The following is a 72,089-nucleotide window of genomic DNA, read 5'->3' as shown; positions in this document are numbered from 1 at the left end:
CGTTATCTACCGCACTGTTAATGTCCTCAAAAAATTCCACTAAATTAGTTGGGCACGACCTGCCCTTTATGAACCCATGCTGCCCAATGGGACAATTTCCATCCAGATGCCTTGCTATTTCTTCCTTGATGATAGATTCCAGCATCTTCCCTACTACCGAAGTTAAGCTCACTGGCCTATAATTACCCGCTTTCTGTCTACCTCCTTTTTTAAACAGTGGTGTCACGTTTGCTAATTTCCAATCCGCCGGGACCACCCCAGAGTCTAGTGAATTTTGGTAAATTATCACTAGTGCATTTACAATTTCCCTAGCCATCACTTTTAGCACTCTGGGATGCATTCCATCAGGTCCTGGAGACTTGTCTACCTTTAGCCCCATTAGCTTGCCCATCACTACCTCCTTGGTGATGACAATCTTCTCAAGGTCCTCACCTGTCATAGCCTCATTTCCATCAGTCACTAGCATGTTATTTGTGTCTTCCACTGTGAAGACCGACCCAAAAAACCTGTTCAGTTCCTCAGCCATTTCCTCATCTCCCATTATTAAATCTCCCTTCTCATCCTCTAAAGGACCAATATTTACCTTTTTTAAAAAAATATGTTTTTATAAAGAATTTTTCAACAATATTTTCCACCTTACAAACAAACCCCCCCCGTAACAAAGAAAAGAAAGAGAACTCGCGTGGCAAGACATGAACATGGCAAGTCAATAAGATACAGAACGTTGTACATTGGATTCTTCCCGCACATGTCAGTTTCCGAATCATTCATGTGTTTTCTTGCTCAAATGCCCCCCAAAGGAACCCCCGTTCCCCTCCCCTCCCCCCCCCCCCCCCCAACGAGCGATCTCCCCCCTCCACCCCCCCTAGGTTGCTGCTGCTGTCCGACCTTCATCAAACGCTCCGCGAGATGGTCTGGGAACAGTTGCCACCGCCTGTAGAACCCCTGCGCAGACCCTCTCAAAGCAAACGTTATCCTTTCCAACTTGATAAACCCAGCCATATCATTTATCCAGGCCTCCACGCTGGGGGGCTTCGCCTCCTTCCACATTAGCAAGAACCTTCACTGGGCTACTAGGGACGCAAAGGCCAGAATGCCGGCCTCTTTCGTCTCCTGCACTCCCGCTCGTCCACTACTCCAAATAGTGCTAGCCCCCAGCTTGGCTTGACCCGGACTTTCACCACCTGAGATACTGTTCCCGCAACTCCCCTCCAGAACCCCTCCAGTGCCGGGCATGACCAAAACATATGGATATGGTTCACCGGACTTCCTGAGCACCTCCCACATCTGTCCTCCACCCCAAAGAACCTACTCAGCCTCGCCCCCATCATATGCGCTCTATGAACCACCTTAAATTGTATCAGGCTAAGCCTGGCACACGAGGAAGAGGAATTAACCCTACTTAGGGCATCAGCTCATAGCCCCTCCTCAATCTCCTCCCCCAACTCCTCCTCCCATTTACCCTTCAGCTCCTCTACCACAGCCTCCCCCTCTTCTTTCATCTCCTGGTATATCGCCGACACCTTGCCCTCTCCAACCCATATGCCCGAAATCACCCTATCTTGAACCCCCTGTGCCGGGAGTAGCGGAAATTCCCTCACCTGCCACCTCACAAACGCCCTCACCTGCATGTACCTGAAAGCGTTTCTCGAGGGTAGCCCAAACTTCTCCTCCAGCACCCCTAAGCTCGCAAACGTCCCGTCAATGAACAGGTCCCCCAATCTTCTAATCCCTGCCCGATGCCAGCTCTGAAACCCCCCGTCCATCCTTCCTGGGACAAACCGATGGTTGTCTCTGATCGGGGCCCACACCGAAGCTCCCATCGCACCCCTGTGCTGTCTCCACTGCCCCCAGATCTTTAGCATTGCCGCCACCACCGGGCTCGTGGTGTACCTTGTCGGCGAGAGCGGCAGCGGTGCCGTCACCAGCGCCCCCAGGCTTGTTCCTTAGGTCTACATACTTCCTGTAAAACTCCACCGGGAACCCATCTGGCCCCGGGGCCTTCCCTGCCTGCATACTCCCCAGTCCTTTAACCAGCTCCTCCACCCAAATTGGCGCCCCCAAACCAGCCACCTCCTGTTCCTCCACCCTTGGGAACCTCAATTCATCCAAGAATCACCGCATCACCTCTGTTCCCCCTGGGGCTGGGGCCAATACAGCTCCTCGTAAAAGGCTTTAAAAACCTCATTCACTTTCCCCGCACTCTGCACCATAGTTCCACTGCCATCTTTGACTCCGCCTATTCCCTCGCTGCCATCCTCTTACGGAGCTGATGTGCCAGCATCCGACTCGCCTTCTCCCCATATTCATATATCGCCCCCTGTGCCTTCTTCCATTGTGCCTCTGCCTTCCCTGTGGTCAACAGGTCGAACTCCATCTGGAGACTTTGTCTCTCCCTGAGTAGTCCCTCATCAGGAGCCTCTGCATAGCTCCTGTCCACCCTTAAAATCTCCCCCACTAACCTCTCCCTTTCCCTACCCTCTCTCTTCACCCTATGAGCCCTGATGGAGATTAGCTCTCCCCTGACCACCTCCTTCAGCGCCTCCCATCCTACTCCCACCTGCACCTCCCCGTTGTCGTTGGCCTCCAGATACCTTTCAATACACTCCCGCACACTTCCTCGTCTGCCAGCAGTCCCACATCCAACCTCCACAGCGGGCATTGGTCCCTCTCCTCCCCCAGCTCTAACTCCACCCAATGCGGGGCATGGTCTGAAATGGCTATGGCCGAATACTCCGTTCCCTCCACTTTCAGGATCAATGCCCTGCCCAGAACAAAAAAATCTATCCGGGAGTAGGCCTTATGTACGTGGGAGAAAAAAGAAAATTCTCTGGCAAATCTCCACGGATCTACTCCCCCCATCTGGTCCATGAACCCCCTAAGCACCTTGGCCGCCGCCGGCCTCTTCCCCGTCCTAGATCTGGAGCGATCTAGTGCAGGGTCCAGCACCGTGTTAAAATCCCCACCCATTATCAAGCTCCCTACCTCCAGGTCTGGAATACGCCCCAATATCCGTTTCATGAATCCAGCGTCGTCCCAGTTCGGGGCATATACTTTCACCAGTACCACCTCCGTCCCCTGCAACCTACCGCTCACCATCACGTATCGGCCTCCCTTGTCCGCTACTATGTTCTTGGCCTCGAACGACACCCGCTTTCCCACCAGTATTGCCACCCCTCTATTCTTCGCATCCAGCCCCGAATGGAACACCTGTCCCACCCATCCCTTCCTTAACCTGACCTGTCTGCCACCTTCAGATGTGTCTCCTGAAGCATGACCACGTCTGCCTTCAGTCCCTTTAGGTGCGCGAACACTCGGGCCCTCTTAACCGGCCCATTTAGGCCTCTCACATTCCACGTGATCAGCCGGATTGGGGGGTTACCCCCCCCCCACCACCCACCCCCCCCCACCCCCCCACTCCCTTTTTCCTGGGGCGCAGGAAAAAACCCGCGCTTTCCTGAACCAGCCCCGCCCCCTGTGGCGCAGCTCCTGTTGCGGCCTTTATCCTGGTTCCCTCATCCCCGAGTCTCACCTCTCTCCAGCACCGATGCCCACATTCCCCATCATCATCATCTCGCCCACAGAAAAGAAAAAAGGGAAATTTTAGGAATTTTAACCAGAACTCTACCCACATCCCCATCCTTCAACCCACCCATGAAGTATTCTTTGCCCATATTTACAACCCCATATACAACCAACATTTCCCCCCACAACCACATCCCCTCAGTTTGAGTCCAGTTTTTCCGTCTGAATAAAGGGAAGCCTCTTCTGGCGTTTCAGAATAATGGTGTCGGTCCTGATAAGTGACCCACAGTCGCGCAGGCTGCAGCATGCCAAACCTGACTCTTTTTATGCAGCACCGCCTTGGCCCGGTTGAAGCCAGCTCTCCTTGCCACCTCCGCGCTCCAATCCTGGTAAACTCTAATCACCGCGTTCTCCCATCTACTGCTCCGCACCTTCTTGGCCCATCTCAGCACATTTTCTTTGTCCGCAAAGCGATGGAACCTTGCCACTATCGCCCTAGACGGCTCGTCGGCCTTGGGTCTCCTCGCCAGGACCCGGTGAGCCCCTTCCAGCTCCAGGGGGCTCGGAGAGGATCTCCGCATCCATCAGCGAATGGAGCATCGTACCCACGTACGCCCCGGCATCAGCTCCCTCCACTCCTTCGGGAAGACCCAGAATCCGGAGGTTCTTCCTCCTCGACCTGTTCTCCAGGACCTCAATTATCTCGGCCCACCTCCTGTGCACCGCCTCGTGCGCCTCCATTTTTACCGCCAGGCCCAGGATCTCTTCCTCGTTCGTATTCACTTTATCATTCACCTCACAAAGCTCCACCGCCTGGGTCTTCTGGGTCTCCTTCAGCCGATCGATCGCCAACAGCATTGACGCCAGCACCTCCTTTTTCAGCTCCTCCACATATCGCTTGAGGAACTCCTGCTGATCTGGTCCCACGCTGCTCGCTCTCCGCCCTCCGCCATCTTGCTTTTTTCCCCTTGTTTTATTCTCTGTTCCAGTGCCTCTTTTCTCGTCGTTCCACCGCTGATCTCGGCCATGTATCGTAAGGGGGGACCTTACTGCACCTTCCCACATGGGATTAATTCAAAAAAAGCTCCGTTGGGGCTCCTCTGGAGAGCCTGAAGGTCCGTTGTCGCGGGAGCTGCCGAAACGTGCGGCTTAGCTCTGCATAGCCGCAACCGGAAGTCCACCAATATTTACCTTAGCCACTCTTTTTTGTTTTATATATTTGTAGAAACTTTTACTATCTGTTTTTATATTCTGAGCAAGTTTACTCTCATAATCTATCTTACTCTTCTTTATAGCTTTTTTAGTAGCTTTCTGTTGCCCCCTAAAGATTTCCCAGTCCTCTAGTCTCCCACTAATCTTTGCCACTTTGTATGCTTTTTCCTTCAATTTGATACTCTCCCTTATTTCCTTAAATATCCACGGTCGATTTTCCCTCTTTCTACCGTCCTTCCTTTTTGTTGGTATAAACCTTTGCTGAGCACTGTGAAAAATCGCTTGCAAGGTTCTCCACTGTTCCTCAACTGTTTCACCATAAAGCCTTTGCTCCCAGTCTACCTTAGCTAGTTCTTCTCTCATCCCATTGTAATCTCCTTTGTTTAAGCACAAAACACTAGTGTTTGATTTTACCTTTTCACCCTCCATCTGTATTTTAAATTCCACCATATTGTGATCGCTCCTTCCGAGAGGATCCCTAACTATGAGATCATGAATCAATCCTGTCTCATTACACAGGACCAGATCTAGGACCGCTTGTTCCCTCATAGGTTCCATTGACGAATGCATGTCCTCGTATATGGGGGCAGCGATGAACATCACCTCTGCATAAACAAAATGTCCTTGTAGTTTGGTTGGGGTTACATATGTAGATGATATTTCCCTTTTCCATGTCTGTCGCCGATGTCACTCCAAGCGAGGCAAGGCCGAAGATTACACAGGCGGTGCGCTGCCACCCCATCATGCTTCACACCTGTAAAACAGCGCTGGGGAAGGGAGGCAGGTTAGTAACCAACCTTTTTACAGTGGTAGAGGTGGACCCAATTTACAGTGGTGGAGATGAACCCAAGCACTCCGCCCCCCCCATCGTGACTCCGACCCTTTCCGAATCCAATTTTTGACCATGACATAATTACCGTGCTGCACTGAAAGTGAGCTAGGTAATGGGGGCGGTGGCTGGTGAGCCGCGTGGACCTGGCCATGGAACTCTTTGAGGACTTTAGTGAGGGCTAGAACATAGGTGGTAATTTCTTCAGTCATATGGTGAAACTGAACCAGCCTGGGAACATGCAGGTTCCAGGGAGTGCTATAGGATCTCGGCAGGAGAGAGCCGGGCCGGTCCCACAGGTGTAACCCGCAGCTGGAAGAGGGCAACGGGGAGCAACTTAAGCCATGTCAGTCCCGTGTCTGCTCTTAATTTAGCCAATTTAGTTTTGAGGGTCTGATTGTGTCTCTCAACCAACCCTGCGGTCTGTACGCACAGTGTAACTGCTGGCGTATGCCCAACTGGGAGCAGAACTCTCTATTAATCTGTCCAATAAAATGAGGCCTGTTATCAGAACTTAACTGAGCTGGTATACCGTACCGGGGAATTATTTCCCGCATCAGGGGCATCATTCTCCGACCCCCCGCCGGGTCGGAGAATCGCCGGGGGCTGGCGTGAATCCTGCCCCTGCCGGTTGCCGAAGTCTCCACCACCGGATAATCGGCGGGGGTGGGAATCGCGCCGTGCCGGTTGGCGGGCCCCCCCGCTCGATTCTCCGGCCCGGATGGGCCGAAGTCCCGCCGATAAATTGCCTGTCCCGCCGGCGTGGATTAAACCACCTTTTGAACGGCGGCGTGGGTGGGCTCCGGGGTCCTGGGGGGGGCGCGGGGCGATCTGGCCCCGGGGGGTGCCCCCACGGTGGCCTGGCCCGCGATCGGGGCCCACCGATCCACGGGTGGGCCTGTGCCATGGGGGCACTCTTTCCCTTCCGCCTCCGCCACGGTCTCAACCATGGCGGAGGCGGAAGAGACTCCCTCCACTGCGCATGCGTGGGAAACTGTCAGCGGCCGCTGACGCTCCCGCGCATGCGCCGCCCGGGGATGTCATTTCCGCACCAGCTGGCGGGGCAACAAAGGCCGTTTCCGCCAGCTGGTGGGGCGGAAATTCCTCCGGCGCCGGCCTAGCCCCTCAATGTTGGGGCTCGGTCCCCAAAGATGTGGAGCATTCGGCACCTTTGGGCCGGCGCAATGCCCGTCTGATTGGCGCCGTTTTGGGCGCCAGTCGGCGGACATCGCGCCGTTTCGGGAGAATTTCGCCCCAGAACTTTAACCACAGTAGCAGCTTTACTATCGGTAGTCGGATACGCTTCGACCCATCTGCTGAACACATCCACAATGACCAAAACGTATTTATAACATTGACAACATTGACACCTTTCCAACTCAATGTAATCCATTTGGAGCGCCTCAAAGGGACCACTGGGCAACGGGGTTTGCCTCATAACACAAGGGATACCTTTTCCGGTGTTATATTGCTGACAGATTAAACACCGATTACTGATGCTCTGGGCCAACCCCTGCATTTTAGGGTGCCACCAAGTGTCCAGCAACAAATCACTAGTCCCCCGAGCCCCACAATGAGTTGCAAAGTGTACACATTCGATGACCCATAAAGCCAGTACATCAGACATACAAGTCTGATGTGCTGGCGTGGTCCATAATGCCAAATCTTTAACTTCTTTAGAGTTATTGGGAATGAAAGTACAACATTCTGCACTTTGACATCTTCTGGATTGCACACAAAAGCTTGTTGAAAGGGTTAATTTTCTTGCAGAGACAAAAAGAGGCGTATAGCTTGGAATGATGCCATCGCATCTCTAAACTTTAAAAAAAAATATTTGTCACTCAAATGGACTGGGAGTAAAAGTTGGATTGCTGCCAAATTCCCGTTATCAAATGTCCTTGAACGATCTGTTCTTTTTAATCAAAGTTGTTTTGGTTTTTTTAAGACCAGCTTCCACATTGTTTGAAGTTTTAATTTCCAGGCTAATTCTAAACATTTATTTTAAAATATCAAATACAATAACTTATTAAACATATAGGTTTTCTGTAGATGAATTCGTCGATTCTATTAAAGAAGGCGCTACTAGATGTTTGGAGATAAATTGGGACTTCCACACTCCTTGGCACCCCCCCTCATCGGGACGGGTGGAGAGGATGAATCAAACCCGTAAAAATCATTTGTCAAAAATAATACTAGAAACTAGGCTCCACTGGGCAAAATGCTTACCGATAGCCCTTCTAAGAATCCAAACGGCTCCAAGAAAAGATTTGGGGTTGTCCCCATACGAAATGTTGTTCGGATTGCCATACCTTGGAACAATGGGAGAATTGCCCATTGCAGAATGTAAAGATATCTATGTAAAGAAATATATACTGGCACTGTCTTCCTCATTATCATTCCTCAGGAGACAAGGACTGCTAGCGCAGACACCTCCCCTTGAATTCGCAGTCCACAAATTTAAGCCAGGAGATTGGGTACTGGTGAAATCGTGGAAGGAAACCAAGCTTCAACCCACTTGGGACGGACCGTTCCTGGTCTTGTTAACCACAGAGACTGCCATACAAACCGCGGAAAAAGGTTGGACTCATTGCAGCAAAACGAAGGGACCCGTGAAATCACCACCTGAACAGGAACAATGGCATGTGGAGGCCACTGAGGAACCATTAAAGATAAGGGGCGTCATTCTCCGACCCCCCAGAGGGTCGGAGAATGGCTGTTGGCTGCCGTGAATCCCGCCCCCGCCGGTTGCCGAAGTCTCCAAAGGGAGAAAAGTCGGCGGGGCGTTAATGGCGCCGCTGCCGTCGGAGAATGGCACGGGTCTGCGCAAGGCAGCTGATTTACGGCCTGCCGATATTCTCCCTTCCGGATGGGCCGAAGTCCTGTCGACGTGATGACCGTTCACGTCAACGTAAATCAAACCTCCTTTTCATCGGCGTGACCCTGTGCTCCAGGGTCACGCCGACCAGCGTGGAGGTGAGTGACGGCCTGGGGGGTTGGCTCTGGGCAGGCGATGGCGTGGCCGCAGTCTGAATGTGTGGGGGGAGGTGTGTCTCGGGATGTGTGTGTGTGTGTGTGCGGCGGGGGGGGGGATGGTTAGAGTGGGCTGGGCTCCGGGGGAGTGCCGGGAGGGGGGTCCGTGCCGGGGAGGATGTTGGGGGGGGTCCGTGCCGGGGAGGGGGATGGGGGTCCGTGCCGGGGAGGAGGTTGGGGTCCGTGCCGGGGAGGAGGTTGGGGGGGGGTCCGTGCCGGGGAGGGGGATCCGTGCCGGGGAGGTGGTTGGGGGGGGGTCCGTGCCAGGAAGGGGGATAGGGGGTGGTCCGTGCCGGGGAGGAGGTTGGGGGGGGTCCGTGCTAGGGAGGGGGATGGGGGGTCCGTGCCGGGGAGGCGGTTGGGGTCCGTGCCGGGGAGGAGGTTGGGGGGGTTCCGTGCCGGGGAGGAGGTTGAGGTGGGTCCGTGCCGGGGAGGGGGATGGGGGTCCGTGCCGGGGAGGGGGATGCGAGGGCAAGTGAGTTGGTCCACCTGGCCAGGTGCCAGCCTCCAACAGTTGGACCCATGCTGTCCATGCCACCTGGCTGGGGGGAGGAAGGGATATGGGTAATGATGACATGTCGTCGTTCCCCTCCCCCCCCACCAGGCCATCATGTTTTCCGATCATCCAGCGATGTTGGCCGCCGTGGCGGCAGCCGCTAATGTCTATGTTGCCCTGGATGAGGAGGAGGAGGAGGAGGAGGAGCGTGCAAGAGAGGCGGCGCAGGCTGCCGCAGAGGGACAGACGGCAGCCGCCCAGGCTGGAGGGACACCTGACCGACAGGACGAGGAGGGGGGGGAGGACGTCGCGGCCCCACGGCAACGGAGGCACCCGAGGGCGCCCCGTGTGTCCCGGCCCCGGCAGTCATACCAGGACCTCACGGACCGGGAATGCAGGAGGAGACTCCGGATGAGGCGGGAAACCATGGCACACATCTGCCACCTGCTGGCACACCTGTCACCGCGTGGCACTGGCGGGGGACACCCTCTCCCCGTGTACGTCAAGGTTACGGTGGCCCTGAACTTTTATGCAACGGGGTCATTCCAGGCACCGAGTGGGGACCTGTCCGGCATATCGCAGACATCGGTGCATCAGTGCATCCGGGCAGTGACAGATGCCCTATATGCCATGGCGCACCGCTACATCCGCTTCCCTGTGGACCGGGCCAGCCAAGATGCCCGGGCCGTGGGCTTCTCTGCCGTGGCCGGGTTCCCCATGGTCCAGGGCGCGATTGATGGGATGCACGTCGCCGTGCGGCCACCTGCAGATAACAGGGCCGTGTTCACCAATAGGAAGGGGACCTATTCGATGAACATACAGGTGGTCTGCGACCACCGCATGATGATCCTGCACGTCTGCGCCCGTCACCCAGGCAGTGTACACGACTCATCCGTGTTGTCGCGGTCATCCATCCCCGGCATGTACGAGGGACGCCATCCCCGGCTGAGGGGCTGGTTGCTGGGCGACAGGGGCTACCCATTGCGATCGTGGCTGATGACGCCTATACGGAGGCCACGCAATGAGGCGGAGAACCGCTACAATGATGCCCATGTAGCAACAAGGGGAGTGATAGAGAGGTGCTTTGATGTGCTGAAGATGCATTTCAGGTGCCTGGACCTCTCTGGGGGTGCCCTCCAGTATCGGTCAGATAGGGTCGGCCGCATCATTGTGGTGTGCTGCGTCCTGCACAACATAGCCCAGCAGAGAGGCGATGTGCCGCAGGCAGAGGAGGGCGGAGTGGAGGAGCAGCAGGAAGAGGCGCAGTCCTCCCCAGATGAGGGGGATGGGGGTAATGGTCAGGGCAGAAGGGGTAGACACAGGCAGGTGGCTGTCCACCGTTACCGGCTGGCCCAGCGGGCACGGGACAGACTGATAGCCGCCCGCCTCACTGACTAGATGGGCGTGGGAATCGGGTAGTATGGCCACAGACAGCACACCATGGCAACAGCCGACCACCCACACCCCTCACCCATCCACCCACCCAGCACCCTCAACCCGCTCCCCAACCCCACCCACCCCACCCGCATGCACACCACCCCCCCCATTGCCGATCCACCTGCGGCACAACGGGCCGGGCTCACACAGTTGCGGGTGGACGCGTGTCTATTGCAGGCCATGGAGGATGATGACAACCCGCCCTGCGGTGAGCTCCTGGCTCCACATCGTTGGACTATGTCTGACCCATGGCCACAGTACCACCATCCTTGCATGCGGCTGTGACACTGCAGCGCACGGTCCCGTCCTCTGCCCGGGGGGATGTTGATGGCGGCCCGGGGGAAGGTGGCAGACTCACCTGGGGCTGAGGTAAGACCACCCCTCACACACACACTTGCGCTCAACGTACATGACACCCCCGCACGCTTTGGACAGAGCACAAAGGCAGCTTCTGTAGGTGTAACATTGACTTTAATAACCAAAGGAGTTCATGCACGTGCCCTGGCCCCTAAAACTCATCTGTGCCCTGCACCCATGCCAACTTACTCAGTGTCTAATTGTTTGGCCTTACGGGCCCTTTGACTACGTCAACGTGGTTCCCCAGACGGTACAGCAGAACTGGAGGTGGACTCCTGTGATTCCTGCCCTCTGACACTGGATCCCTTTGGCGGCCGTTTCCTGGGGCGTCCTGGCCTAGATGGGCCAGGCTGCGGCCCGGGCGACTGGGATGGCGAGCTGCCAGCCTGTCCTGCCCGTTGCACACCCGATGCACCTGGGACGGAAGGGGGGGGAGTCCGAGGTGTCGCGGTGTTCCCGGACCTCCCCTACAGGGGGACCCGGGACGGACCACACCACCTCCTCCTACCTCGGGGTGCCCGATGGCCCCCAGGCCTCTACATGGGTGGGGGATGCGAACGGACTGGCCATCCGACACCCACCCGGCATCTGGCGCTGCCAGTCCTGGAGGCCCGTGCTGGTATCGACAGGGGTCTGCAGGTTTGCAGCCATGGAGCCCAGGGGGTTGGCAAACCCTGTCTGTGACAGTGCGACGCCGGCTCGCACATGGCCACTTGCGCCGATGCCCTCAGCGATGGCCTGCAGAGACTGGGCCATGGCCTGCAGAGACTGGGCCATGGCCTGCTGAGACTGGGCTATGGCCTGCTGAGACTGGGCTATGGTGTTGAGCGCCTCTGCCATCTGGCGCTGGCACTGGCTCATGGCCTCCTGTGAGAGGGCAGCCATGTCCTGGGCCACGGACGCCGCCTGCACGGAAAGCCCCAGGCCTCGCAAACTGTTCCCCATGTCTGACACCGTCGCACCCATTGCCTCCACCGCAGACGCCACCCGTGCGGTGCCGCCTGGCTGGCACGTATGACCGGCACCACTTCCAGCTCCTGGACGCGGGTGGACACCTCCACCTGCGACTGCAGCCGCCGCAAGCCGGCCGTCACCCTCTTCGCTCGTCTCTGGGTCGGTGGTTGCATCGGATCTATGTGTGGGTGTGGTAACTCCAGGAACCCGGGATCCATCTGGGCGGCAGATGTTCGCTTGGGCTGGGCTGCCCTCCGACCGCCCGGCCCCTCTGCTGCTCCTACCTCCACCTGCTGTACCGGGACGGCTGTGTTGTGCGCACCAGTGAGTGTCCCAGACGCCTCATCACTAAAGTGCCCAACCGAGGTGAGTGTTTCTGCGATGGTGGAGGGTGTTGGTGACAGCAGTGGCATTGTGTCATGCTCTTCATCCCACTCTGAGTCCATGGCACTTTGGGGTGGGGGTTCATCTCCACCCATCCACTCTGAGTCACTGTCCGGTATTTTGTCTTCCTGGGTAGGGCTGTCCCGGGTAGGGGTGTCCTGGGCAGTGCTGTCCCGGGTAGTGGTGTCCTGGGTAGTGGTGTCCTGGGTAGTGGTGTCCTGGGTAGTGGTGTCCTGGGTAGTGGTGTCCTGGGTAGTGGTGTCCTGGTTCGGATGTGACGGGGGCCTGTGGCTGCCCCCCTCGTTGCTGGGTGGTCGCTCCCGCACGTGACGGGGTGTCGTCTCCCTGTTGCTCCAGGTCTCTCCGTCTCCCGTGGTGTGCGAGGGGCATCCTGCGGGCGTCGCATGCTTGAGGGTCCGGGTCTCTCTGTCTCCCGTGGCCTCCAAGGGGCATCCTGCGGGCGTCGCATGCTGGAGGGTCCGGGTCTCTCTGTCTCCCGTGGCCTCCAAGGGGCATCCTGCGGGCGTCGCATGCTGGAGGGTCCGGGTCTCTCTGTCTCCCGTGGCCTCCGAGGGGCATCCTGCGGGCGTCGCATGCTGGAGGGTCCGGGTCTCTCTGTCTCCCGTGGCCTCCGAGGGGCATCCTGCGGGCGGTCTGCATCTGCGGGGATGGGTGCCTGGACGTTTGGTCCTGCGATACACAATAAAGCATGCATGGTTAGACATGCAGGCAGTGATCAGGTGATATGGGGGAGGGGGGATATGGGGGAGGGGGGATATGGGGGATATGGGGGATACGGGGATATGGGGGAGGGGGGATATGGGGGAGGGGGGATATGGGGGAGGGGGGATATGGGGGAGGGGGGATATGGGGGAGGGGGGATATGGGGGAGGGGGGATATGGGGGAGTGGGGATATTGGGGAGGGGGATATGGGGGATATGGGGGAGGGGGGATATGGGGGAGGGGGGATATGGGGGAGGGGGGATATGGGGAGGGGGGATATGGGGGATATGGGGGAGGGGGGATATGGGGGAGGGGGAATATGGGGAGGCTCACCCTGCCTGCTCTGACGAGGTCGTTCACCTTCTTGTGGCACTGGGTGCCTGTCCGTGGTGTCAGGGCCGCAGCGGTGACGGCGCCGGCTGTGGCGTGGGGCAACTCTGCGGCCGTGCCCGGGATACAGGGCGTCCCTCCTCTGCTCCACTGCATCCAGGAGCGCCTCCACATCCCGTGACTCGAACATCAGGCCTGAGCGGCCGCCAGCCATCCAGTCGGGTGTTGCGGTCGGGTGTTGCGGTCGGGTGGGGGGGAGCAGCGGGGCCTTATGAGCCGTCACGCTGTGCGGCGCGTATGACGCTGCACGGTGTGAACCACGTGCGCAAGCGCGGATCCCATTACATCGCTACTAGCCCATTTCGGGCCGGAGGCTTTCGACCCATTTTTCCAACGTGACGCAAGTCGGATTTGCGCCGTTTTTTCCGCCGATCGGCGGACTTTGCGCCGATAACGGAGAATTTCGCCCAAGGTTGCAAAGACACTGAAAATAGGACTAAAATAATATGAAGAGTCTACAGCAAAAATGGACTATACAATGTTTTATAATATTAATAATGTGGGGGGACGGAAACGGTCATATGTTTAAATCAACAATCCCAGAAATAAAGACAATTGTTATGCTTGCGCATCAGGTGGACCACAGGCCCATCTGGAGCCCTTTCCAATGGGGTGGAAAGAGAATAGAGGGAGCATGGAATGCATGATGGCCTTGTACCAAGATGAGACAGCCTGGGGCAACAAGACCTGCACTGCCCTATCTCTGATGTTTCCTCCTGTTAAGCAGAAACCATCAGCAAACCCTCCCTCCTTCTTGGTTACCGTGACGCATCATAAATCGTGCATAAGTCGTTCTGATACGGGACTAAGTAAAGATATGGGAGAACTCAAGACTTGTCTTGAGACTAAGAACGTGACCACCCAGGGCAATTACTCATCACTAAAAATACCACGTGCAGATATATGGTGGTATCGCGGAGGAAAAATTCTAAGACCCACTCTACCCCCCCAATGGAAAGGGACATGCGCATTAGTTCAGCTAGCCATACCGTTCAGTATAGCCTATGACAGACAAGAGAAGGGGAGTGTTAAAGGGAAACAATCTAAACGAAGCATACCCACCTCATTTGATGAATGTTTGGGAAATGGAAAGGGTTAATTGTATCCATCATCGTAGTAATAGGAGCAGAGGCTAATCGAAACAGCCTTGACCAAGCAGATGCCATTACCCCTGGGTAAGGGAGGCCAGGAAACAATTTGCCTACTAGAAAGAGGGAAGACTGAAGGAGAGGACGACCCCATAGAAAGAGAGGTTGAGAGGATGTTGGACAATTTTGGGGTAGGCTAGAAGGGGCGACACAGTGTAAAAAGCAACAAGAGTAAAAAGAAAAAAGGGGGGAATTATGAGAAATGAGCATTTTATGTTGTTTTTACATGTGTAACTCTGGTTCACAATTAAGATGTCAACAATAGGGCCTGTTGGGAAAATAAGATGTCAAGTGGAGTTCTGTGTAAGCTACAGTGAGCAAGTTGTTGTAACTATGTACAGGACTGACCTTCGGGAAGGAACGGGATGTACAATAACAGGACGCAGGTGCAAGCAGGGGGCCTCATTCTTATCTTTTAATTGACGGTCCAAGGATGTACCAGAAGCTAACAGAAACCACTAAGCAAGGGGGAAGACAAAATGAACATAACAAGTCCAAATAAGGAATCACTGATAAGGAAACTGCTCTTTTTGTATATAACAGGTGATGCTGTATGAATTCTGTGTGTCTGCTATTGCTTACCGGCGGCACCCGTTTTTGCAAGATCGATTGAAATAAATACTTCTTCAGAATTTGACTAAGTGCAAATTATTATCAAGTGAGCGGTATTTCTCAAAAGACCAGGCATGTTTAAGAGAAAATAAACCTGCAGCTGTTTCTATAATTCTGAGCGATTACCTGAAGTCCTTTGTAGCTTGCAAAACAAATATTTGCAAATAACTAGGGCGAGATTCTCCGACCCCCCGCCGGGTCGGAGAATCGCCAGGGGCTGGCGTGAATCCCGCCCCCGCCGGTTGCCGAATTCTCCACCACCGGATATTCGGCGGGGGCGGGAATCGCGTTGCCCCGGTTGGTGGCCCCCCCCCCCGCGATTCTCCGGCCTGGATGGGCCGAAGTCCCGCCGCTAAAATGCCTGTCCCGCCGTATTAATTAAACCACCTACCTTACCGGCGGGACAAGGCGGCGCAGGCGGGCTCCGGGGTCCTGGGGGGGCGGGGGGCGATCTGGCCCCGGGGGGTGCCCCCCACAGTGGCCTGGCCTGCGATCGGGGCCCACCGATCCGCGGGCGGGCCTGTGCCGTGGGGGCACTCTTTCCCTTCCGCCTTCACCACGGTCTCCACCATGGCGGAGGCGGGAGAGACTCCCTCCACTGCGCATGCGCGGGAATGCCGTCAGCGGCCGCTAACGCTCCCCGCGCATGCGTCGCCCGGAGATGTCATTTCCGCGCCAGCTGGCTGGGCACCAAAGGCCTTTTCCGCCAGCTGGCGGGGCGGAAATTCGTCCGGCGCGGGCCTAGCCCCTTAAGGTTGGGGCTCGGCCCCCAGAGATGCTGAGCATTCCGCACCTTTTGGGCGACGCGATGCCCGACTGATTTGCGCCATTTTGGGCGCCAGTCGGCGGACATTGCGCCGATACCGGAGAATTTCGCCCCTAATGTGAGAGGAAGAATAAGGGGCGAAATTCTCCCCCAACGGCGTGATGTCCGCCGACTGGCGCCAAACAGGGCGCCAATCAGACGGGCATCGCGCCGGCCCAAAGGTGTGGAATGCTCCGCATCTTTGGCGGCCTAGCCCCAACATTAAGGGGCTAGGCCGACGCCGGAGGGATTTCCGCCCCGCCAGCTGGCAGAAATGGCGTTTGTTGCCCCGCCAGCTGGCGCGGAAATGCGGCGCATGCGCGGGAGCGTCAGCGGCCGCTGACAGTTTCCCGGCGCATGCGCGGGAGCGTCAGCGGCCGCTGTCAGTTTCCCGCGCATGTGCAGTGGGGAGAGTCTCTTCCGCCTCCGCCATGGTGGAGGCCGTAGCGGAGGCGGAAGGGAAAGAGTGCCCCCACGGCACAGGCCCGCCCGCGGATCGGTGGGCCCCGATCGCGGGCCAGGCCACCGTGGGGGCACCCCCGGGGTCAGATCGCCCCGCGCCCCCCCCCAGGACCCCGGAGCCCGCCCACGCCGCCTGGTCCCGCCGGTAAATACCATCTTTGATTTACGCCGGCGGGACAGGCAATTACTGGGCGGGACTTCGGCCCATCTGGGCCGGAGAATCCAGCGGGGGGTCCCGCCAACCGGCGCGGCCCGATTCCCGCCCCCGCCCAATCTCCGGTACCGGAGACTTCGGCGGGGGCGGGGGCGGGATTTACGGCGGCCTACGGCCATTCTCCGACCCGGCGGGGGGTCGGAGAATGACGCCCATGATTGCTCACAAAAATTGACTGTGTTAGTGGAGGTGTTTTGATTCTGCTGCATTGGAGAACAATGGCTACGATACATTGAGGGCAGCACGGTAGCATAGTGGTTAGCATAATTGCTTCACAGCTCCAGGGTCCCAGGTTCGATTCCGGCTTGGGTCGCTGTCTGTGCGGAGTCTGCACATCCTCCCCGTGTGTGCGTGGGTTTCCTCCGGGTGCTCCGGTTTCCTCCCACAGTCCAAAGATGTGCCGGTTAGGTGGATTGGCCATGATAAATTGCCCTTAGTGTCCAAAATTGCCCTTAGTGTTGGGTGGGGTTACTGGGTTATGGGGATAGGGTGGAGGTGTTGACCTTGGGTAGGGTGCTCTTTCCAAGAGCCGGTGCAGACTCGATGGGCCAAATGGCCTCCTTCTGCACTGTAAATTCTATGAAATGTCTATGAAAGTACAATGGAGCCTGACAAGATAATTAATGCAAATGTGGCAATTGCATTTAGTACACTGGGTGACAGTTGGGAAAATGGTGCAGAAAGTGATTTAAGTCATGGGGCGTCATTCTCCGCCGGCGGGAGTCTCCGTTTTGCCGGCGCCCAGGGGTTTCCCGATGGCGTGGGGCTGCCCCACAATGGGAAACCCCATTGACCGGCCGGTGTAACGGAGCATCCCGCCGGCGGGTCGGGGCAGAAATGTGGCGTGGCGGGATGGAGAATTTCGCCCATGGCAACCATTTCTACTGCCTTTCATGGTTGGAGCAATTGTTTTTGTGGCCTCCTTCTGGAGTAAAGTACAGTTCAAGTCTTTCATACCTGTTATTATAATTGTCACATTTAAGTGAAGATGGAGTTCTTATTCCTCTCAAATCTGTAGGATGAGTGCATGAGTCATGTTGTGGGCAGATGCCTGACAGCTTTGAAAATCTCCTCTGGAAATAGACTTTGTCATTTTTCATTTGTTTGATTGCTTGCTGTAGCCTTCACATCAACAGTGTCAGGAAAAATAATAATACCATGATAATACCAGGGGAATCCAATAAATTGGAATTTTCTTTGCTGGTTATATATTTTTAAAAAATTGTTGGAAAATGTATGTTGTTTTCAAAAAGTTTTGTTTCGCTAATGTGACTAATGCTTTTGATATGTTGATGAGCTGACCAACACTGTGAACTGTAGTTTACTTAAGGCAAGCTGGTAACAATGGACATAAAGGGTTTGAATAACGGGTTAAAGCTTCAAAGGAGGAGACATTTACACTCAAATATATACACTAACAAAATTACGGCAATTAAGTTTGACTTCTGAAAAGATTATCTCATAAAAGGGAAGATCAAAGGGAAAAAATGTATATCAGGAGATGATTAAACCTGTGCAGGTTAGCCTTTCAATCCTCAGCCACAGCAAGAATAGTGGCTTGATTCCCAGCTAGCCATGTCTGTGAAGAAAGCCAGTCTTAAGAACTCAGTTGTTTATTTTATTTCAGAAGGTAGGGTGACCATTACTACACCAGGCAGTTATATCTCTTTGGGCATTTCAGAGAAATGCCCAAAGAGATATAACTGCCTGGTGTGGTAATGGTCACTAGATTTTAATGTGGCTATAAGATGTGGAATGCTCAGGGAGAATTAGCTCTAAAGGTAGCAAAATATAGCTGTTTGGAACTATGTAAGGTTGGAGATGATATGCATAGCCACTGTCTTAATTAAGGATAATTCTAGTTTTGTCATAGAATCATAGAGCACTTTGGCCTAATGTATGTTGGTCAAAAACAACCACCTAACTATTCTAATCAATTTTCTAGCACTTGGTCCATAGCCTAGTACGCCTTGGCATTGCATGTATGTATCTAAACACTTAAATATTTTGAGGGCCTCTGCTTCTCAAGGTGTTGCAAGTGCAGGGCCAGGTGCACTGCCAGTCAGTCCTCAGAAAAAATGCCGACTTGCCATACATATGAACGGCTGCCACTTTGGCTGAGGGGCCCACAACCCCAGCCATTGTCTTCATGCATGACTTGATGATCATTTTGGGGTGGGTATAGCTCTCCATCCTGAGACTGTTTGTGACAGGCTCACAGAAGTAGGGCGGGGCCTCAGAAAACATTTGTCCTTTGTATGTTAGAGTCATAGAGGCCGAGAGCAGAGAAAAGGCCCTTCGGCCCATCATGTCTGAACCAGTCAAAAATAACCATGAAAGTATTCTCATCCAATTTTCAGCACTTGTCCCATGGCCTTGTATGCCTTGGCATCACAAATGCACATCTAGATACTTCTTAAATGTTATGTGGAGGCAGAGAATCGTGGAGGCCCTGGAGAATGCTGTATCAGGCTCGCTAATGATATGCCAACGCCATTTATTGTACATGCGGAGTGGAACACATTGACATCACTATCGAGGTACCGGAGAATTGCAATTTGGCACGAACCCAGCACTAGTCACGATTTCGGCAGCGAAGCCCATTCTCCGCCCTATCGCACTTCGCGATTTCAGTGTAGGCTGACGGAAAATCCTACCCCGGTATAGGCATACTCTCAGGTTCCTCTTCAGAGGTGGACAGTGATATGCAGTCAGACTGCCCTTGCATTTCTTCAACATTGACTTTGAACCCCGTGTATTCTGAAGGCATCATGGAACACATGGGCAACAAAACCACCTGCCATTTGCTGCATTCCCCCACCTGATGAATCAGTGTTTTTCTGAGTTAAATGCTACTTGGAAGACATACTTGGAAGGGTATCAAGGGCACCAAATTTATATTAGGATGAGCAAATCCATATCCACCAACAAGATTGGCTTGGCCGCAGCACTACTTACCAAGCTGAAGGACGTATCTGCCAGATTAGGGCCTTGGCCAGTGATGAGAGAACTAAGAAGAGATGAAAACCTACTTGACCTCATTCTCACAGATGCATCTGTCCGTATTAGTAGGAATAGTAGTAGGAATAACCACCGCACAGTCTTTGTGGAGAAGGATAGTAGCCTCTGCATAGTTGGTGGAAAGCTGCTGGTCTTCATTTGAGATGACTACATCCGGCCTTGCAGGACAACCTCAAACATACATAGGCCTAAAGGCATGACTGGTACCATCTGGGCCAGGGCTGCAGCATCTGGTTTGTAGGTTGACAGGCAAGGGGAGGAATACGAACAGGAACAGTAATGCTGGTATCCTAAGAGAAGTCACCTGAGCAACCTGTTGGAGAACAGATTGATGTACAGCTGTGATGCCTTGGATGCCCCATTTGACAGTGATAAACAGTTTGAGCTTGGAATTTAAGAGTCTAAGCCACTGCTGGTACACAGATCTCTGATGAAAGCTGCATTAAAAGCTGTCTGTGTTGCAGGACAGGCTATTACATTGACTGTCATATGCTGCATAACGATGTGTTACACAGATGTGCTGATGGAAATGACTGCCCATTCCATGTTGGAATTGATATGTTTCAAGTTGTGCGCACATCCATTCGCTAAGTTGGTACTGGACTCATCCTTGCTCCTAGTCCGATAGCATAGGTTTTTTCGCAGCCTTTTCTTTCGCCTCATCATGGCTGTTGTGCATCTGTGGCCAGTGTCTCACTGCATGTCAATCCCTTTTTCATCCTACCCTAAAAGTTATAAGCAGTCTCAGTCACTGAGTTGATGCATCATGGTGTGATATCAAATGATGATGTCATGTCATCTTTGTTTTGTTATGTTTCCTTTGTAACATAAGCGGCTTCCTTGTGTTGCATTTGTCAAGGAAGGTCGAGACGTGTAAATAACTTCAACTCATTTATTTACACGATGTACACTTTTATAACTTGAGTTCGACACTACTGCTAATCCTATTATAGCTACCTAACTGACTAACTATTTGCTGTCTTCCACGTGGTGGGTGTGATATTGAATCAACCCTGTGCCTCTCCTCACTGACTGTCTCCACTGGCCAAAGGGGGTGATCATGTGTGTGGTGTCCTTTATGTATGGGTTGGTGTAATGCCCCCCTGTGGTCGTGTCACCTCCTTGTGTATCGTGAATGTCCATTGGTCGCCTCCCATCTAACTTATCTATTGGTTGAGTGTGTGTGTGATGTTTCTGGTGCTCCCTCTAGTGTCTGTCTAGCTTACATGTATTTACAGTGATGCACATCACCACATCCTCCCCTTTTTATATGTTCATATTTTCTGTACACTTTAAGAAAAACTGAACAAAGAACAGGTAGCGAAGGTAAGGTATATACAAGTCATGGGAACGGTGATTAAATAATAAGTCCAAATCATCCATGTCAGTCCATAAACCATCAATCATCATGGTCAAATGTCTCTCTTGGTTATGAACGGCATCAACAGGAACCAAGAAGTGGTCGAATCACTGCGCTGTCCGATTTGGAGTCTTTTTCTTTTTTCTTTTTATGTTTGTGGTGGTGCTGTCGGATGGCATCTTATAGCTGATAGGTCGTTGACATTGAAGAGGTACCATCAACAGTATCATTCGAGGTCATGGATGTGCCAGATGTTGAAGTCGGATGAGACTGTGCATACTGGTTCTGGCCACATGCTGTGCTGGAAGGGTGATTCTGCTGAGAAGCATTGAAGCATGTCGATTTGGAGACAGAATTGCTGCTCGCATCAATGTCTGGTGATGGTGTGAAACTAGAACCTTGCATCTGATAGGAATATGCTGTCTGGCCAGGCTGTGGTGCAGCAAATCCTGGGCAGTAACTAAGGCATCCAGTCTGTAGTGCAGATTGCGCTGGCGGTAGTCCCCCTTCGGTCTTGATTCCATTAGTGGGCAATCCGTAGTGCTGGCCTGTTTGAGAATATGCGGCATAGACTGCTGGCTGCTGCAGGCTTGAATACTGGGTTTGTCCAGCATGAGCTGTCATTGGCCGCACTGTCAGTGTGGAACAAATGTGTGGACATAGCTGTGGTGAAAATTGGTGTATTCCTCTTGGACTGTAGCTGCTGCTTGCTATTGCTGACCCAGTGTGATTGTCACGTGATCCATCTCCTGTCGTTGTGGCATCTGCTGTCACCCTGAGCGTGCCATCACTGGGGTTGCGACACTGCCTGTCTGGAGTAAAGTCTGGCTTACGTGAATCAGAGTCGGCGTTTGGTTGCTCCCCATCTGGAGTTTTGTTGATGCTCCCCGTCCGGAGTCTTAGCAGGTTCACTGGAGTCAGCTGAGATTTCTTGAAGCTGCACGTCTGGAGTCGGAACATGCAGGAATGCATTGACTAGTGGAGAGGTTCGAGCAATTGAGGGTGGAAGTAGTGTGGTGTCACCGGAGTCACCAGTGGTCTCACCGTGATCGTCAAGTGCCTCTGAACGCACTAGCTGAGGTCTGTCACTTAGCACTTTTTGCATGGGAAGTGGGATGCTGTCGTCACTCGTTTCACGTGGGTAGATCCTCAGTAGCTGCTTGCTGTTCACTAGGGTTGGGTAAATTGTCAGAGTTTTCATCTGGTGGTGCAAACAATGTGGGTGGACTGTCATTATCTTGCCGTTGTCCTTCATTTGGGCTTTTCTTCTTTGGAATTTTAAATCTTCCCCCAGACATTACAGAACCTTGTTCATTTCCCTCAATTTCTCCCATATGTAGGGCATCAAATATTAGATCCAATGTTTCTTTCGTCATTGTACAGTTTCCAAAGAACAGTCCGTTTCAATTTTCTTCTCAGTTACTTCATATGCATCCTTTTCTAATGTACATGCCTTCATAGTCTCTGGCTCTGATTTTGCTGGGACTGGCACAGTCACAATCTCTTTTTTACTGTTCTCAATTGCCCACATTCTACTCCCCAGACATAAATGCTTAATCTCTGGAGTTAATGTGGTACAATGGATAATTGGGTCGACCTTATCTGCATCTTCACCATCACTGGAAAGCACAATTGGTTCACTTGAAACTGCTGCGGGTTTTAAGTGCTTTACCTGGCTACTCGATGTCGGTGTCCTCAGGATTCTTGCTCCAATGTTCTGCTCATTTATCAGTGGAGTGTGCAGAGGTTCAATGCGATTAATATTCCCATCAGGGGTTGAAGAGTCATTACTGACTAACTGCTGGTCTCTGTAGTTGGGACTTTGCGGTTTTGTGTTGAAGGGAGACAGTTGTCCCTGCTGTAGATACAATTCAGGTTGTGTTATTTCCATTAAATGAGGATCAATGTCTTGCCCATTTTTTCGATCCGTACTAAAGCAATGGCAATTTTCAGTCTGCTCCTTGCAAGTTAGACATACAAGCAATTTCTTCAGCAAATCCTCAGCATCCTTCTGTGACTGTGCAGCATTATTAATATCTCTTCGGCTAGAATGATCCTGAAGGTCAGCACATAATCCTTTTTTCTTCGGGCTTGGAAGAGGCAAATGCTTTGGCTTGTCTTCATTTGGGCTTGAACAGTCATCAGTGCTGTGCCCTTCATTGTAGCATGATAGACCGTCGTGGTCGTCCTGCTGTGCAGTGGAGCGTGGTAGACTGTTATAGCCTTCTTGCTGTTCACGTGAGCATGGCAGACTTGCATCGTCTGCCGCTAGTTGGTCAGAGGAGGTTGCTAGACCCTCATGGTCTTGTTCCTGCAAGGACTGCGCATCGGAGTCATGTGTTTCTGCAATTGTGGAGTCTGTCCACGAGCTCGCTGTGGAGTCTTGTGACACTGGAGTCACGTCTTGTTCCTGCAAGGACTGCGGTGTGGAGTCTTGCATGTCTTCTTTCGTAGAGTCGGGAACCCTGAGCGGGGCATGGACCACGCTCTGTGTGGCAGCAGGCCGCTCTCTGTGGGCTTGTACCGCTTTCTGTCTCTTAATTTCAGGCTGCAGCATCATCCTGCACTGATGAGTTGGGACGTCATATCTGCTGGGTTGAAGATCCTCAAATCCGAAAAATGAATCCGCATCTGCGTCGGATTCAATGCGGGGGTCGCCAATGTGCAATACGAAAGTTTGTCCGAGTCGTAGTCGTCTAGGACCTTGGAGCTGTCATTGGGCTCGCGAGGTCCAGAAAAAATGTAAAGGTCGGTATCGAAGTATTCGAGGTCGGAATCATCGGTTTGTGCGTAGGTAACTGCTTGTTGCAGGGTTCTTCGGAGGTTAAGTTCATTTCCTGGTTCAATTTGAGGCATTGTGCTGTCATTCCAGGTGAAGGAAGGTTGCTTTACAGCTTTAAAAGATTTTTTCTATGATTTGGGACGTTTCCCCTTTAAATTGGATTTGGGACGTTTCCCCTTTAAATTGGTGCAGTCTGGGGCCACTGACGTCATGACGCGCGTCACACGCTTAGCACGTAGGAAGCGATTGCGCATGTGCAGATCGCTGTTCCTTTACCGAGGGCCGTTTTATTGATTGCGCATGCACGGCGTCTTGCGCATGCGCAAACGAACCTTCCGGTTCTGCGCACTTCTTGCGCAACTGCGCTAGTGTAGTCCCTTTAGCAAGATGGCCACCGACCTCGACCCAAATCGCTCTCTGGTCCGGGATTTCGGCCTCGAGGTGAGTACTGTCGCTTCTCTTACCTTTTCTTGCCGATTGGAGTGTGTTTTCCTCACAGTATTTGCCGAATTTGTCCAGGACTGCCTGGAAGTCATACCTGTTTTGCCCCTTGGAGAACTTGAATTTTTAAAAGATTTCTTCTGCTCTTGCACCAGCAATGGTGAGGAGAAACTCTATTTTTTCATCCTCGGCCAGGTCTTTAAGTTCGGCTGCCACCAGGAAGAATTCAAACGTTTGCCAGAATCGCTGCCAGTTTTCGCGGAGATCGCCGTGGAACTGGAGCGGCTGCGGAACCAGGAGCTCGTACATCTTGCCTGGGTATTGCTGGTTGTCACTGTACGCTGAGGTATGGCTATCTGGATTTAAGCAGTTCACTCCTGGTACCATGTTTTGTTGTGTTTCCTTTGTAACATAAGCGGCTTCCTTGTGTTGCATTTGTCAAGGAAGGTCGAGACGTGTAAATAACTTCAACTCATTTATTTACACTATGTACACTTTTATAACTTGAGTTCGACACTACTGCTAATCCTATTATAGCTACCTAACTGACTAACCATCAGCTGTCTTTCACGTGGTGGGTGTGATATTGAATCAACCCTGTGCCTCTCCTCACTGACTGTCTCCACTGGCCAAAGGGGGTGATCATGTGTGTGGTGTCCTTTATGTATGGGTTGGTGTAATGCCCCCCTGTGGTCGTGTCACCGCCTTGTGTATCGTGAATGTCCATTGGTCGCCTCCCATCTAACTTATCTATTGGTTGAGTGTGTGTGTGTGATGTTTCTGGTGCTCCCTCTAGTGTCTGTCTAGCTTACATGTATTTACAGTGATGCACATCACCACAATCTTCATTGTCTTCCACTGGAGATTCTTCCAATGGTAGTTCAATTTTTTGGGTATCTGAAATGAAAAATGGGCAAGGGTTTTGTTCTGTTGAAGAGAAAGAATCAAGAAGAGTGGGCGTATACCACCTGCAATCTGTGAGTTAGAAGTGAATTTGGCATGAGGCAGGTGGGAAAGGTGAAGGTGGATTAACTATGCAGATACCCTCATCATAGGTTTCCCCAGCCCCAACATAAACTCAGCAGTGAATATTTCATGATAGCCAGCACTATCTCCCCCATAAATGTGGAAATATGTAGACGTGCTTGTCCTCTTACAGTTATTTCTTGTTTCCTCCTGTGTGTGCCATATTCTCCTCCAAAAAAGGACATTTGGAAATTAGTGTCCCGTGGTCACCTGGTTTCAGTCACCTGGTTTCTGGGTTGAATAGCTGCTCATATGCATAAACTGAGAGATTTAGATTTGGAGTTGCGGTAATGTGAGGATGAGATAGTTGAAGGTTCAATACTAATTAATAAAATTTCTGGTTTGTGGGTGTATTTAAAAAAAAATTAATTTACGAGATTGATTTGTGGAAAGGGGAGCAACCAGTTTTTCAGCGGTAGGGAAGGTAAGTTTCCCTTTTTAAAAACTTACCTTACAGGAGAAGCTGTGGTGATATACATCACTGTAAGTACACAAAGGGTTAATGTACATACACTACACCTAGCTAGACACTAGAGGGAACACCAGAGACATGACACACAGGCAGTCAACCAATAGGTCAGGAAGACAGGACACGACCAATGGGCAATCACGATACACACCGAGGTGACACTACCACAGGAGGGCATTGCACCAACCCATATAAAAGGACACATCATACATGCTCAGTCTATTTCCACTGGAGACACTCAGTGAGTACAGACACAGGGTTGATTGAACATCATACCCACCACGTGGATTGTAGCAGACTGGTTTGTCAGTATGAGTAGCTATAGCAGGATTAACAGTAGCGTCGAATCCAAGTGGAAGAATTGTTGATAGTTTAATAAACATGTTAAAGCTATCTGAACCTTCCTTTGTCAGAGTGCACATCAAGGAAGCAGCTTATGCTACGTCAAGAGCATAACAAAACATGGTACACAGGAGTGACTGTTAAATCCATATAGTTTCAACTCCGTTAACAGTGACAACCAGTAACTGCAGCCAGGCAAGATGACGTTTGGGATTCCGGTTCCACAGCAGCTCAGGTACCAAGGCAATCTCAGTGAAAACTGGCGTTGGTTCAGGCAGAGATTTGAGATCTACCTGGTAGTGTCCGACTTAGATGGCGTGGTGGATGCAGAGAAAATAAAGCTTCTACGAACCAACGTGGGTACAGAAGCAGCTGAAATCTTCCAGACCTTCAAATACTCAAAGGGGCAAAACAGGAATTCCAGGCAGTCCTAGACAAATTCCAAGAATTCTGCGAGGAACATACAAGAAGAAAAGGTAAAAGAGGCGCCAAAACTCACCGCGAGATAGGCTTGCAGCAACGAACGGCAGTTTTGAATTGCAGCCATCTTGGAAAAGGTGCTGCACATGCACAGTTGCGCGAAGAGCGCACAGAACGGGAAGGTCCGTTTGCGCATGTGCGAGAAGCCACGCATGGGCACTTGCGAAAAAGGCTCCAAGTAAAGGAACAACGATACGTGCATGCGCAATCGCTTCCTAAGACCTACGGCACGTGCTTCATGACATCAGAGCGGAAATGCTCCAAAACACGAACAAACAAAATTTAAAGCCTCAAAACCAGATTCTTTTAGCTGGACCTACAGCACAATGCATGAAATTCGACCAGTAGCTGAATGTAACCTCCGCAGAACCCTGCAACAAGCAGTTAGCATCGCCCAAAGAGATGATACAGTCCTAAAAGACTATGACTCAGACCTTGAATTCTTCTTTGGACATCGCGAGCCCAATGCCAGCTCCGACACAAAACATGATGATATGGTCTTGGAAGACAACGACTCAGACAAACATTTCACCTTGGGTGGCTACCCCAGTACCAAATCCAAACCGCAACTAGACGTGTTGTATATTGAAGGCTCCGACGACGAGTTCTTCGGATTGGGGAATCTTCAGCCCAGCATATACGACCATCCCAACTCGTGATTGCAGGATAATGCTGCGGCCTGATGCCAAGAGACAGAGAGCGGTACAAGCCCACAGAGAGCGGCCTGCTGCCACATAGAGAGTGGTCCACGCACCGCGAAGGGTCCCCGACGCCACACAGAAAGCAATAAAAGACTCCACAGCGAGCTCGTGGACAGACTCCACGATAGAAGCAACACAAGACTCCAGAGCGCAGTCCTTGCATGAACAAGAAGTGATGACAGTTTCCACAGAGAGACCAATGCAGATTCCACACAAGGAACGCTGCAAGACTCCATAGAGGGAGTGACACAAGCCTCCACAGCGAGCTCGTGGACAGCCTCCACGATAGAAGCAATGCAAGACTCCAAAGCGCAGTCCTTGCATGAACAAGACCATAAGGGTCTAGCAACCTCCTCTGAGCAACCAGCAGCAGACAATGCAAGTCTGCCACGCTCAAATGCACAACAGAAAGACCATGACAGTCCACCCAGTTATTTGAGCCACCAGAAGAAGACTGATGGTCTACCCAGCTCAAGTGAACGACAAGAATACACTGAGGCTCTACCCACTGTATGTGAGACAAGTGACGACAGCATCCCACTTCCCATACCAGATGTGCAACGTGACAGACCTCAGCTAGAATGTACAGAGGCACTCGACAATCACAGTGGGACTACTGGTGCCTCCGGTGATACCACGTTACTTCAAACCTTACTCGCTCGAGCCTGTCGGCAAGCAAATACATTCCTGACTGTTTTGACCCCGGAGGGGGAGCATCACGAAACTTCAGAAGATTCAAGTGAACCTAAAATGACTCCGGCCGTGGAGTATCAAGAGACCTCAGAAGATGCAAGTGACCCTGAAATGACCCCGGACGGGGAGCATCAAGAAGCCAAAACTGACTCAGGTGAAACAGCCCAGACTCCAGACGGGGAGCATGGACAAACCAAAGCTGATTCAAGTAAGCCGGACATGACTCCAGACGGGGAGCACCGCAAACTCAGTGACGGCACGCTCAAGGAAACAGCAGATGCCACAAAGTGGGCTGACACGAGTAACTGTGTGAAGGACTCATATTATCCACAGAATGTGGTCCTTGAGCGCAGCAAACATGACAACAAAACCAACCACCACAACAACAACATCAAAGACAATAGCAAGAAGCGTACCAAAGGCTACAGCGTCGACAACAAGCACAACAAACACAACACCAATGGAACTACGACTGGTACGACATGGTATAACTCTGCAAATGAGGGACACTGTTACTGCTCAGCTCAGTACAATGACATGCCATGGCAGGACGATGCATCTTACCAATTCACGTTTGCTGCACTACCAACAGGCAACCTGGCTTTCAGGACAGATGCCATCAAGCATTACCACCACAAGCATCGAAAGAAAAAAAGAGTCCAAATCAGACAATTAAGTGAGTTGGTTCCTTCAGCACAGGGACACTGATGGCGTTTACAATGCAATGCCACCATCAACATCACCAACTCATCAACCAAGCAAGAAAGCCACTCGACCATAATAATTAATGAACTTTGGACTCATGCACATGATTTGGACTTATTGTTTAATGATCACTGTTATCATAACTTGTACAGAGTATCACTCATCTACCTAGTTTATTCAATTTTCTTTAACACGATACAGAAAATATATAACACGATAAAAGGGGGGATGTGGTGATATACATCACTGTATGTACACAAAGGGTTAATGCACATACACTACACCTAGCAAGACACTAGAGGGAACACCAGAGTCATGACACACAGACAGTCAACCAATAGGTCAGTAAGATAGGACACGACCAATGGGCAGTCACGATACACATATAGGTGACACTACCACAGGAGGGCATTACACCAACCCATATAAAAGGACACATCACACATGCTCAGTCTCTTTCCACTGGAGACACTCAGTGAGTCCAGACACAGGGTTGATTGAACATCATACCCACCACGTGGATTGTAGCAGACTGGTTCGTCAGCATGAGGAGCTATAGCAAGATTAACAGTAGCGTCAAATCCAAGTAGGAGAATTGTTGATCGTTTAATAAACGTGTTAAAGCTATCTCCAAGTCTGAACCTTCCTTTGTCAGAGTGCACATCAAAGAAGCAGCTTATGCTACGTCAAGAGCACAACAAAACAGAAGCGGCCTTCAGTTTTTCAGCGGTAGCAGCGAGAACAGTAACCAGGGGGCTGTCAGGAAGGTAAGTTTCCTTTTTAAAAACTTACCTCACAGGAGAAGCGGCCTTCAGTTTTTCAGCAGTACAGCGAGAGCAGTAACCAAGGGGCTGTCGGGAAAGTAAGTTTACTTTTTAAAAACTTACCTTACAGGAGCGGTGAGAGGGAGGAGCTGTGTGGGAGCGGTCAAATTGCGCTCTGGGAAGGTGAGTGAACTGATATATTTGGGCAGCAGCTGAACCCGAGACACTACACGTGTAGTGTCTCCCACCCGCCCACCTCCTCTAACCCCCAAAAAAGACTGTGGTGTGTTGATAAGGTAAGGTTTTTCTATTTCTATTTCTTTTTATCATGTGATTGGTAACAATTTTTCTTTTTTTTTTTCCTTTTTCATTTATCTATTATTTGATATTATAGTTGGACTAAGTTAAGCTTAAGATTAAAAATGGCAAGAGATCTCAGACCCGTGTTCTGCTCCTCTTGCTCAATGTGGGAACTCAGGGACATGGCTGATGTCCCTGACTCCTTCACGTGCGGGAAGTGTGTCCAGCTGCAGCTCTTATTAGACCACATGACGGCTCTGGAGCTGCGGATGGACTCACTTTGGAGCATCCGCGATGCTGAGGAGGTTGTGGATAGCACGTTTAGAGAATTGGTCACACCGCAGATAAGGATTACTGAGGGAGAAAGGGAATGGGTGACCAAAAGGCAGAGAAAAAGCAGGAAGGCAGTGCAGGTGTCCCCCGTGGTCATCGCCCTCCAAAACAGGTATACCGATTTGGATACTGTTGGAGGAGATGGCTCACCAGGGGAAGACAGCAGTAGCCAGGTTCATGGCACCGTGGCTGGCTCTGCTGTACAGAAGGGCGGGAAAAAGAGTGGAAGGGCTATAGTCATAGGGGATTCAATTGTAAGGGGAGTAGATAGGCGGTTCTGTGGTCGAAAACGAGGCTCCCGAATGGTATGTTGCCTCCCAGGTGCACGGGTCAGGGATGTCTCAGGTAGGCTGCAGAACATTCTGAAGGGGGAGGGTGAACAGCCAGTTGTCGTAGTGCATATAGGCACTAATGATACACGTAAAAAACGGGATTAGGGCCTACCAGCAGTATTTAGGGAGTTATGAGCCAAGTTAAAAAGTCGGACCTCAGAGGTAGTAATCTCAGGATTGCTACCAGTGCCACGTGGTAGTCAGAGTAGAAATGAAAGAAGAGGCAGGATGAATGCGTAGCTTAAGAGATGGTGCAGGAGGGAGGGGTTCAGATTTTTGGGACTTTGGGACCGGTTCTGGGGGAGGTGGGATTACTACAAATTTGATGGTCTACACCTGGGCCGGACTGGAACCAATGTCCTTGGGGGTGCTTTTGCTAACGCTGTTGGGGAGGGTTTAAACTAATGTGCCAGGGGGATGGGAACCAAATGAGGAGGTTAGTGGACAGTAAGGAGGTAGTAACTAAAGCCTGTAAGGAACTAGATCATGAAGTCAGCATGACCAAGGGGAAGAGTAGGCAGGGAGCAGATGATGAACGCAAAGGGACTGGTTGTCTGAGGTGCATTTGGTTTAATTCAAGAAGTGTAGTAGGTAAGGCAGATGAACTTAGGGTTTGGATTAGTACCTGGGAGCATGATGTTATTGCTATTACTGAGCAATGGAAGAGGGAAGGGCATGATTGGCAACTAAATATCCCAGGAGATCGATGCTTCAGGTGGGATAGAGAGGGAGGTAAAAGGGGTGGAGGAGTTGCATTACTGGTCAGAGAGGATATCACAGCTATGCTGAAGGGAGGCACTATGGAGGATTCGAGCAGTGAGGCGATATGGGCAGAGCTCAGAAATAAGAAGGGTGCAGTAACAATGTTGGGGCTGCACTACAGACCTCCCAACAGCGAGCGTGAGATAGAGGTACAAATATGTAAACAGATTATGGAAAGATGTAGGAGCAACAGGGTGGTGGTGAGAGGAGATTTTAATTTTCCCAACATTGACTGGGATACACTTAGTGTCAGAGGCCGAGATGGAGCAGAATTTGTAAGGAGCATCCAGGAGGGTTTTCTAGAGCAGTAAGTAAATAGTCCAACTCGGGAAGGGGCCATACTGGACCTGCTGTTGGGGAATGAGACCGGCCAGGTGGTTGAAGTTTCAGTCGGGGATTACTTTGGGAATAGTGATCACAATCCCGTAAGTTTTAGAATACTCATGGACAAAGACGAGAGTGGTCCTAAAGGAAGAGTGCTAAATTGGGGGAAGGCCAACTATACCAAAATTCGGCAGGAACTGGGGAATGTGGATTGGGAGCAGCTGTTTGAAGGTAAATCCACATTTGATATGTGGGAGGCTTTTAAAGAGAGGTTGATTAGAGTGCAGGACAGACATGTACCTGTGAAAATGAGGGATAGGAATGGCAAGATTAGGGAACCATGGCTGACAGGTGAAATTGTGAGACTAGCTAAAAGGAAAAAGGAAGCATACGTAAGGTCTCGGCAACTGAAGACAGACAAAGCTTTGGAAGAATATCGGGAATGTAGGAGCAATCTGGAACGAGGAATCAAGAGGGCGAAAAGGGGTCATGAAATACCTTTAGCAAACAGGGTGAAGGAAAATCCCAAAGCCTTTTATTCATATATAAGGAGCAAGAGGATAACTAGAGAAAGGGTTGGCCCACTCAAGGAGAAAGGAGGAAAGTTATGCGTGGAGTACTTTGCATCGGTATTCACCAAGGAGAGGGACATGACGGATGTTGAGATTCGGGATAGATGTTTGATTACTCTAGGACAAGTTGACATAAGGAGGGAGGATGTGTTGGGTATTCTAAAAGCCATTAAGGTGGACAAGTCCCCAGGTCCAGATGGGATCTATTCCAGGTTACTGAGGGAAGTGAGAGCGGAAATAGCTGGAGCCTTAACAGATATCTTTGCAGCATCCTTGAACACAGGTGAGGTACCGGGGGACTGGAGAATTGCTAATGTTGTCCCCTTGTTTAAAAAAGGGGTAGCAGGGATAATCCAGGTAATTATCGACCGGTGAGCCTGACGTCAGTGTTGGAGAAGATACTGAGGGATAGGATCTATTTCCATTTTGAAGAAAATGGGCCTATCAGTGATAGGCAACATGGTTTTGTGCAGGGAAGGTCATGTCTTACCAACTTAATAGAATTCTTTGAGCAAGTGACAAAGTTGATTAATGAGGGAAGGGCTGTAGATGTCATATACATGGACTTCAGTAAGGTGTTTGATAAGGTTCCCCGTGGTAGGCTGATGGAGAAAGTGAAGTCTCATGGGTCCAGGGTGTACTAGCTAGATGGATAAATAACTGGCTGGGCAACAGGAGATAGAGAGTAGTAGTGGAAGGGAGTTTCTCAAAATGGAGAACTGTGACCGGTGGTGTTCCACAGGGATCCGTGCTGGGACTACTGTTGTTTCTGATATACATAAATGATCTGGAGGAAGGTATAGGTGGTCTGATTAGGAAGTTTGCAGATGACACTAAGATTGGTGGGGTAGCAGATAGTGAAGGGGACTTTCAGAGAATACAGCAGAATATAGATAGATTGGAGAGTTGGGCGGAGAAATGGCAGATGGAGTTCAATCTGGGCAAATGCGAAGTGATGCATTTTGGAAGATCCAATTCAAGAGCGAACTATACGGTAAATGAAAAAGCCCTGGGGAAATTGATGTACAGAGAGATCTGGGTGTTCAGGTCCATTGTACCCTGAAGATGGCTGCGCAGGTCGATAGAGTGGTCAAGAAGGCATACGGCATGCTTCCCTTCATCGGAAGGGGTATTCAGTACAAGAGTTGGCAGGTAATGTTACAGTTGTATAAAACCTGGTTCGGCCACATTTGGAATACTGCGTACAGTTCTGATCGCCACACTACCAAAAGGATGAGGATGCTTTGGAGAGGGTGCAGAGGAGGTTCACCTGTTGCCTGGTATGGAGGGCGCTAGCTGTAAAGAGAGGTTGAGTAGATGAGGATTATTTTCATTAGAAAGACGAAGGTTGAGGGGGGACCTCATTGCGGTCTACAAAATCATGAGAGGTATCGACAGGATGGATAGCAAGAAGCTTTTTCCCAGAGTGGGGACTCAATTACTAGGAGTCACAAGTTCAAAGTGAGAGGGGAAAGGTTTCAGGGAGATATACGTGGAAAGTTCTTTACGCAGAGGGTGGTGGGTGTCTGGAACGCATTGCCGGCGAAGGTGGTAGAGGCGGGCACGATAGCATCATTTAAGATGTATCTAGACAGATACATGAATGGGCAGGGAGCAGAGGGATACAGATCCTTAGAAAATAGGCGACAGTTTTAGAGAGAGGATCTGGATTGGAGAGCCGGAGGGCCTGTTCCTGTGCTGTAATTTTTCTTTGTTCTTTGTTCTTTGAGATGTGGGCATCGCTGGTTAGGCCAGCATTTATTGCAAATCCCTAGTTGCCCTTCAGAAGGTGGTGGTGAGCTGCCTTCTTGAACTGCTGCAGTCCTTGAGGTGTAGGTACGTCCACTACGCTGTTAGGGAGAGAGTTCCAGGATGTTGCCCCAGCGACAGTGAAGGAACAGTGATATATTTCCAAGTCAGGATGGTGAATGACTTGGACGGGAACCTCCTGGTGGTGGGGTTATCAGGTACCTGCTGCTCTTGTCCCAGATGGTAGTGGTTGTGGATTTGGAAAGTGCTGTCCAAGGAACGTTGGTGAGTTACTGCAATGAATCTTGTTCTTCGGTGGTGGAGGGTTTGAATGTTTGTGGAAAGGGGAGCAATCAAGTGGGCTGCTTTGTCCTGGATGATGTTGAGTTTCTTGATTGTTGTTGGAGCTGCACTCATCCAGGCAAGTGGGAAGTATTCCATTACACTCCTGACTTGTGCCTTGTAGATGGTGGACAGGCTTTGGGGGATCAGGAGGTGAAGTGGAAAATGGTTCAGAAGGGCACTTGGCACAGAAGATGGCTGTCTGACACACAAGATGGAGACACAGAGAATAAAGCAGACATAACTGATGCCTGGAGCCCAGCGGGGTGCCAGTGGGACAGATAGGAACAGATCCAGGACAAAGGGGGCCAGACAGGAAAATTAAGAAATACATAAATGCGGGACACCACTTGAATAAAGCTGACTTCAGCCAAGGTGTACACAATGATATGCTAATACGAATGTCTTGGGCCATTTCCTAAAACAAAGGGACAATCGATACTGCTTTCCTGCTGCTACCTGTAACCTGTAAAACCTCTTTAACTATAACCATGTGTAAATGGCAAAATGCTTACAAATTGCGATGTACAATCTATAAAATGTTTAAAGATAACAAGGTGATAATTGTTTTGTATCTGGGCTCATTGTGAACCCGAAGTGGCTGTTTAAAGCTAACAAGGTGATAATTGTTTTGTATCTGGGCTCATTGTGAACCTGAAGTGGCTGTTTAAAGCTAACAAGGTGATAATTGTTTTGTATCTGGGCTCATTGTGAATCCAAAGTATAAAATGAATGACTGCCATTCAAACCACGAGAAAGGTTGGCTACCGTACTGCGGGGTACGTACGTACGTTTTCTCCCGAAGCTTCATGTAACAATAAACTGCACTGATTGAACACAGCAAGTCTGACTCCCGAAGTGGTTGATTTTCCCACAACATATTGGCGTAGTCCGGCAGGATCTTACTTCTGGTGAGTTCTGATCGAAGACCTCGATCGGAAAGCCGGGGTAAAGATCGTTTCGAATCTGCAGGACTCAGACAGGTCAAAAGGTGCAGTTTAAAATAAGGTACCTCTGGGATAAGCATAGTGATATAAGTCTTGGCTGTATCGTGACATGATGATAGATAAAGTTTGGTAATAACCGCTGATAGTATTAAGGATTTGTGGCTTGTGCTGGTCAACAAATGGACAAGGTAGTGCTGCCCCAAACGCCCAGCCTTAGACTGGCTGTCAAGAGGAGGAATCTCCCACGCGAAGGTCAGGATTTGAAGTGGGTATTGAGGCACCAAAGGCACTAAGGATTGTGAAGCACAAGTGGCAGAAATTGGCTAACCGCGAACTCTGTATGGCGAACAAACGCAGAGTTCTTGTATGAAAGTAGAGCATAAGTTGGGTACTGGGCTGTCAAATGTCTTGTGAGCAGTGCGGAAAAGGAGCTGATCAACTCTGACCTAGAGCCGAACTCCGGTGGAGAAGCACGTTGCCGAGGTGGTAATAGTGGACACCGTGAGTATAAGTCAAACCCTGAGAGACGGTAGCGATAACGCGGCGCTGGAATAGTAATAGTGGCTGGGGGGTAGTGAAGTCCCTCCAGTAGAGAGCACACTTTACTAATAGTAACCGGGGGTATTGAAGTCTGCGAGATGGCAGACAATGACATAAAAAGGGTATCTGCAGGTTCTCTTATCGAGACATATATGACAGACAGACAAGCGTTGATAAAAAAGATGAAGAAGGACGGCTGGGACACTTCCCAGACCTTAGAACAACAGAGGGGTTGGATAGACAAAGAGAAGAGAAACAAGACTTAAAGGATAGGGATAATGTTAGTACATCAGTTAGCAGGACTAATTGAACAAGTAGGCACCTCTACTGAAAAGTGGAAGGAAGACAAAGAGAAGATCAGGGAATTAGAATTTAGAGTAAGGGAACTGGAGAAACACAACCATGTGTTGAGAGAATAACAAGGGAGGGGGGAAACCGATCCCCTACCACCTTACGAGCCCACACAGCAGGGGCCAACCGCCCCTCCTGCAGGGTGGAGTACGTTAGAATACAATTTAGCGCCAGTAACCCGAGGGGGAACAGATGCGCAGCCAAAAGCGAATTATAAACCCTTTACCCAAGGTGAGAGACAGCAGATAATGGCTTCCCTGGGCAGATTACAACCTAGAACGCAAACACCAAATTCTGGGAAGAATTAGACACAATCTGGGTAGGACACCAGTTGCACCTAAGAGATGTACACCAGCTGGTCAGGGCAGCTTGTCCCGCAGATAAGTGGAGGCAGGTAGCTGGCGGACCCGCCACTCCTGCAGCCCAGGATTATAACGGGGGACGGTGGACACATGCCGTCGCTTTACCAGCAGAGATAGATGCACAGCAGGACCCCTTCGCCCAATTTTAAACCGAAATCCAGAGAGTGTTAGGGAACGCTTCCACTAACTGGAGCAAGATCACTACCACAAGACAGCAGAAAGGGGAAGGAGCTTCTGAATATGGGGAACGATTGTTCCACGTGTACCAAGAGTGCTCAGGGCAAGGGAACCCATGCCGTGGGGATTGGGCGTTCATCCAAGCTTTTAAAGATGGACTCTCTAGTGCCCACCAGACTATCCTAAAAATGGGAGTGATTATGTCCCAGGATTACGACAAGTTGGTAGAGTGGGCTAGCGGTGTACAGGTAGAGGAGACATCCCAGATCAGAGCAAGACCAGAAAGAGTAGCAACCCCCAGTAATGGGAACTGGCCCAAGCCAAAACTGACCTGCCACAATTGTGGCCGGCAAGGGCACTATGCGAGGGATTGCGGGGCCCCACAGAAAGGAGACAGACCAGGAGACAGTGGGAAGCATTGCAGCCACTGTAATAAGTATGGATACTCAGAGGCAGTGTGTTGGGAGAAGCATGGGAGACCCCCGACCCGATCCAGGACCACCACAGAACCGGAGGGATCACGGAACCTCCGAGTGACTGTCTGCAGCCCCCACTCACAAGGGTAAAAAGGAGGGAAGAATTTATGTGTCTGCACTGGTAGGGGGCAGACAATGTGAGATGCTAGTGGACACAGGAGCATCCATATCTGTTACCAACCTACCCTTACCCCATACAAACAAAATGATTGGCCTAACCGGGATAGGAGGGAACAAAACACCCGCCTACCTGAGCGAAACCACGTTAGTAGAAATAAATTATTTGTATATACCCATGAGATTCTATGTATGCCAAAATAACAAGGGTACAATAATGGGAAATGATTTAATGAAGGAAGATAAAGTTTTAATAGATTGTGGAAAGGGAGAATTGATTCAGACCAAGGGACACACTTCACTGGGAAAGTGATGAAAACAGGATGTAAGGTGATGGGGATAAAACAAAAATTCCATATCCCCTATCATCCACAGAGTTCTGGGATGGTGGAATGTATGAATAGAACACTTAAGAATACTTTAGCTAAAGCCATGCAAACATCGGGAAAAATGTGGACAGAGGTGTTGCCCACTATACTAATGAGGCTAAGAGCTACCACAAACCGGACAACCGGATTAACTCCTTATGAGCTAATGACAGGACGGGCGATGCAATTACCAGAAAGCATCATAACAGGTGGGACCGATGTACAAAGAACAAACAAAGAAAAGGACAGCACAGGAACAGGCCCTTTGGCCCTCCAAGCCCGTGCCGACCATGCTGCCCGACTAAACTGCAATCTTCTACACTTCCTGGGTCCGTATCCCTCTATTCCCATCCTATTCATGTATTTGTCAAGATGTCCCTTAAATGTCACTATCGTCCCTGCTTCTACCACCTCCTCCGGTAGCGAGTTCCAGGCACCCTCTGTGTAAAAAAACTTGCCTCGTACATCTACTCTAAACCTTACCCCTCGCACCTTAAACCTATGCCCCCTAGTAATTGACCCCTCTACCCTGGGGAAAAGCCTCTGACTATCCAGCTGAACAGATGTAGGTCCGTTAAAAGACAGAATCAGGAGATATGTTTTGTAACTGAGCACCCAGCTAAAAGGGACGTGCAAATTCGTAAAAGACAATCAAGAACAAAAAGATGCGCAAAGGGAGCTTGAAATATTCCCTGATGTCCCAGCAGCGGGAAGTCACGTCCTAATAAAAACACTACCTGTTAAACCAGGATTTGCCCCAAAATGGAATGGGCCATATGAAGTGATAATTAGTGGAGACGCCTGTGCCTGGATTGACATAAGATGGAAGGGAACCTGGAAACACGGGACCCAGCTCAAATTGTATAAACCTGAACATGAATGAACTAATCCGATTGCTTTCCCCCAAACACAGGAGGAGACCGCGAGCGAACGACCAGTGTACTCGGAAAGTGTAGAACAATTCTGCAACCAAGCATACAGACAGATTATAAACTATAGTGTTAGAATTGATACTTGCTCGTTGTAAAAATGTGTGTAACCACGGGTGTGATTATCATACTTTGCGTTGTCGCGACTGTAGATTTGACTGGGCGAGAGGATAATCTATTTTACAAAGCCCACATAAACTTACACAGGAATCGAACTGTATGTTACCCATTAGCGCAGTCGGTAGAAGCCCTATTTGTAGCCACTCCTGGGTGGATCCCGAGCAATTTATATACAGTTGATACATCAGGTGCCCCTGATGCAAGTATCAATTCTAACACTATAGTTTATAATCTGTCTATGCTTGGTTGCAGAATTGTTCTACACTTTCCGAGTACACTGGTCGTTCGCTCGCGGTCTCCCCCTGTGTTTGGGGGAAAGCAATCGGATTAGTTCATTCATGTTCAGGTTTATACAATTTTAGCTGGGTCCCGTGTTTCCAGGTTCCCTTCCCTCTTATGTCAATCCAGGCACAGGCGTCTCCACTAAGGGAGAAATCGGAAAGTATAAAAAGTGGATGCAGGGGAGATGTGTGAAACTTGTAAATCCCACCGACTCTGGGGGCAGGGAGCTCCAAAAGGAGGGAGGGAAAGCTGGTCAAGATACAGCAAGCTATCCGCTTTGTTTCACAGGGCAGGGATGGGGATGTGCCTATGCCCTGGTCCGCACAGTAAATCCTGCATACAGACGCAGTGTATCCGCCAGCATTGTCGGGTTAATAAAGGACAGTTTACTTGCACCTGCAATGAACTAAAATGCATGAACATAACCGCAGGAAGACAGCTCATGTGTGGGCAGTGCAATGGGACCCACGTAAGCTCAGCCACATGGACATACCCATTTGATACTTACCAGGTGGTGGAATCAAACGGGGAGTCAGGGGAACCGAGAAATTAGGAACACAGGCAGATTCAGAATCAGGACACGACATGCTACCGGGCAAAGGAGGGATACGTGTTCCTCTTCACTGGAACGTATGCGACAGAAACACTAGATCTCCCAGGCCTTTTTGCAGTGGGAACCATAGGACCACTCACTGTACCATGCCCTCAGAAGGGACATATTCGGAGAAGAATAGTGACCCGGGCTATCAGCAAGGAATTCTGCGCTGATTGGGAAACCCCGGGCACATTAGGATCATCCCTGGGGTACGGGTTCCTCGGGACTCTATCTCAGGGGGGAGCAGCAGGAGTGATTAATGCTAAGAACAGAAATGTAATTGTTTGTGGATTAACAATCTTGGGAAACAGTACCTCAAAAGCGCTAGAGGCTGTCAACCAAGAAATGGCTGAACTCAGATTATATGCACAACAGACACGGTGGGCAGTAGACTACCAGTTAGCCCAACAAGGGAGAGTGTGTACAATCATAGGAGATAAATGTATAACCCATGTCATAGACAAATCCTATAATATTACAGAGGCCAATCACAATATCAGGGAACAACTGGATAACTTCAGACAGGGACCCACAAAACGAAGTGGCTGGCTAGAGTGGCTAGTGGGAAATACCTGGGGACCCTATTTAATACCGGGCAACAGTAAGGGATGACATCGGTGCTATGGAGGATAAGGTTGAACCCATTTGGGTGGAAATCAGGAATAGTAAGGTGAAAAAGTCACTGATAGGAGTAATCTATAGGCCACCAAATAGTAACATTATGGTGGGGCATGCAATAAACAAAGAAATAACAGATGCATGTAGAAATGGTACAGCAGTTATCATGGGGGATTTTAATCTACATGTTGATTGGTTTAACCAGGTCGGTCAAGGCAGCCTTGAGGAGGAGTTTATAGAATGTATCCGCGATAGTTTTCTAGAACAGTATGTAATGGAACCTACGAGGGAACAAGCGGTCCTAGATCTGGTCCTGTGTAATGAGGCAGGATTGATTCAGGATCTCATAGTTAGGGATCCTCTCGGAAGGAGCGATCACAATATGGTGGAATTTAAAATACAGATGGAGGGTGAGAAGGTAAAATCAAGCACTAGTGTTTTGTGCTTAAACAAAGGAGATTACAATGGGATGAGAGAAGAACTAGCTAAGGTAGACTGGGAACAAAGACTTTATAGTGAAACAGTTGAGGAACAGTGGAGAACCTTCCAAGTGATTTTTCACAGTGCTCAGCAAAGGTTTATACCACCAAAAAGGAAGGACGGTAAAAATCGACCGTGGATATCTAAGGAAATAAGGGAGAGTATCAAATTGAAGGAAAAAACATACAAAGTAGCAAAGATCAGTGGGAGACGAGAGGACTGGGAAATCTTTAGGGGGCAACAGAAAGCTACTAAAAAAGCTATGAAGAAGAGTAAAATAGATTATGAGAGTAAACTTGCTCAGAATATAAAAACAGATAGTAAATGTTTCTACAAATACATAAAACAAAAAAAAGTGGCTCAGGTAAATATTGGTCCTTTCGAGGATGAGAAGGGAGATTTAATAATGGGAGATGAGAAAATGGCTGAGGAACTGAACAGGTTTTTTGGGTCGGTCTTCACAGTGGAAGACACAAATAACATGCCAGTGACTGATGAAATGAGGATATGACAGGTGAGGACCTTGAGAGGATTGTTATCACCAAGGAGGTAGTGATGGGCAAGCTAATGGGGCTAAAGGCAGACCAGTCTCCTGGACCTGATGGAATGCATCCCAGAGTGCTAAAAGAGATGGCTAGGGAAATTGCAAATGCACTAGTGATAATTTACCAAAATTCACTAGACTCTGGGGTGGTCCCGGCGGATTGGAAATTAGCAAACGTGACACCACTGTTTAAAAAAGGAGGTAGACAGAAAGCGGGTAATTATAGGCCAGTGAGCTTAACTTCGGTAGTAGGGAAGATGCTGGAATCTATCATCAAGGAAGAAATAGCGAGGCATCAGGATGGAAATTGTCCCATTGGGCAGACGCAGCATGGGTTCATAAAGGGCATGTCGTGCCTAACTAATTTAGTGGAATTTTTTGAAGACATTAACAGTGCGGTAGATAACGGGGAGCCAATGGATGTGGTATATCTGGATTTCCAGAAAGCCTTTGACAAGGTGCCACACAAAAGGTTGTTGCATAAGATAAAGATGCATGGCATTAAGGGGAAAGTAGTAGCATGGATAGAGGATTGGTTAATTAATAGAAAGCAAAGAGTGGGGATTAATGGGTGTTTCTCTGGTTGGCAATCAGTAGCTAGTGGTGTTCCTCAGGGATCAGTGTTGGGCCCACAACTGTTCACAATTTACATAGATGATTTGGAGTTGGGGACCAAGGGCAATGTGTCCAAGTTTGCAGACGACACTAAGATAAGTGGTAAAGCAAAAAGTGCAGAGGATACTGGAAGTCTGCAGAGGGATCTGGATAGGCGAAGTGAATGGGCTAGGGTCTGGCAGATGGAATACAATGTTGACAAATGTGAGGTTATTCATTTTGGTAGGAATAACAGCAAAAGGGATTATTATTTGAATGATAAAATATTAAAACATGCTGCTGTGCAGAGAGACCTGGGTGTGCTAGTGCATGAGTCGCAAAAAGTTGGTTTACAGGTGAAACAGGTGATTAAGAAGGCAAATGGAATGTTGTCCTTCATTGCTAGAGGGATGGAGTTTAAGACTAGGGAGGTTCTGCTGCAATTGTATAAGGTGTTAGTGAGGCCACACCTGGAGTATTGTGTTCAGTTTTGGTCTCCTTACTTGAGAAAGGACGTACTGGCACTGGAGGGTGTGCAGAGGAGATTCACTAGGTTAATCCCAGAGATGAAGGGATTGGATTACGAGGAGAGGTTGAGTAGACTGGGACTGTACTCGTTGGAATTTAGAAGGATGAGGGGGGATCTTATAGAAACATATAAGATTATGAAGGGAATAGATAGGATAGATGCGGGCAGGTTGTTTCCACTGGCGGGTGAAAGCAGAACTAGGGGGCATAGCCTCAAAATAAGGGGAAGTAGATTTAGGACTGAGTTTAGGAGGAACTTCTTCACCCAAAGGGTTGTGAATCTATGGAATTCCTTGCCCAGTGAAGCAGTAGAGGCTCATTCACTAGATGTTTTTAAGATAAAGATAGATAGTTTTTTGAAGAATAAAGGGATTAAGGGTTATGGTGTTCGGGCTGCAAAGTGGAGCTGAGTCCACAAAAGATCAGCCATGATCTCATTGAATGGTGGAGCAGGCTTGAGGGGCCAGATGGCCTACTCCTGCTCCTAGTTCTTATGTTCTTATGTTCTAATACATGGACTGGTCATGTTCATATCAGTCACACTGGTGTGCTGCCTTAGCTTTGGGTGTCTAAAAATCTGCTGTAGTACCGTAACAAAGGTTGTGTCAGGAGCCAGTGTCACCCTTAATGAAACCATGATATTCTCCGAAGACTCCAGGAGATGCGGAGAATGACGGGAAGTTGCTGACCTGTACCTATGAGAGGTACCGTGGTGTTGGCCTACGGGGCTGTTGGGGCAACAACAGCCCGGACCAAAAGGAGGGATTGAAGTGGGAAATGGTTCAGAAGGGCACTTGGCACAGAAGATGGCTGCCTGACACACAAGATGGAGACACAGAGAATAAAGCAGACATAACTGATGCCTGGAGCCCAGCGGTGTGCCAGTGGGACAGATAGGAACAAATCCAGGACAAAGGGAGCCAGACCGGAAGATTAAGAAATACATAAATGCGGGACACCACTTGAATAAAGCTGACTTCAGCCAAGGTGTACACAATGATATGCTAATACAAATGTTTTGGGCCATTTTCTACAACAAAGGGACAATCGATACTGCTTTCCTGCTGCTACCTGTAACCTGTAAAATCTCGTTAACTATAACCATGTGTAAATGGCAAAACGCTTACAAATAGCGATGTACAATCTGTAAAATGTTTAAAGATAACAAAGTGATAATTGTTTTGTATCTGGGCTCATTGTGAACCCAAAGTGTAAAATGAATGACTGCCATTCAAACCACGAGAAAGGTTGGCTACCGTACCTCTGGGTACGTACGCTTTCTCCCGAAGCTTTGTGTAACAATAAACTGCACTGATTGAACACAGCAAGTCTGACTCCTGAAGTGGTTGATTTTCCCACAACAGGAGGGGAGATACTCGCCATAGGATTCCTAGCTTTTGACCTGTCCTGGTAGTCACTCTATTAATATGGCTAGTCTAGTTCAGTTTCTGATCAATGCTCAGGATGCTGATTGAGGGGGATTCAATGATGGTAATGCCATTGAATGTCAATGGTGGTGGTTAGATTCTCTCTTGTAGGAGATGGTCATTGCCTGGCACTTGTGTAGCGCAAGTGTAACTTGTCACTTGTCAGCCCAAGCCTGGACATTGTCCAGGTCGTGCTGCATTTGGACATGGACTACTTCATTACCTGAGGAGTCGTGAACAGTGCTGAACATTGTGAAATCATCCACAAACATCCCCACTCCTGATGTTGTGATGGAAGGGAGGTCATTGATGAAGCATTGATGGTTGGGCCTAGGACACTACCCTGAGGAACTCCTGCAATGATGTCCTGGAGCTGATTCACCTCCAACCACCACAACCATCTTCCTTTGTGCCAGATATGACTCCAACCAGCGGAGGGTTTTCCCCCTGATTCTCATTGACTCCAGATTAGCTCGGGCTCCTTGATGCCATACTCGGTAAAATGCTTCCTTAATGTCAAGGGAGTCACTCTCACCTGACCTCTGGCATTCAGCTCTTTTGTCCATGTTAGAACCAATGCTGGAATGAGGTCAGGAGCTGAGTGACCCCTGCGGAACACAAACTGAGTGTCCGTGAGCAGGTTATTGCTGAGTAAGTGCCGCTTGATAGCACTGTTGGTGACTCCTTCCATCACTTTGATGATGATGGAGAGTATACTGATAGGGAGGTAATTGGCTGTGTTGGATTTCTCCTGTTTCATGTGTACAGGACACACCTGGGCAACATTCCACATTGCGCATTATCTGCAAAGAAACATTGTGCAGGGTCAAGGGGAGAAGGCGGGAGAATGGCACTAAGTGCAGAAAGCAATTCTGCAAAATGGGCTGAATGGCCTCCTTCCGTGCTATAACAATTTGGTAATTTTGAGTGAATTGAGAAGTCGATGAGTAGGATATACCATTTGAAAATTAACTCACTCTTCTTGCCAATTCATGTCAAATCAGTAAATTTCTTCTTGTACTATATCAAAGTGCTTGGAGCAGCACTCATGGCATTGACATCCACCATGAATTGTTCCCACTGCCTCATGAACATCTGTCCGGAGGGCCTCATACTCCTTCTCACCATGTTGTGCTCAAATGCTTCCAGTGTAGTCTGGAAACTTGATACTTGTTTTCTTGCATGTTCAGGTATTCCTTAAGGCACCAGAATCATAGAATCATAGAATTTACAGTGCAGAAGGAGGCCATTCAGCCCATTGAGCCTGATATTAATATTAGTATGGCATATCTCAAGATACCATCCCATGCATCATGAAGATGCCTGAAAATTTCCCTTTTTGATACCAATAAAACATTTATTTTAGTTGAACACAGCCTACCTGCATCAAAACAGATCTCACTGAGAACTAGCACACCCCTGAGGCATCATTCAGGCCACAAATGTATTTTGTCTGTTTTCATGTTTCCCTTCTGCACCACTTACCGAGAGTCGTAGATTCATAGTCGTTTACAGCACAGAAGGAGGCCATTCAGCCTATCAGGGCAGCACGGTAGCACAGTGGTTAACACAGTTGCTTTACAGCTCCAGGGTCCCAGGTTCGATTCCCGGCTTGGGTCACTGTTTGTGTGGAGTCTGCACGGTCTCCCCGTGTCTGCGTGGGTTTCCTCCAGGTGCTCCAGTTTCTTCCCACAGTCCAAAGATGTGCAGGTTAAGTGGATTGGCCATGTTAAATTGCCCTTAGTGTCCAAGAAAGGTTAGTTGGGGTACTGGGTTACGGGGATAACGGTGATAGGGTGGAGGTGTGGGGCTTAAGTCCAAGACTCAATGGGCCGAATGGCCTCCTGCTGCAGTGTAAATTCTATGATTCTATGTCCACGATGGCCAACAAAGATCTGACTACACTTCGTCCATAGACCTGGAGTTCATGGAAGTGCAAGAGAATATCTAAATACGTCTTAAATGTTACAAGAGTTTCAGACTCAAGCCCTCCTTTCAAGCAGTGAGTTCCAGAATCCCACCACCCTCTGGGTGAAAGAGTTACTCCTCAACTTCCCTCTTAGCATTCTACCTATTACCTTAAATCCATGACCCCTGGTTATTTACCCCTTTACTAATGGAAAAAATGCCTTCCTATCGACCATATTTAATCTTATACAGCTCTATCAGGTCCCCTCTCGACCCTCGCTGCTCCAAGGAAAACACCCCCAGCCTATTAAATCTTTTCTCATAGCTGAGACCCTCTCTCCCAGGAAGCATCCTAACAAATCTCCTCTGCACTCCCTCAGGTGCCTCAGAACTTCCCTCTCATGTGGTGAATAGAACTGCACACAGTACTCCAATTGCGACCTAACCAGCCTGTTATACATTTCCAACATAACCTCTCTGCTTTTATATTCTGAGCCTCGGTTGATAAAGTCAAGTATCACATATGCCTTCTTAACTGCCTTATCTACCTTCCCTGCCACCTGGCATCTATGGATCCTTAGCAGGGCTTTTGATAAGGCCCCTCTGATCTTCAGTACGTTAGGGCCATATCATTCATAATCCTTTGTCTTGTTAACCCTCCCCGAATGCATTACCTCACACTTTTCCGGATTGAATTCCATTTGCCACTGCTCTCTACACCCGACCAGTCCATTGATATCACCCTGCAGTCTCCAGCTATACTACTCACTGTGTACCAACCTACCAATTTTTAAGTCATCAGTGAACTTCATGATCATAGCCTCTGCATTTAAGTCCAAATCATTAAGGTACACTACAAATAGCAAAGGCTCCAGCACTGAGCCCTACACAACCTCACTGGTAACGGACATCTAGCCACAGAAACATCTGACTAACACAGGGGCAAGATTCTCCGTCTCTGCCAGTGGAAGCACTTTCAAAGGCTGCTGGACCATCGACATTGCAGGAACAGCCATTGCCATCGGGCTCTGCTGCAGATGATCCCTCAGGTACAGCAGGTCATTGATGATGATGCTGCCGATGCCCAATTATGGGCGGCATGCTTATCATCTTTGGTAACTTCTTCAGCACTTATAGAACCATAGAATGGTTATAGCACAGAAGAAGGTCTGGATCACTGTGGTACAACCAGCATGCATTTCACACATCTTTGCATCATCAGTGCCAATGAGCAGGCACTGCTACAGAGCATTGCGTGCATGCTGTGCACATCAGCACATTGTGCCTGCATCCTCTCAGCATGCTATTGTATATGGTTCTCGGGAGGTTGGCCACTTTCTCAATGGAAGGGCCAATACATTCAAAGTCTTGAACCATGATGGTGCACATGGGCTGAACGTACTCCTCATTCAGAGTCCACATTGCCTCAAGGAGCTCCGACATGTGGACATATACCACCTGATGCTGGTCAAAATAGCACTTTTGATTCTTGAGGTACTCTATTTGTGCTCAGTTGAGCATGGCTGTGTATGCCCTCTGTCCTCTGAGAGGTACTGGCCTTTGCCTCTCCCACCTCTTCCTGTTCACTATTGTCATGCTCTTTATCCAGTGCCATCCTTTCTACCCAGCATGACTGTATCTGCAAGGTTGGACCACCCCCTTGAGCAGAATCTTAGAATGATTTCAGCATTGAATGAAGACAGTCATAACAAACAAAGAACAAAGAAATGTACAGCACCGGAACAGGCCCTACGGCCTTAACCTGTCATGTCCATTTTATTTCTCTGGATGAATGAATCACAAAGTCCCACACCCTTTCTTTTCTCCATAGCCTTGAAATACTTTTAAGCTCAGAAAATTATCTAATTTTCTTTTGAAGACCTCGATTGAATTTGCTTCCACCACATGCTCAGGTGGAGAATTCCAGGTCCTAACCACAAGCATCATAACTGTTTTTCCTTATGTCACCATTCCATTTTTTACCAATCACCTTAATCCTCTGGTTTTCTTCAGAAACACAAAAGCTATTCATCTTATGCATTTTGTATTTTTCTAAAAATGGCATGATACCGCATTCAACAAGTTTAAGTTGTTCAAGAATTCTTGCAGTGGGACTAAAAATGTGAAAGGGGATGTTTTGATAATTCAGTGACTTCTTCTTGATTGCAGTCTGTGGGAAGAAGTGATGGGATTTCAACAGTGCGTGTGATGGGGAAATGTAGAATCACTGACAGCAACTTTTGGATTTCCATGTGCATGTGCCGGCTTCTGAAGTTGCTACCAGTTTCAGAGGAATGACGCTGGTGAACACTTGTTGTTTTGTCATCATTACTGCCACAAAATCTGGATTATTATTTGCACAGTGACATTAGTCATAGCAATTTCTAATCTATAATATAAATATTCATCCAAATATTGTTTAGCTTCTTTCACACGAACATATGGAATAGCAGCCGAAGTAGGACATTTGGCTTCTCAAAACTGCTGCACCATTTGATAATGTCATGTCGGATGGGTTTATGTTTCAAGCTCTACATTCCCATTCATCCCCAATAACCTTTGATTCCTTTGCTTATGGAGAATCTCTCTACCTCCAGCTTAAATATATTCAATGACCCTGCCTTCTGAGGCAGAGAGTTCAAAGTCGCACAGCCCTTGAGAAAAAAATTCTCATCTCAATCTTATTGAGACCTGTAATTTTAAAACTCAGTGCCCCCTTGTTCTGGACTCACCCACAAGAGGAAACATTCTTTCCACATTCAGCATATTTAAACAATTCGGAATCTTATATACTCCACCAAGTCTCGCCTCACTCATCTAAACTCCAGTGGAAACAAACACTGTCTTTGTAACCTTTCCATATATAACATCCTGCTCATTTCAGATATCAATTGAGTAAATCTCTCTCTTAACTGCCTCCAGCATTACATCCTTTCTTAAATAAGGAGATCAAGGGCAAAATTCCCCGCATCGGGACACCGCAAACATGAACCGTGATCATAGAGTCATAGAATTTACAGTGCGGAAGGAGGCCATTCGGCCCATCGAGTCTGCTCTGGCTCTTGGAAAGAGTATCCTACTTAAGCCCACACGTTCACCCTATCCCTGTAACCCAATAACCCCACCTAACCTTTTTGGACACTAAGGGCAATTTATTATGGCCAATCCACCTAACCTGGACACCTTTAGACTGTGGGAGGAAACTGGAGCACCCGGAGGAAACCCACGCAGACACAGGGAGAACGTGCAGACTCCGCACAGACAGTGACCCAAGCTGGGAATCGAACCTGGGACCCTGGAGCTGTGAAGCAACTGTGCTAACCACTGTGTTGTGTTGGGTGCTCTGAGGTACAGATGAACCAACACGGTTGCAATTGGTACAACGCTGTTTTATTACAACTTGCTATTTACAGATTTGTCTTGATACTCTGCACGTGGTGACTCCCTGAGTGTGTTGTTAATCAGGTCCTGTCCTTGTCCTGGTCTCTAGATGGACAGGCCACCAGGTGTCGTGTTTCTTGTCTTATACTGTCTCTTTCCTTGTCTGTGATTGGCTGTCGTGTTATGTGTGCTAATTTGTCTGTTGGTCTGTCTATCATGATGTGTGTGTTTGAATATCATGACACACTGTGCTACCGTGCTGCCCTTAATAGGGTGGAGGGTGATATGGCGGAGAATCAGCAAAAAGCTTGGGTGAGTCAAATTAGTCTCAGTGCAATAGAGGAGGAATTTCTGGAGTGCATATGGGTTGGTGATCTGGACCAACAAGGGAACAGGCCATCTTGGAATGGGTGTTGTGCAATGAGAAAGGATTAGTTGACAATCTATTTGTGAGAGAACCTTTGGGGATGAGTGACAATAATATGATAGAATTCTTTATCATGGTGGATAGTGAGGTAGTTGATTTTGAGACCAGGGGCGAAATTCTCCCCCAACGGCGGGATGTCCGCCGACTGGCGCCAAAGCCGGCGCCAATCAGATGGGCATCGCGCCGGCCCAAAGGTGCGGAAGGCTCCGCATCTTTGGCGGCCTAGCCCCAACATTGAGGGGCTAGGCCGACGCCGGAGGGATTTCCGCCCCGCCAGCTGGCGGAAATGGCGTTTGTTGCCCCGCCAGCTGGCGCGGAAATGCGGCGCATGCGCGGGAGCGTCAGCGGCCGCTGTCAGTTTCCCAGCGCATGCGCGGGAGCGTCAGCGGCCGCTGTCAGTTTCCCACGCATGCGCAGTGGGGAGAGTCTCTTCCGCCTCCGCCCTGGTGGAGGAACAAATGGGTGAACTCCAAAAGTTGTTCATTCCTATTTGGTGCAAGAGTAGAAACTGTTACCAAAGCATGGCTTACAAGGGAAATTAGTAAGAAGTCTTACAACACCAGGTTGAAGTCCACCAGGTTTATTTGGAATCACGAGCTTTTGGAGCGCAGCCAACGTGTGCTCCAGGGTCGCAGCATATGGGCCAACCTCACCACCTCCAGATTTGTCTACCGAGAGGCCTGGCCACTGGCAGCTCCGCCACCCTATCCCACCTCTCCATTCTCTGCACCTCCCACCCCCAGCACCCATCACCCCACCCCTTCAAAGTGGTGCTCCCTTCCCCATAGCCGCTCACATCTTCCCCTGTCTCTCCTCCCTTCACTCCATCCCACCACCCCAGCTCCACCTTCCCCACCCCAATGATCCTACAAGCATCACCAAAGGATGTTGGCCCTGGCAGGCAGTATCAGTAGGTCTTGTTCACAGGATGGAGCATGATGACGACTCACTGTGAGATGAGCTCTGGTGCTCCTCATCATTTGATAAAGTCAACTCCTGCCTATAGGATAACATTCCACTATTTGCCAGGGTGATCCCTGCATGTGTGCTGGCCAATCCATCTTATGGGTCCAGATATTCTGTTGGATGGTGGGTGTGGGGTAAGATTAGGATTGGCTGATCGGGTGCCTTTCATGTGGCGGTGCAGACTCGATGGGTCGAACGGCTTTTGTGCACTGTATTTTTCTGTGATTCTGGCTGGTTATGGTGGTTAGCACAGTTGCTTCACAGCTCCAGGGTCCCAGGTTCAATTCCCAGCTTGGGTCACTGTCTGTGTGGAGACTGCATGCTTTCCCCGTGTCTGCATGGGTTTCCTCCGGGTGCTCCGGTTTCCTCCCAGAGTCCAAAGATGTGCAGGTTAGGTGGACTGGCCATGCTAAATTGCCCTTGGTGTCCAAAAGGCTTGGGTGGGGTTACTGAGCTATGGGGTTATGGCGATAAGGTGGAGGCGTGGGCGAAAGTGGGGTGCTCAATCCAGGGGCCGGTGCGGACTCGATGGGCCGAATGGCCTCCTTCTGCACTGTAAATTCTATGGTGAGTAGTGATGGATCACTCACTGAGTAAACTGACCTACAAGGGGGCCTCACACTTCTGGCCCAGTTCCCTGCTACCTCTGAGGGTGACCTCAGGTGGAAAGTCCAATTGCCCACAGGTTAACAATGCAGACTTGGTAAAGAAGGGGAGGGTGATGTGTTGGGTACTCTGGATCCGTGGAGAATGCGTTTACCTTAGCAGTAACATAGACAGGCTACCAACACTTGTAATCGTACAACTCTATTTTATTCAACTAAGAGCTTTTAAACATACTTGCACTGTGGGTCGACACTATGTTAGATTGACTGAAGACCTATGCCTAACCTGACCAGCCTATACTGCTAGCATCCACTGCAGGTAGGGCAGTGGATGTTGTCTATATGGAGGCCTTTGACAAGGTCCCTCATGGTAGACTAGTACAAAAGGTGAAGTCACACGGGATCAGGGGTGAGCTGGCAAGGTGGATACAGAACTGGCTAGGTCATAGAAGGCAGAGAGTAGCAATGGAAGGATGCTTTTCTAATTGGAGGGCTGTGACTAGTGGTGTTCCACAGGGATCAGTGCTGGGACCTTTGCTGTTTGTAGTATATATAAATGATTTGGAGGAAAATGTAACTGGTCTGATTAGTAAGTTTGCATACGACACAAAGGTTGGTGGAATTGCGGATAGCGATGAGGACTGTCAGAGGATACAGCAGGATTTAGATTGTTTGGAGACTTGGGCGGAGAGATGGCAGATGGAGTTTAATCCGGACAAATGTGAGGTAATGCATTTTGGAAGGTCTAATGCAGGTAGGGAATATACAGTGAATGGTAGAACCCTCAAGAGTATTGAAAGTCAAAGAGATCTAGGAGTACAGGTCCACAGGTCATTGAAAGGGGCAACACAGGTGGAGAAGGTAGTCAAGAAGGCATACGGCATGCTTGCCTTCATTGGCCGGGGCATTGAGTATAAGAATTGGCAAGTCATGTTGCAGCTGTATAGAACCTTAGTTAGGCCACACTTGGAGTATAGTGTTCAATTCTGGTCGCCACACTACCAGAAGGATGTGGAGGCTTTAGAGAGGGTGCAGAAGAGATTTACCAGAATGCTGCCTGGTATGGAGGGCATTAGCTATGAGGAGCAGTTGAATAAACTCGGTTTGTTCTCACTGGAACGAAGGAGGTTGAGGGGCGACCTGATAGAGGTGTGCAAAATGATAAGGGGCATAGACAGAGTGGATAGTCAGAGGCTTTTCCCCGGGGTAGAGGGGTCAATTACTAGGGGGCATAGGTTTAAGGTGAGAGGGGCAAGGTTTAGAGTAGATGTACGAGGCAAGTTTTTTTACGCAGAGGGTAGTGGGTGCCTGGAACTCGCTACCGGAGGAGGTGGTGGAAGCAGGGACGATAATGACATTTAAGGGGCTTCTTGACAAATACATGAATAGGATGGGAATAGAGGGATACGGACCCAGGAAGTGTAGAAGATTGTAGTTTAGTCGGGCAGCATGGTCGGCACGGGCTTGGAGGGCCGAAGGGCCTGTTCCTGTGCTGTACCTTTCTTTGTTCTTTGTTATACCGGCCAAATGGGGTGTTAAAGGTGCAGAGCTTCCGACTGGATGCGTCGAGTCGGATCTGCCAGAACCCCTTGGATGCATCTAGCTTGGTGAAAAATTTGGCATGAGCCATCTCGCAGGTGAGTTCTTCGAGCTTTGGAATGGGATAGTGTTCTCTCATAATATAGCGGTTGAGGTCCTTGGTATCAATACATATGCGTAATTCGCCGGATGTTTTTTTTACGCACACCATAGACCTGACCCAGTCAGTCGGTTCTGTAACTTTCAAAATTACGCCCTGGTCCTGGAGGTCCTGCAGCTGCTGCTTGAGGCGGTCCTTGAGGGGTGCTGGTACCCTGCGTGGTGCATGCACCACAGGCGTGGCATTTGGTTTTAACAAGATTTTATAAGTGTATGGGAGTGTGCCCATGCCCTCGTATACACCGTGGTATCGGGTGATGATGGCGTTCAGCTGTGTCCGAAAGTTAGCGTCCTGAATGCGGAAGCGTCAGTGGGTGACAGGGAGTGAACCCTTTGGTTTAGAAGTTTGTACGCCTGAGCACCAAGCATGGAGGCTTTAGTGGATCCCACTATTTCGAATGGCAGGTTAGCCTTTAATGACCGGTGCGACTCTTCAAGCTGGCAAGAGCCACTGGCAGCAATGGCATTATAGTTCAGAAGCTGGCAAGCGGACGGCAGGATGGTAGGCTTGACATGGAGGGTTTCGAGGTCAGAGGTTGGCTGAAGCACCGGTGTCCAGGCGGAATCGGATGTGGGATCGGTTGACCGTGAGGGTGGCACACCACTCGTCGTCCGGATCAATGCGGAATATTGGTAGAGACTTGGCCTTTGTCTTCTGGAGCATCTTGTGTTTAGTGATGATGCCCACCCGAAATGGTGCTTTAGGGTCCTCGGTGTCAAATCCCGAATCAAGTTGGAGTCGGAATCGGTGACCGGTGGCTGGATGGTTCGGACATCCCTGCATGGCTGGTTGGAGCGACGAGAGGTAGTAGGTTCAGCAGACCTGCATAGGGCTGCATAGTGGCAAAGCTTGCCACATTGGAGACAGCGAAAGTGAGAAAGTTGAAGATATGGATGGCGTATTCCCTGCCCGTGGAAAGGAAGAGAGCAATCTTCCTGGCGTTTGAAGCAACTTCTAGGTCTGTAGCTTTGAGGTATAGCTGGATTCGTTGTTTAAAGATTTTCCAGTTCGTACCGAGGTTGCCGGTGATGCGGAGCGGCAGGGGAGGGCGGACGCTGTCCATACTACCGGATGGCTGATTGCTGGTCGAAGGCAGACCACTTGACGGTAGGTCTATTAAACTCTAACATCACTTACTGGTACCATGATGTGTTGGGTACTCTGGATCTGTGGAGACTGCGTTTACCTTAGCAGTAACAGAGACAGAGGGCACCAGTCAGTGTGTGTCTCTGCACCATCATATACTGATGCGTATATTATGACAGAGGGCTCAGGGGAGGTTAGTAAAGTTTCTGGAACAAGTAATAGAAGAGAGTATGGAAAATGGCAGGAATCTAACTTCAGGTGCAAAAAATAAGGGGATAACTATGATAAGGGTGTCGGTCAACACAGGACTGAGGGTGTTGTACCTCAATGTGCACAGTATATGAATAAAGGTAAATGAGCTTGTTTTGAAATTGGCGGGTACGATGTTGTGGACATCACCCACAGTGCAAGTATGTTTAACAGCTCTTAGTTAAATAAAATAGAGTTGTGGACATCACAGAGATGGGGCTGCAAAGGGATCAGGGCTGTGATCAAAATATACAAGGATATGTGTCCTATCAGGGGAGGCTTGAGGACCCCTTTATATGTGAGTTGGAGTTCGGGGATCGCAATGGGGGTGGGGGGGGTGGGGGGGGGGGGGGTGGGGGGCGGGGGGTGGTCGAGAGAATGGCGCTATTTAAAAATGGCATCCCGACCTCCTTCTGCAGTGAGGAGTTCCGGTGAGTGGAGCTCCTCAGTGCAGAAAACGGGACGAAGTTCGTCTTCGGTTGCGCATTCCCCGCTGAGACCCCAATCTACCCGTTTGATAGCGTGGTGTATCCTGACACTCGGATTGCTGGGAAACACCCAGCTAATCGCACATGTCATGGGACTCTGTTCCCATTCTGGTAGATCACGTCCCATATTTACTACTCTCTCCACCTGTCCTGCCACTGTCAATCATTTATACACTCAGACCCCTCTGCTCCTCCACCTCCTTAAGAATTTTACCCTTTATTGGATATTTTCTGTCCATGTTCTTCCGACCAATCTTTCAATTTAATAAACAATGCGTGAAGCTAGAATATATTTCCACAATTGAATAAGGTACATACAAGGAGATTATTTCCAGTAGTTAAGAAGTCCAGAATAAGACACCACAGATACAACATTAAATCTAAGATTTGGTATTATTTTCACCAGGAAGGTTTCACCTTCAATCTATTACTTTTGTTCAAAAGCAAATTACTGTGAATGCTGGAATCTGAAACGAAAGAGAAAATGCTGGAAAATCTCAGCAGCATCTGTAGGGAGAGAAAAGAGCTAATGTTTCGAGTCCGATGACTTTTTGTCAAAGCTAACAGACAGAGAAAGTGGGAAATATTTATACTGCGGAATGAGAATGAAAGGTGAGTCATAGCCACAGAAACCCAGGGAAACCGGGTGCTAATGGCCACAGAAACCCAAGGGGAAAGAGTGCTAATGGCAGTCCCCAAAGTGAACAAAAGGTGATCAAACAGCAGAGACACTAACATCAGAGGATGAACTGTAGATGTGGGGGGAGGGGAAGGGGGCAGCAAAGAGGAGAAAGGATAAAATTGGGTGGGGGGGGGAATTAAATATATATTTAAAAAAAAGAAATGTCAAAATACAGTTAAAATGAAGTTGGATGAAAACAAATGGGTCGAGGTGGAGTAGAGCTGATCACCTGAAGTTGTTGAATTCGATGTTCAGGCCGGAAGGCTGTAACGTGCCTAACCGGAAGATGAGATGTTGTTCCTCCAGTTTGCGTTGCGCTTCACTGGAACATTGCAGCAGGCCAAGAAATGACATGTGGGCATGGGAGCAGGGTCTTTTGTTAAAATGGCAAGCAACAGGAAGGTAAGGGTCCTGAATGCGCACAGACCGAAGATGCTCAGCAAAGCGATCACCCAGTCTGCGTTTGGTCTCTCCGATATCGAGGATGTCATAATATACATCAGTACATTATGGTGCAATCACATACACACACTGATGGACATGCAGTAGGACCAACCAGCATACATAACACCGCAGCCAATCACCAGTGAGAGCACAAGCACTATAAAGACGGGACAGGAGAGTTCCCGCTCTATCAAAGCAGCAGCCAGATCAGAGCACAGAGCTCACAGCCTGCATCACAGACAGTCACCATGTGCTGAGTGCCTCACCATAGCTAGTGATAGGAAAGGGTCCACAGTTAAGCTTGGGTATTGCTTATACCCACGTTTACAGTATGTTAGCATACTGAACAGTTAATAAAATAGCATTACACCACTTCCAGCATTGTTGGCTTGTTTGTGAACCAGAACACCCAATACGACACGGTACAAGGAGTGGCCTCAATCTAGCACTTGTGAGACCTACCTGCAACTTCTCAGCATTCCGGCATCCTACAGCATGGAGAACATCAACCCGCCGCCACCGCTCCGCATCACTCGAACAGGCTGTCCCCGAATCGAAAGCACCAGCCGCTGTTGGTACACAGCATTGATCCGGACAATGAGTGGTGTGCCACCCTGACGGTCAACCGATCCCAGATCAGATTCCGTCTGGACACTGGTGCTTCCGCCAATCTCCTCGCATGGTCAACATTTCAAACCCTGGGGGTCAAGCCAACAATTCTTCCATCCAATTGCCAACTGGTCGACTATAATGGTAACGTCATCCCCGCCACCGGGTCATGCCAACTCGAGGTGACGCACAAGTCGCGAAAAGCCACCCTACCCTTCGAGATCGTGGGCTCCTCAAAGGACTCCCTGCTAGGCATGCAAGCTCCTCAACCTCGTGCATCGCATACATTCCCTCTCTCCGGAGGACACGTCTGACTTCCAAGATGCGCACTTCAGGGCGCAACTAAGTGCCATCATCACTCAACCCCGAGATGTCTTCGAAGGCATGGGCACACTTCCCTACACATACAAAATCCTGCTCAAACAGGACACCACGCCTATGGTTCATGCACCTCGCAGAGTCCCAGCACCCCTCAAGGACCGCCTCAAGCAGCAGCTGCAGGAGTGCTTTCCAGAGTGATGGAACCAACCGACTGGGTCAGTTCCATGGTGTGCCATCCGGCGAGCTCCGGATCTATATCGACCCGAAGGATTTAAATTGTAACATCATGCGGGAGCATTACCCTATCCCCAAGCGTGAGGAGATCACTTGCGAGATGGCTTGAGCCAACATATTCACCAAGCTGGATGCATCAAAGGGCTTCTGGCAGATTGGCCGCCCGTACATTGTGTATTTACATTGTACGTTCTCATGTATGGAACGATCTGTCTGGACACAGAACAATGCTTTTCACTGTACCTCGGTGTACGTGACAATAAATCAAATCCAAATCCAAATCTAAAAGCTTCAGAAAGGAAGTGCAGGTGTCCCCTATGGTCATCCCCCTCTCAAACAGATATATCATGTTGGATACTGTTGGGGGTTGGCCTCTCAGGGGAAAGCAACAGCTGCCCACTTTCCCAAGGTCCCCCTGTGCAGCCGCAATCTTCGACAACATGCCGGGTCCAGCAGGTCCTCGAATGACAGGCCTGATGTGCCGTCTCCTTCCCACCTCCTCCTTAGTCTGTTGGCAGCCGGCTCTCCATCCTCAGTGGCTGGATCCGTTCTTCTGGGCCAAACTCAGCTGCTGCAGGGTCCTCCTGGAGCAGCTCCTGCTGATACAGCCTCAGTCCATTCCCCAGGGCTGCAGTGGCTAGGATGAAGGCTGCCATTCCTGGTTGAATTTTGAAGTCCATTGTCTGCAGGGGGTGAAAGGCAGACATGTTAGCATGGTGCTTACCCCGTACCCAGCCAGATCCAACGGATTACACTGTGGCCCCAGCCTGCACTGCAACCCCCTGCTCCTGCATGTCCCTGTCCACCCCCTCCCTCATCCCCCATCCCCACACCCATCCGTCTACTTCACAATTTAGTCTACTTCACCATTTAGTTGTATATAGCGGCAAAGGAGCCAATAAATTTGATGCAATATGGATCAAATGCAGGTGGCACTCAGACAACGATTAAGTGGGTGGGGTATGAGGTGAGCAGGAATGTCCCATGATGTCAGGAGTGTGAGGAGTGAATAGTTCTATCCTTGAGGCCACATTTTAATATGATTGGTGGGCTGCCTCCCAGATTTCGTCACATTAGGAAATGGACATTTGCCTTTTTCTTCCTCTAATTCCTATTGTCCAACTGAAGCCTATTTAACCAGGAATTCAGACAGAAACAGAGTGCAGCTGGATTTTACACGGCATTGTAATGCATGCATCCCTGAGCAGAAAGTGGATCATCAGCTCACCAATCCCAAAAACGGCTGCCCTGCAGCAATATTAGGCTGGAAACAACCTTACTTATTTTATTGAATCATGGGCCGGGATTCTCCGAAATCCCGGCCAAGTGTTGACGCTGGCGTTAAAACCGGCGCGAGCAACCCCGGCATCAACTCCGCGCCGGCCTGCGGCAACATGGCGAAGCCCTGCAGGGGCACGGCGCGGGGTAACATAGGGCCCCCTCCGGAATTAGCATGCCCACCGATCGGTTGCCACCGTAGAGGCTCCCCACAGCCCGCAATCGGCTCCTCCCGCCTCCCCCCCAACCAGGACGGCCCCGCAGCCAGAACGCTGAGGTCCCGCTGGGTAGGACCATACCAGCGGGACTCGGCGGTACTCGGTGGGCACTCAACCCGTCGAGCGCGCAGAATCACCATGGGGGCCGCTTTCAATGACCCCTGACCGGCGCCGCGGCAACTCTGCCGGCGCAATTGGCGCCGATTCTCCGGTCATGGAGAATTGGCGGCCCGGCATTGGAGCGGCGTGGCATGATTCACGCGCCCCCCCCCCCGACGATTCTCCGACCCGGCGCGGGCTCGGAGAATCCCGACCATAGAATCCCAGTTGGCCCATTGAATCTGCACTGAACCTCTGAAAAGGCACTCTAACTAGGCCCACACCCCTACGCTAACCCCAGAACCCCACCTAACTTGCACATCTTTAGGCACTAAGGGGCAACTTAACATGGCCAATCCATCTAATCTGCACATCTTTGGACAATGGGAGGAAACCAGAGCACCTGGAGGAAACCTATACAGACATGGCGCGGGATTCTCCCCTACCCGGCGGGGCGGGGGGTCCCGGCAGGATGGAGTGGCGTGAACCACTCCGACGTTGGGCTGCCCCAAAGGTGCAGATTTCTCCGCACCTTTAGGGGCCAAGCCCTCACCTTTAGGGGCTAGGCCCGCGCCGGAGTGGTTGCCGCCGGCTGGCGGGGAAGGCCTTTGGCGCCACGCCAGCCGGGGCTGAAGGGACTCCGCCGGCCGGTGGAAGTCCGCGCATGCGCGGGAGCGTTAGCGGCTGCTGACATCATCCCCGCGCATGCGTGGTGAAGGTGTCACCTACGCGTCGGCCATGGCGGAGGCTGATGGCCGTGCGTAGGAAAAGAGTGCCCCCACGGGACAGGCCCGCCCGTGGATCGGTGGGCCCCAATCGCGGGCCATGCCACCGTGGGGGCACCCCCTGGGGCCAGATCGCCCAGGACCTTGGAGCCCGCCTGCGCCGCTAGGTCTCGCCGGTAAGGGAAGTGGTTCAATTCACGCCGGCGGGACCAGGATAAGACAAGCGGGACTTCGGCCCATCGTGGGCAGGAGAATCGCCGGGGGGTGTGGGGTGGGCGGGTGCGCGCCGACCAGTGCGGCGTGATTCCCGCCCCCGCCGAATCTCCGGTGCCGGAGAATTCGGCGGCCAGCGGGGGCGGGATTCACGCTGCCCCCCCAGCGATTCTCCGACCCGGCGAGGGATCGGAGAATCCCGCCCATGGAGAGAAAGTGAAAACTCCATACCCAGACAGTGACCCAGGCTGGAATTGAACCTGGCACCCTGGTGCTGTGAGGCAGCAGTGCTAACCACTGTGCCACTGTACTGACCCCAGATTGGGAGGGTGGCCTATCATAGAAATCTGTCTGCCCAATCAGATAGGCTATTAGTTCCATAGACACAGCAGTGTCAGGATTAAACAGTGGCCACTGCTGGGACGACAGGCTGTCACCGAGAAGAAGTGATGGAGCCCAGACTTGTAAAGTTAATTCTGGATTTTGAGCCAGCATGGCTGATAAACCCCAGTGATCGGGAGAAATGGGTGGGGGGAGTTTCAGACTAATGGGGAGACGGGGAGTAAAGGAGCAAGGTAGAATCGCGAGGGTGTGCCTAAGGTGGATACAAGAGACCCCCCGCGGAAACCCTCCTGTCTGCCTAACAGCTGCCCACAGAGTGAAAGATACTGTGGGATTCTCCGAGCCTCCGCGTCGGAATTGCGCGGCCGGGGGGGGGGGGGCCGTAAAATGGGCGTCAAACCCCCGATCGGGACTGACGCCGTTCACGTGATTCTCCAGTCGCCAGAGAATCGCCACGAATCGGGCGCACGCGGTCGATGCGGCACGGGTCGTGGGCCATTGAAAAAGGCCCCTGCGGCTATTTTCCAAAATCAACTGGTGGGGGGAGGGGGGGATCCTCCAGGCCAGCCAGGGTTCTGATCGGGATCCACTGACCAGCGGGCGCGCGCCATCGGGGGGCGGCCATGTCGCACCACGCAGCCGACCGAGGCCGTGCGCATGCGCGGACCCACGACCAGAAGTGCAGGCCCCCATATCGGCAGCCGGAGCTGCAAGGAGCACCCCTGGGCCCTGCTAGCCCCCTGGAAATTGCCGAATCACCCTGGATTTACTCCTGGTAAGTTCAGAGTGATTCGTGTGTGTTTTTTCGCATACCCCATTACTGGAGAATCCCGCCCACCATCTACCCACCTTGACACCACTTTCCCTGATGTATGCAAGATAGTGGCAGAGGCAGAATGAGGCCTTGAAATAGGTGACAGGTCAGGTGACCTGATTGAGTTGTACAGGATTATGAGAGGCATGGAATGGGTGGATAGGGAGCAGCTATTCCCCTTAGTTGAAGGGCCAGTTACAAGGGGACACAAGTTCAAGGTGACGGGCAGGAGGTTTAGGGGGATTTGAGGACAAGCTGTTTTATCCAGATGGTGGTGACGGTCTGAAATGCGCAGCCTAGGAGGGTGATCAAGGCGGGTTGCCTCACATCCTTTAAAACATACCTGATGAGCACTTGGCACATCATAACATTCAAGGTTGTGGGCCAAGTGCTGGTAAATGGGATTAGGTAGGTTGGTCAGGTGTATTTCATGCATCGGTGCAGACTCGATGGGCCGAAGGGCCTCTTCTGTGCTGTATTATTCTGTGATTCTGTGAATGGCATTGCCTGCCATTGTTAGCATATGCAAAGAGCCTAATTCCTGTGTCATGCATGGCAAAGAATGCCTCCCGTTTTCCCTTGTTCCTGCTGCCGTATGGGGATTTTAGTCGTGTCTGAAAAGCAGCTGCTGTGTGGACTGATACGAACACTGAGTGTTAGCAAATAGAACATAGAACATAGAACATTACAGCGCAGTACAGGCCCTTCAGCCCTCGATGTTGCGCCGACCTGTGAAACCACTCTAAAGCCCATCTACACTATTCCCTTATCGTCCATTTGTCTATCCAATGACCATTTGAATGCCCTTAGTGTTGGCGAGTCCACTACTGTTGCAGGCTGGGCATTCCACGCCCTTACTACCCTCCGAGTAAAGAACCTACCTCTGACATCTGTCCTATATCTATCTCCCCTCAATTTAAAGCTATGTCCCCTCGTGCTGGACATCACCATCCGAGGAAAATAGAAAAACAAATGCTAATGTTGGAAATTCAAAACAATTAGCATCAAATGAGGGACTACTCTGCAAATCAGTCAGCATCTAAGGACAGAACAGGCAAGGAAACAGTTCAAGGTGTGCCTTTGCCATTATGCTGTGAGTTTGATGTGGGTTCTCCCAACATAACATAAGCTGAAGATTGGTGAAAATCTGGAGAATGGCATAAATTGAATTCATAAACTTGGACAGACCACTCAGCTTTTACTAGGGCGCGATCTAACCAAATTGCAACAATGTCCCATGTCGAGTGCATTTAGCTGGGTGTTTCCCGGTGCTCACAGTGCCAAGAAAGACCATGAATGAGCTTTGTTTGGGGAACGTCCTGCTGAGGCCACACTTAGTCCCATTCCCTGCACTGAGAAGCTCCATTATCCGTTAAATGGCGCCCTGATCTCTCGGTTCCCCAATGCCGCACTCACCTAAAAGGGGGTACCGGCGCCCCCTCCTGCACCCCACCTCACATGGGCAGGGTACCCCCAGGCCCATTCTCTGGCATGGGAAGAATGCCAGCCTGGTACCCTGGCAGTGCCCCTGTCAGCCTGGCAATGCCACCTGGGCACCTTGGTACTGTGTGCAGAAAGAACAATGGGTCATGTTCAAAGAGAAAGTATTGCCAGGCAATGTCAAGGTATATTCCCTTGCTTGAGAAAGGTTCGAAAAATAAATCCAGGGAGCCATGGATAAGAAAAGGGATAGATTTGAAGATGAAAAGGAAGAAGTGCACTCGTGACAGATGTCAGTTTGAAAATATAATGGAAAATCAGACTGAATATCGAAGGACCAGATGGGAAGTAAAAAACTAATGAGAAAAGCAGGAGAGAAAATGAAAAGAGACTGGCAGGCAACACAAAAGGGAATCCAAGGTCTCCTACAAGTATATGAATAATGATGGGATGATTAAAGAAAGAGTAGAGCTGATCAGGGATAGAAAAGGGGACATGCATATGGAGGCAGGAAAAATTACAAAAATGAGTACCTTGCATCTGTCTTTACAAAAGAATAATCTGTTACCCAGGCTGGGGAGAGAGAGGAAGTAACTGGTACACTAGAATAATTCACAATCGAGAATGAGTGTCTGAAAGGCTCTCTTTACCTCAAATTGATGAAATGCAAGGACTGGATGAGATGCATCGAATGGTACTGGGAAAGTGAGAGTGGAAATTAGAGGCTCCAGTGATAATCTCACAGCCTTCCTTACACACAGGAGTGGTACCAGAGGACTGGAGAATTGTGAATATTGTAAAAGAGGTGCAAAGATAAAGCCAGCAATGACAGACCAGTTAGTTTGACTGCAGTGGTAGGAAACTATAGTACGGGACAAAATCAATTGTCTCTTCAACAAGTGCAGGTAATTAAGGAAAGCCAACATCGATTCATTAATGGAAAATCATGTTTGACTAACTTGCTGGAGTTTTTTGAAGAGTTTACAGAAATGGTTATTAACGCCAATGCTGTTGACGTGATTAGTACAGATTTTCAAAATAAATTTGATACTGGACCACACAACAGACCTATGAGCAAAATTTTAGCTCATGGAATAAAGAAGTTGGTGAAGTGACAGGAAACAGAAAGGCTGTTTTTTTTCAGATTGGAGAAAGATTTGTAGTTAAATTCCAAAGGGGTTAGTGTTGGGACCCTTGCTCTTACTGATATGTATTAATGATCTAGACTGGTGTTCAGAGCATGATTTCAAAATTGTGGATGATATAAATATTGGAAACATTGTCAGCTGTGACAAGGGTATTTTGGACAACCGCATGTTGGTGGAATGGGCAGACAAGTGGCAGATGAAGTTCAATGCAGAGAGGTCTGAGGTGATTCACTTTGGCAGGAGAAATATGAAGAGGCAGAATAAAATAAAGAGGGAAACTCTTAAGGAGGTCCTGGAACAAGAATATGTTATTGAAGATGGTAGGGCATGTTGAAAGAGCAGCTAATAAAACATATGGTATCAAGCTTAATAAATACAGAAGTACAAGAATAAGGAAGTCATATTGAACTTATGTAAGACACTTGTTAGGTCTCATCTGGAGCCTTGCATCCAGTTTTGGGCACCATACTTAAAGAAGGATGTGAAGGCATTGGAGGGAGCACAGAGGAGATTTACAAGAATTATTCCATTGATAAAGAACTTTAACTATGAAGATAAATTGGAGAGGGTGGGGCTGTTACCTTTGGAGAAAAGAAAGCTAGATGAGACTTGAGGGATATGGACAGGGTAAATGGTGAGAAAATGTTCCCAATCAAGAGAGCTTTAAGAACTGAGGGCACCAATTCAAAATGATTGGCAAAAGGAGTAAAAATGATGCGAGGAAAGTTTTTTTCACCTTGATTCTGGTTGGAGTCTGGAACGAGCTGCTTGAAAGGGACGCAAGTTTTTAAAAGGGAATTAGATTGATGTCTGAAAAGAAAGAATGTGCAACATTACATGACATTACATTTCATCCAAGTGCTGTCTAAAATCATATAGTTGAATTATTTTTTCTTCTACAAATATATGAGGAAATCTTGGATCAACTTAGAAAACAGGCAAGGAACAAAATGCATGATTTACCAAAGCCTGTTTGGAGCGATGCAGGCAGTGTTGCAAACCTCATACTGCCTGCTATTCAAATGATAATGCTTAGCCCAGTGCTAAGCAAGTTGCATATTGGCCAAGCAGAGAGCCCGAGATCATGCAAGGTTAGCAACATTACATGAATATAACAAGGTATTGGGACTAAGTAGAATACTCCTTCAGCGAGCCAGTGCAGACTCGATAGGCTGAATGGCCTCCATTTGCACTGTAAAGATTTTGTTATTTATTAAATTAATAGTTTGCATCTGTCTTTACCAAGCAATATTCCATGTGGGTCATTATAGTCTTCTATCAGTTATCATTGTACATGCCTGTTACACTCTTTGTTGTAATGGGTTGTTTTGTTCTTTCCAGATGAAATCTAATGAGATTTAATTGTATCCCTAATATGAACTGAACAGTATGGGAAAAGTTGCTTCTATTCTCCAATGCTGAAACATTTTTGTTAATCTAATAGAGCATTTTTGTTTTAAAGCCAAAAACTGATAACTAAATAAATTGTTCCTTGGACAATCAGTGCAATATTTGTTAATGAGTGTCTGTATGAAGTGCTTTCTAAGACATTGTTTGCAACTCTTTTTCAGTTGCTAATGAAAAGACTGATCGAAACCCACGACCACTTGAAAGATTTGCACGTAAGTACAATATTTAAGCTCATTTTTATTCCGTCGTTAAATGTTGACCAATGAAATATGGTCTTCCAGATATCCTTACAAACTGCTCTAATAGCTGCCTTCTCAGAAAGACTCCCAGGTTTTTGCTTCACTGTTCATCCTTTAGCCTGGTTGCTTCACTCCCTTTTTGGAGTTCTCAAATGCAACCTGAATTTCATCCAAGTGCTGATTAAAATCATATAGTTGAATTATTTTTTCTTCTACAAATATATGAGGAAATCTTGGATCAACTTAGAAAACAGGCAAGGAACAAAATGCATGATTTACCAAAGCCTGTTTGTAGCGATGCAGGCAGTGTTGAAAACCTCATACTGCCTGCTATTCAAATGATAATGCTTAGCCCAGTGCTAAGCAAGTTGCACATTGGCCAAGCAGAGAGCCCGAGGTCATGCAAGGTTAGCACCAGATAAGCTAGCCTGAACAACTTTTCAAAAAGATGGGCATCAAGTTGTGATTGGCAGTCTTCGCCTCTGCTCTTCTGCCCCCATAATTCCAGGGGTCGGAGGGTGAGAGGATAACCCGTTCAAAGCCTGGGTCCACACTCTGCCACCTGCGCAGTATCAAGGTCACCCCATTGTTTAGCGTTCAGTCCCCATTCTTCTGTTGACCCTCTTATGGGGATGTCCAATGGAAGCTTTGATCAGAGTTTGCTAGTGTCACACGGGAGGGTTTAACTAGTATGGCAGGGGGGTGGGAACGGGAGCAACGGGAGTTTGTAAGGAGCATCCAGATGTCATCCATGGACATTTTCTTTTCAACCTACATTTGCCCTTGTTCCTTCCTATCCAAGAAACTGACTGACGCAGCTCATCACTCATGAATGAGGATCCCCTGTCACTGTGGATGTAGGCGGGGAAATCGAACGGAGCAAAGATTGTGTTGAAGGCTTTGATGACGGTGGCAGATGTCATATCGGGGCATGGGATGGCGAAGGGGAATCTGGAGTATTCATCGACCACACTGAGGAAATACGTGTTACGGTCGGTGGAGGGGAGGGGCCCTTTGAAATCCATGCTGAGGCGTTCAAAAGGGCGGGAGGCCTTCAGGTGCGCGCGGTCTGGCTGGTAGAAGTGCGGTTTGCACTCCGCACAGACCTGGCAGTCCCTGGTGATTGCCCTGACTTCCTCAATGGAATAGGGCAGATTGCGGGCCTTTATGAAATGGTACAACCGTGTGGCTCCCGGGTGGCAAAGATTATTGTGCAGGCTCCGGAGTCAGGCCATCTTTGCGCTGGCACATGTACCTCGGGATAGGGCATCTGGGACCTCGTTGAGCTTGCCGGGGCGATACAAAATCTCGTCGTTGTAGGTGGAGAGCACGATCCTCCAGCTCAAGATTTTATCATTTTTGATCTTACCCCGCCGTGTGTTATTGAACATGAAGACTTCGGCTTCTTCGGTAGCTTCATCACCCCTGGGTGGGACCAATGGAAGAACCAATCCATCTGGAAAGGGGGCAGTCGTGGGGTGCGCCAGTGGGAGGGAGGGTGGGGTGGGGGGGGGGTTGTGGGGGGGGATCCAGCGGGCGCCAGGTCCCGTAGGGAGACCGTATCCTGCTGGCCATTGGGGTATGCCACGTAGGTGTACTGAGGGTTAACGTGAAGGAGTGGACCCTCTCTACCAATGGGTCCGACTTGTGACCCGCACGTGTTTGCGGAGCAGAATGGGGCCAGGAACTGCCAGCCAGGTTGGGAGTGAGGTCCCGCAGGAGGACTTCCTAGGGAAGACAAGGAGATGTTCATGAGGTATTTTGTTTGTTGTGGTGCACAGCAGTGATCGGATGGAGTGGAGTGCATCGGGAAGGACCTCCTGCCAGCGGGAGACTGGGACATTCCTGGACCGTAGGGCCAGTAGGACGGTCTTCCAGACCGTTCCGTTCTCCTGGGGGTTATAACTGGTCGTCCTGCTCGAGGCGATGCCCTTGCTGAGCAGGAATTGACGCAGTTCGTCGCTCATGAAGGAGGACCCCCTATCACCTGTGTATGGAGGCGGGGAAACCGAACAGGGTAAAGATACTGTGGAGGGATTTTATGACGGTGGTTGCGGTCATGCCGGGGGCAGGGGATGGCGAATGGGAACCGGGAGTACTCGTCACTCATGTTCAGGAAGTACGTGTTGCGGTCAGTGGAGGGGAGGGGCCCTTTGAAGTCCATACTGTGGCGTTCAAAGGGACGGGAAGCCTTTATCAGGTGCGCTTTCTCTGGCCTGTAGAAGTGCGGCTTGCACACCGCGCAGATTTGGCAGTTCCTGGTGGTGGTCCTGACCTCCTCGAGGGAGTAGGGCAGGTTGCGGGTCTTGATAAAATGGCAGAATCGAGTGACCCCTGGGTGGCAGAGGTCCTCATGGAGGGCCCGGAGTCGGGCCACTTGTGCGTTGGCATAGGGCATCAGGAGGCTCGTTTAGCTTCCCGGGACGATACCAGATCTCATAGTTGTAGGTGGAGAGCTCGATCCTCCACCGTAAGATCTTATCGTTCTTTATCTTGCCCTGCTGTGCATTATCGAACATGAAAGCTACGACCGTTGGTCAGTGAGGAGCGTGAATCTCCTGCCGGCCAGGTAATGCCTCCAGTGCCGCACAGCTTCGACTATGGCCTGGGCCTCCTTTTCAACGGAGGAATGACGGATTTCTGAAGCATGGAGGGTGCGTGAGAAGAAGGCCATGGGCCTGGTTGAGGGTGGCTGCCAGAGCTACGTCGGACGTGTCGCTCTTGACTTGGAAGGTAAGGGATTCATCGATCGCATGCATCGTGGCCTTTGCGATGTCCTCCTTTATGCAGCTGAAGGCCTGGCAGGCCTCTGCCGACAGGGGGAAAACCGCATAATTGGGGACCCACTGGGCGTAATATGAAAAAAATCCCAGGCAGCGTTTCAGGGCCTTGGAGCAGTGGGGGAGGGGAAACTCCATGAAGGGGCGCATGCGTTCGGGATCTGAGTCTATGACTCCATCATGCACTATGTAGCCGAGGATGGCTAGACGGTTGGTGCTGAACACGCATTTGCCCTTGATGTAGGTTAAGTTAAGGGTTTTTGCGGTATGGAGGAATTTGCGGTATGGAGGTTGGTGTCGTGGTCCTGCTGGTCATGGCTGCAGATGGTGACATTGTTGAGGTACGGAAACGAGGCCCGCAAACCATACCGGTCAACCATTCGGTCCATCTCCCGTTGGAAGACCGAGACTCCATTTGTGACACCGAAGGGAACCCTCAGCAAGTGGTAGAGCCGCCCATCTGCTTCGAATGCAGTGTACCTGCGGTCGCCCGGGCGGATGGGGAGCTGGTGATAGGCGAATTTGAGGTCCTCCGTGGAAAAAACCTTGTATTATGCAATCTGATTGACCAAATCAGATGTGCGGGGGAGAGGGTACGCGTCGAGCTGTGTTAACCTGTTGATGGTCTGACTATAATCGATGACCATCCTGTGCTTCTCCCTGGTCTTTACAACCACTACTTAAGCTCTCCAGGGGCTGTTGCTTGCCTCGATAATACCTTCCTTCAGTAGCCGCTGGACTTCTGACCTAATGAAGGTCCGGTCCGCTGCTCCTGGTGGCGACGGGTTTGCAATCCGGGGTGAGATTCACAAAAAGGGAAGGCGGGTCAACCTTGAGGGTCGCGAGGCTGCAGACAGTGAGGGGGGTATAGGGTCACCGAATTTAAAGGTTAAGCTCTGGAGGTTGCATTGGAAGTCCAATCCCAGGAGCGTGGCAGTGCAGAGGTGAGGGAGGACATAGAGTCGTAAATTTTTTAATTCTCTTCCCTGGACTGTGAGATTCGCTAAGCAGAACCCTTTGATCTCTACAGAGTGAGACCCGGAGGCCAGGGAGATTCTTTGGTTAACTGGGTGTGTGGGAAGAGAACAGCGCCTTACCATGTTGGGGCGTATGAAGCTATCTGTGCTCCCGGAGTCGATCAGGCAGGATGTTTTGCGGCCGTTGATGAGCACGGTCATCGTCGCGGTCAAGAGCGTTCGGGGCCGAGACTGGTCCAGGGTCCCCGAGGCGACTCGTGAAAAAAGTTGGAGATTTTCCTCTGGCGGTGTGTGGTCATCCGAATCGGGGTCCTGAGAATCTGGCCAAGATGGCGGCACCCACGGGTCGCACATGGCTGGGAGTGGGCAAGATGGCGGCGCCCATGCATCGCACGTGGTCCCTGGGGGACAAGATGGCTAAGCCCGGGGCCGCACATCACTCGGGAAAAAGAAGATGGCGGCACCCGTGGTCCGTGGAGAGAGTTGTGGTGGCAGCCCCGGTTCGCACGCCAGAAATCGTCTACGGTCTCACCAGGGAGTTGACTGCGAGTAGAGAGTACGTGTCTGGCGAAGAGCGTGTTCGTCTACTGGGCGTAATTCTCTTTCAGTAGCGCCTTGGCTTCGGCGTAGTTCGGCGCGTCCTGGATAAGAGGAAAGACGTTGGAGCACAACCGCGAGTAGAGTATCTGGATCGGCACCTGTTCCACAATTTTTAAAAGCATAAGTGAAATTGCCATCGGGCATTCAGCCCATTGGAGGCAGGGAATTGCGGAGGCCCCGGAGCATAGCAGGTCGGGCCCGCTAATAATATGCTAAAGGTGTTTACTGTATGTGCATTCTGGAACACATTGACAACCAGCAAGTTTTGGACATGCCAAAAAAATAGGGTCCGCGTGGTGGCACAATGGATAGTGCTGCTGCCTCACAGCTCCAGGGATCTCAGGTGACTATCTTTGTGGAGTTTGCATTTTGTCCCCGCGTCTGCGTGGGTTTCCTCTGGGTGCACCGGTTTCCTCCCACAGTCCAAAGGTGGTCTTTGGTGGATCTTTATTGTCACAAATAGGCTTACATTAACACTACAATGAAGTTATTGTGAAAATCCCCTAGTCGCCACATTCCGGCGCCTGTTCGGGTACACAGAGGGAGAATTCAGAATGTCCAAATTATATAATAGCATGTCTTTCAGGACTTGTAGGAGGAAACCGGAGCACCCGGGGGAAACCCATATGGACACAAGAAGAACGTGCAGACTCTGCCGGGAATTTAACCTGGGAGTCTGGAGCTGTGAGCAACAGTGCTACCCATTGTGCTACTGTGCTGCTGGAGGAGTGGGCTTAAGTAGGGTGCTCTTTCAGTGGGTTGGTGCAGACCCGATGAGCTGAATTACCTCCTTCTGCACTGTAAATTCTATGATCTTATGAAATGTTGTTGATCACGTTGTGCTGACATGTTGCCTCGTTTCAGTTCCTGCAGTTGGGTCGGTGCCTAGCCTTCTGAGTGGTCTTGAACTTCATCTGCTAATTTATAGACCAGACTAGTCTGTTTAGATTTTTTTTTTCTTTCACATCCTTGGTGGAGATGATGTCTTCTGATCCCATCATGCCTTGGTAATATGACCCTTTTTGCCACAGTTCTTGCACTTATTTTCTTGATTGCAGAATTTCCCTACTGATTGTCCAACATGTGTATACTGGTGTCATAGTTGTCCCCTTGCATCCTTGTTTCTTATGGATTACATTTTGTGGATCATCACTCCAGCTCCTATCTGTGAAGCTCCTTTTGTTACTAGCTCCATAGATGTGGAAACTTCCATGGCAGCTTTGAGAGTTATATCACTTACGGTAAGCAGCTTCCTCTGAATAGCTTTACTGAAGAGTCTGCAAACCAGCCTATTACGAAGAGTGTCATCAAGTATTGAAACAAACTCGCAATAATTTGCTAACCTTCTTATCGTTGCTACAAATTGTAAAATGTTTTCTGACTATGGCAGTGGAACCAAAACTTTCCGGTAATAACAACAGTCTACGGTGGAGAAGTGCTATTCACAAATCTTCAATAGTTCGATACAGGACTTATCGGTGTTGCTGGAAGTATAATAGTTTTACGCTCCACCAAACTGAGAAAAGTTGCAAACTTTAGGTTCTCTGGTGTTTGATTCGCTGAGATATAATTGGAATCTTTCTTCATATGAGTTTGAATCCTCACAGTCTTCACCAAATGTATCCATGGTGTCCGTTGTTCCCACGATTCAGCATCCCAGCTCCTAGGGTCTATACTTCCTCATTTACAATTCTCTTGGATGTAAGGCACAAGTGAACCCCTTATCCACAATGCAATTTAGAAATTTTCCCTGGTAGTGGCCTGTATAGAATCAGAAGATGTCTGAATCCTCATTCCCACAGCTCATTCATAATAGTATATAGGAGGAGACCATTCGGCCCTTCGATCTTGCTCCGCCATTCATTATGATTATGCCTGATCACCCAACTCAATAGCCTAATCCCGCTTTCCCCCCATAGCCTTCGATCCCCTTCACCCCAAGTGCTATATCTAACTGCTTCTTGAAAATGTGCAATATTTAGGCTTCAATTACTTCCTGTGGTAACAAATTCCGCAGGCTCACCGCTCTCACCAGAGGTGCGGACCCGTCATCCCAGGAATCTGCCTGGTTCAGCATTGCCAAGCGCATGGTCTCTGCAATCCAGGCTCTACCCCTTCAATGCCAAGCAAGGTTTTTAACTGTTGTTCTTCTTTGCTCACGATTTGAAGTTGTTTTTTTTGTAAAAACCTTCAGCCTCAGAGGCTTGCTTCACCCGATATGTGTGTGAGAGTCCAGACTCAATAATTTTTCTCCACTCTTAATGCCATCTCCACCGAATTAGTCGATGATTTATTTTTGTTCAGGAATTCCATTTTCTTGCCTTAATCATTGTCGCCAGTTTTGTGTTTTGTTATATCTTTGCGTTTTCTGCAAAGACAAAAGGTATGGAGCTGCCCACACTCTGGATTCTTACAAACACGATGTGAAATTTTATTAGGGATGTTTTTAAAAAAATATATATTTTATTGAAAATCTTTTCTAACCAACATTTTTCCCTCTTACAAAACAAACGGAACAATAACAAAATAGAAATTTTTAACAATACACAAGTAACAAAACCCCATTATCTATTGACCTATACTAAACTAAACCCCCCCCCCTCCCCCCTCTTCCCCCTGGGTTGCTGCTGCTGGTCATCTGTCTTCCCTCTAACGTTCCCCTAGGTAGTCGAGAAATGGCTGCCACCGCCTGGTGAACCCTTGAGCCGATCCTCTCAGGGCAAACTTTATCTGCTCCAGTTTAATAAACCCCGCCATATCGTTTACCCAGGCCTCCAGTCCGGGGGGTTTCGCCTCCTTCCACATAAGTAGGATCCTGCGCCGGGCTACTAGGGCCAAAGGCCACGACATCGGCCTCTTTCGCCTCCTGCACTCCCGGCTCTTCCGCAACTCCAAATAGAGCTAACCCCCAGCTTGGTTTGACCCGGGCATTCACCACCTGCGAGATCACTCCCGTCACTCCCTTCCAATATCCTTCCAGTGCCGGGCACGCCCAAAAAATATGTGCGTGGTTTGCCGGGCTCCCGCCACACCTCCCACATCTGTTCTCCACTCCAAAGAACTTGCTCAATCTTGTCCCTGTTATGTGTGCTCTATGTAGCACCTTAAATTGAATCAGGCTAAGCCTGGCGCATGAGGAAGAGGAGTTTACCCTGCTTAGGGCATCAGCCCACAT

The sequence above is a fragment of the Scyliorhinus torazame genome, chromosome 11, assembly GCF_047496885.1.
Source record: "Scyliorhinus torazame isolate Kashiwa2021f chromosome 11, sScyTor2.1, whole genome shotgun sequence".
Taxonomy (NCBI): domain Eukaryota; kingdom Metazoa; phylum Chordata; class Chondrichthyes; order Carcharhiniformes; family Scyliorhinidae; genus Scyliorhinus; species Scyliorhinus torazame.
Note: the sequence above shows the minus strand (reverse complement) of the source record.